The 72,089-nt window shown below is 46.8% G+C and overlaps 2 protein-coding genes, 1 long non-coding RNA gene and 1 other non-coding gene across 4 annotated transcripts; 2 read left to right on the plus strand and 2 right to left on the minus strand.

The window, feature by feature from the left end:
* The first annotated feature begins 24,381 nt into the window (after window positions 1–24,381).
* LOC123041574 (protein NRT1/ PTR FAMILY 4.5) lies at window positions 24,382–27,490 on the plus strand. The gene is made up of 5 exons (XM_044464170.1): window positions 24,382–24,659; window positions 24,762–24,979; window positions 25,844–26,284; window positions 26,363–26,487; window positions 26,605–27,490. Exons 1-5 carry the CDS (start codon window positions 24,572–24,574, stop codon window positions 27,410–27,412), a joined length of 1,680 nt encoding a protein of 559 aa, XP_044320105.1. The 5' UTR covers window positions 24,382–24,571; the 3' UTR covers window positions 27,413–27,490.
* Window positions 27,491–29,974: 2,484 nt separating this feature from the next.
* TRNAW-CCA (transfer RNA tryptophan (anticodon CCA)) lies at window positions 29,975–30,046 on the plus strand. Its single transcript has one exon. It is a non-coding gene; the product is annotated as a tRNA-Trp (tRNA).
* Window positions 30,047–43,027: 12,981 nt separating this feature from the next.
* On the minus strand, window positions 43,028–43,276 carry LOC123041575 (chitinase 5-like). The gene has a single exon (XM_044464171.1). The coding sequence runs from the start codon at window positions 43,274–43,276 to the stop codon at window positions 43,028–43,030; it is 249 nt and encodes an 82-aa protein (XP_044320106.1).
* A 14,213-nt stretch (window positions 43,277–57,489) lies between these two features.
* On the minus strand, window positions 57,490–58,816 carry LOC123041576 (uncharacterized). The gene is made up of 2 exons (XR_006418564.1): window positions 58,344–58,816; window positions 57,490–57,743 (listed from the first exon to the last, which is right to left on the minus strand). It is a non-coding gene; the product is annotated as an uncharacterized lncRNA (long non-coding RNA).
* Window positions 58,817–72,089: the final 13,273 nt, after the last annotated feature.

The following is a 72,089-nucleotide window of genomic DNA, read 5'->3' on the forward strand; positions in this document are numbered from 1 at the left end:
GTTTTGTGTTGTGAAGTTTTCAAGTTTTTGGGTAAAGATTTGATGGATTTTGTAGTAAGGAGTGGCAAGAGCCTAAGCTTGGGGGTGCCCCGGAAGGCATCCCCTCTTTCGTCTTTGTCTATCGGTAACTTTACTTGAGGCTATATTTTTATTTACCACATGATATGTGTTTTGCTTGGAGCATCTTGTATAATTTGAGTCTTTGCTTTTTACTTTACCACAATCATCCCTGCTGTACACACCTTTTGGGAGAGACACGCATGAATCAGAATTTATTAGAATACTCTATGTGCTTCACTTATATCTTTTGAGCTATATAATTTTGCTCTAGTGCTTCACTTATATCTTTTTAGAGCACGGTGGTGGTTTTATTTTATAGAAATTATTGATCTCTCATGCTTCACTTATATTATTTTGAGAGTCTTTTAGAACAGCATGGTAATATGCTTTGGTTATAAATTTAGTCCTAATATGATGGGCATCCAAGATGGGTATAATAAAAACTTTCATATAAAGTGTGTTGAATACTATGAGAAGTTTGATTCTTTATGATTGTTTTGAGATATGAAGATGATGTTATTAGAGACATGCTAGTAGAGTAGTTGTGAATTTGGAGAATACTTGTGTTAAAGTTTGTGATTCCCGTAGCATGCACGTATGGTGAACCGTTATGTGATGAAGTTGGAGCGTGATTTATTTATTGATTGCCTTCCTTATGTGTGGAGGTCAGGATCGTGCGATGGTTAACTCCTACCAACCCTTCCCCTAGGAGCATGCATGTAGTACTTTGTTTTGATTACTTGTAGATTTTTGCAACAAGTATGTGAGTTCTTTATGACTAATATTGAGTCCATGGATTATACGCACTCTCACCCTTCCATCATGGCTAGCCTCTCTAGTACCACGCATCTCTAGTCGGTACCATACACCCACCATATACTTTCCTCAAAACATCCACCATACCTACCTATTATGGCATTTCCATAGCCATTCCGAGATATATTGCCATGCAACTTTCCACCATTCCATTTATTATGACACGTTCCATCACTGTCATATTGCCTTGCATGATCATGTAGTTGACATCGTATTTGTGGCAAAGCCATCGTTCATAATTTTTCATACATGTCACTCTTGAATCATTGCACATCCTGGTACACCACCAGAGGCATTCACATAGAGTCATATTTTGTTCTAAGTATTGATTTGTAATTCTTGATTTGTAAGTCAATAGAAGTGTGATGATCTTCATTATTAGAGCATTGTCCCATGTGAGGAAAGGATGATGGAGACTATGATTCCCCCACAAGTCGGGATGAGACTCCACACTAAATAAAAAAGAGGCCATAAAAAAGGCCCAAATAAAAAATGAGAGAAAAAGAGAGAAGGGGCAATGCTATTATCCTTTTACCACACTTGTGCTTCAAAGTAGCACCATGATCTTCATGATAGAGAGTCTCCTATGTTGTCACTTTCATATACTAGTGGGAATTTTTCATTATAGAACTTGGCTTGTATATTCCAATGATGGGCTTCCTCAAAAGTGACCTAGGTCTTCGTGAGCAAGCAAGTTGGATGCACACCAACTTAGATTATGTTGTTGAGCTTTCATAAACTTATAGCTCTAATGCATCCATTGCATGACAATCCCTACTCACTCACATTGATATCTATTGATGGGCAGCTCCATAGCCCGTTGATACGCCTAGTTGATGTGAGACTACCTTCTCTCCTTTTTTCTCCACAGCCATCATTCTATTCCACCTATAGTGCCATGTACATGGCTCACGCTCATGTATTGCGTGAAGATTGAAGAAGTTTGAGAAAATACTAAAGTACGAAACAATTGCTTGGCTGAAACCGGGGTTGTGCATGATTAAATACTTTGTGTGATGAAGATAGAGCATAGCCAGACTATATGATTTTGTAGGGATAACTTTCTTTGGCCATGTTATTTCGAGAAGATATAATTACTTTGTTAGTATGCCTGAAGTATTATTATTTTTATGTCAATATTAAACTTTTGTCTTGAATCTTTCGGATCTGAACATTCATGCCACAATAAAGAAAATTACATTGATAAATATGCTAGGTAGCATTCCACATCAAAAATTCTGTTTTTGTCATTTCCCTACTCGAGAACGAGCAGGAATTAAGCTTGGGGATGCTTGATACATCTCCAACGAATATATAATTTTTTATTGTTACATGCTATTATATTATCTGTTTTGGATGTTTAATGGGCTTTAATATGCTCTTTTATATTATTTTTGGGACTAACCTATTAACCGGAGGCCCAGTGCTAGTTTCTGTTTTTTGCCTATTTTAAAGTTTTGCAGAAAAGGAATATCAAATGGAGTCCAAATGGAATGAAACCTTCAAGAGGATCTTTCTTGGACCAAAAGCAATCCAGAAGACTTGGAATTGAAGTCTGGGACTCTACGAGGAGGCCACGAGGCAGGAGGGTGCGCCCAACGGGTAGTGTCGGTGTCAAAACTGGAGGATCTCGGGTAGGGCGTCCCGAAATGTGCGTCTAAGGCTAATGGTAACAGGAGGCAGGGTACACGATGTTTTACCCAGGTTCGGGCCCTCTCAATGGAGGTAATACCCTACTTCCTGCTTGATTGATCTTGATGATATAAGTATTACAAGAGTTAATCTACCACGAGATCGTAGAGGCTAAACCCTAGAAGCTATCCTATGATTATGATTGTTGTTATCCTATGGATTAAACCCTCCGGTTTATATAGACACCGGAGGGGGCTAGGGTTACATAGAGTCGGTTACAGAGAAGGAGATCTATATATCTGAATTTCCAAGCTTGCCTTCCACGCAAAGGAGAGTCCCATCTGGACACGGGAGGAAGTCTTCAATCTTGTATCTTCATAGTCCAACAGTCCGGCCAAAGTATATAGTCCGGCTGTCCGAGGACCCCTTAATCCAGGACCCCCTCAGTAGCCCCTGAACCAGGCTTCAATGACGATGAGTCCGGCATGCAGATTGTCTTCGGCATTGCAAGGCGGGTTCCTTCTCCGAATACTCCATAGAAGATTTTGAACACGAGAATCATGTCTGGCTCTACAAAACAAATTCCACATACCACCGTAGATAGCACAATATTCCACAAATCAAATCCGCTGACAACCTTTCATAGCGTGACGTCACGCCACGGCCCGGTCATTATTCAAACCGTTTTCATAACCTGCCGACGCACATATCGTGAGGCGGTTTTATCAGCACGTCTTGTCGAAGCAGAGATCGTGTCCCCTCATTGCAGGATTCTCATTAATACGGGTGCGGGTAACCCAACCGTGCCATCAAACATGGCGCTTGGGGGACTAAGCGTTTTTAGCAGGCAAGTGGGGAGGCGCAGGATCTTTGCCTCCTTTATAAGGGGATAAGAACTTCCCTTTTCACCCACACCCTTCTCTACTCATCCATTCCTTTCCGCTCGAGCCCTAGTGCCCAAGCGCTCCTCTTCTCCACCCAAAAAGGCTACCCAAAGATGTACGAATCTGGAGCAGGAGGCAAGTGGATGGCCTCTACCGTCCGGGAGAAGGATATCAAAAAGCTTCGAGGGGGGGTATCTGGCCAAGAGAATTGGCCACCGTCTCCCGACGGCGGGACAGATCATCCCCACTCCGGAACCCCACGAGAGGGTGGTATTCCTCTCCCTCATTTTGTCCGCGGGCTAGGGTTTCCCCTTCATCTGTTCATTCGTGGCATCATGTATTATTATGGGATTGATTTCCATGATCTATCCCCAAATTCCTTCCTCAACATCTCGACATTCATAGTCATGTGCGAGGCCTTTCTCCATGTCCTGCCGCACTTCGGCTTATGGCTAAAGGTTTTTAATGTGAAGCCCAAGGTAGTGAGCGGCGAGCATGCCGAATGCGGAGGCGCCATGGTGAGCAAGATGCCCAATGTTACATGGTCGACATGGACTTTCAATGATTCCATCAAGGAGTGGCAGCAGCAGTGGTTTTACATCACCGAGCCGCGTGGCAAGGAGTGGACCGTCGTTCCAGAGTTCAGATCCGGTGCACCCCTGCGACTTACGTCCTGGCACAAGAAGGGCCTGAACTAGGCTTCATCTGACGAGCTATCAGAGCTCCAAAGGTGCATCCAAGACATGGAAGACAAGAGCGTCAAGCTCGTCAATGTAGTCCAGGTGATGTTGGTTCGCCGGATTCTACCATGTCAACACCGAGCTTGCAATCTATGGGAGTTCGACCCGGCCAAGCACCAGACCCTGCTAGAGCTCTTTGGCTCTACGCACAAGGACATCTGGAAGGTGCTTTTCAAGTCCGGCAAACCGTGGCCGGACTCCACCGAGGACCGTGGGTACCAACTGTCCTGCCCCGCAAGTTCGGTAAGCAACTGAATATTTGACAATTCATGTGTTTTATCCGTACATCCTCAGGAAAATACTTAACGTATTTCCCATCATTTTCCTAGGGCTGGGCAAAGAAGGCGGGGCAGATCTACTATCCAGCCCCTCTGCCAGAAGAACCGTCCGGCCCACTTCTGATGAAGATGCTGGTCCTGGCGCCATATAAGGCACCGAAGAAGAAGACCAAAAAGGAGGCCAAGAAGACCAGGGGCGGCCTCCGTCGCCGTGGAGCCTCGGACACAAAATCCGAATACTCCAATGCCCATTCTTCCTCCGAAGAGGACGGGGAGGAGGAGGAAGACGAATCCCCCGCGGGGGGAAAGAAGAAAAGGACGGCCTCCACCTCCTTGGAGGCTGATTCGCCTAAGAGGGGGGAAACTCCTCTTCAAGAGGAGTCCACCGCCGCCGCTGATAGCAGCCCAGAGTGGGATCCCAGGGCCGAGCCCCTAGTGAACTCGTGAGTATAAAATCCGAACACACCCATGTGCCCAGAATTGCCACAGCGTGATATTTTAATATGAGTCGTACTTTTTTCAGTCCGGCGAGGGCCCGCGCCGAACAATCCTCGTCAGAGGATTTGCTGAGTTCAGATGCAATGGAGAGCGGGACACCCCTGAAAGCCCCCTTCCCCAAACATAAGAATGAAACCGAGGCTTCGTCCCAGAAGGGCCCAGGCCATGGGAGGGGGAAAAGATTGCGAAGATGGTGTCGGGAGGCCAGACTTCAGGGGTCGGACACGCGGGAGAGAAAGCTCCCATGGACGTCAACGGGGGGGGTCATATTGAATCCGTGCCCAAGCCGGACACGATTCTAGAGCCCCATAAGGTCCCAGAGTCAGACAGGCGGCCTCCGTCAGCTGGAGAAGGTATGTCTGCTCCACCGGCCACCTCTGTCCAACCAGGGGTGTCGCATACTTTATTGGCGGCGCTGAAGGGTGCATCCATTGTTGATGAACACCATGCCCTTATGGGTGCGGTGATTGAGAAGATTCAGTCCGCCGAGAGTGGACTGGATGAATCCTACATTAATCTCATAAGAGGCTTTGAGGTATGTTTTATGAAGTTTGGAAGAGTGTCATGGTATAGATAGCAGCCCCTGATACACTATTTGGTGAAAGAATGCACTGGATAGAGGATCAAATATATGTTCACAGGAGACTCACTTAATGACATCTATCACTTTTTTTATATAAGCAGGCGTCTGTAGCGGCTGCCGCCTCTCATGTTGCGGAAGTATCCGGACTGAGGCATAGTCTAGAGCGGGCCGAAGGAGAACTTGGCCAAGTGAAGAAACAACTAGAGGATAACCAAGGTATTCAGAAACCTTGTTTATTTAGCATGAAAGAATGAGTGTGCATGATGAAAATATTTTGATAATGTGCTCTAGGGGCGGCGGCCGAAATTGAGGCCCTGCAGAAGGCTGTGGCCGAGGCCGAGAAGAAGGCAGCCGCAGAGCAGGTTCTCCGTGAGAAGCATGAGGCTAGAGTTATTGAAGCTGAGCGAGAGCTTCAGGAGGCCATCAAAAAATGCGAGTCCTTGGAGTAGAGTTTATCAGGGAAAGAATCTTAACTCTCCCAGGCTCGCCAAGCCACCAGTGATGCCCAGGGGGAAGCCCAGGGTGCCCTGAAGGAAATTCAGGAAGCGAGGAAGATTGCGGCTGGTAAGGCTTTTTCTATACAAAGTGGGTATTTGAGATGAGAAAATCAAGTTTGATAACTTGAGTTTTGATGTATACAGGGGTATTTGCAGAGCTGCCGCGCAGCATATCTGATGCCGCCCAATTCTACCGAGCCTAAGGGGGGAATAATGCGGATAAGCTCTTCTGGATGCAGTATCTGGCATCGAATTATCCAGTGCCTTTCTCCGATCAGCTGAAGCAGCTGGTCGAACTGCATAAGGCGGCCGAGTTAGCCATGAAGGATTTAATTATCCGGCTGTGGCCTGCTGAGCCAATTCCAAGCAGCTACTTTGGACTCGTGAAGCAGCTTGTGAGTGCCTGTCCTTGACTCGAAGTCATTAAGCGTTCGGTCTGCATAGAAGGTGCGCGAATGGCCTTCGCCCGCGCCAAGGTGCATTGGGGGAAGATGGATGCAGAAAAGCTGATGACCGAGGGACTGCTGGAGGGGAAGGAGCACCGCAATCCCGAACTGTATTATGAAGGTGTCTTGAAAGGAGCCCGCCTTGTGGCGGAGCAATGCACCAAGGACATTATATTTCCATGAATACGGTCATGTTCGTCCTTTGTAATATTTGAACAAGAGCATTCTTATCATGTATTGCATGTTGTTTGAAAGTTTTTCCTCCCGTGCGGCTGTTTTATATATTAATCCTCAGAGTCGGCCAGTCGTCGGCTTCCGCCCCCACGTAGTGAGTACGGGGGTGTTCGGGATAAACCTGAGCACTCTTTATCCCAGTTTTGGGTCCCTAAAGGAGGTGTTCAGCACAGCGAACCAGGCAATCAGACTATAGGGCTTTATCGCCCTCACTTAGCCATAGGAGTTTTTACGAGGAAGGTAGGCACAGCCCCTGGTGTTCAGGAGACCGCATGAGGGGCTCTATAAGCGCATGATCGGAAAAAGCCGATCCTTCACATGCCGCATTGGTTATGGCATTATGTGGAAGAAATCCTTAAAGATTTTAGAACCTCTCGAATAGCTGACCAGCTCTTGCTACATCATGACAGTCAGTTTTCGGCTTTCTCTATTGAGGTGCTCGTCCGGAAGAACCGGGACACAATCGCAGAAGTTCTCCCAGTGCTACCTTAGCCGATATAGCGGAACGTAAGGTACCAAAACATAGGATCCGGGAAAACCCAACTATTGACCCAAGACATAATTCGGAGCTGATGCATATAATGCTATAAGTTCGGGGTGCCGAACTGCCATGAAGGTGTTCGGGCTTTTTGTCGTAGTATGGGCATGATGAAGCCCCTGGCATATTAAGGCATATCGCGATAAGCAGCCATCTTTTAACAAAAAGATTTTCAAATAAGAAATAGCAGTAGACAAGCATCACATAAATCCACATGTTGTATTTGAACGATACGTCAATGTGTATGAGCACAGATGATGTGCTAAAAAGAAATATGATTGCGGAACCTGCTGATACCGGGCGTGAGGAAGTTGTGTTCGGATCCAGGGTGTAGTAGGATGATTATAGGGGAATATCTAGAGATTCCCTGACACGCTCGAGCTGTTCCCACGCCATCCATCATAGCCTACGTAAAGGTGAACCTATAAAGAAAATGCAAGAAATGGTTTTGCGCCACAGAGCGGTTGAGCCGCAGTATGTGGCTTGTATTATCTTTTTCTGGAGTGTTTTTAATTAAGCTCCGGGCGAGCCGGGCTATCCTGCCACGCAATAGTTCGGACTCCTTTGGCGGTGTCCGGGAGCTTGGCCGTCGACTCGAGGTTCGATTGAAAGGTGCCATTATTTGCTTATGTTGTTAAAGCGGCGGTAGACTCTTCGGCAGTGAGGAGAAGTTCGGCCCTGCCATCAACCGTGATGACGCCACGCGGACCTGGCATCTTGAGTTTACGGTAGGCATAATGTGGCACCGTGTTCAATCGAGCGAACACGGTTCATTCGAGCAGTGCCTGATGATCACTGCGAAAGGGGACGATGTCGAAGACCAACTCTTCGGTACAGTAATTATTTGGTGATCCGAAGACCACTTCCAGTGTGGTTGAGCCCGTGCAACAGGCCTCTACACCTGGTATGACACCTTTGAAGGTGGTTTTTGTGGGCTTGATCCTTGAGGGGTTGATGCCCATTTTGCACACTGTATCATGGTATAGCAGGTTCAGGATGCTACCTCCGTCCATAAGGACTCGTGTGAGGTGGCATCCACCGATGATGGAGTCGAGGACCAGTGCGGCTGAACCGCCATGGCGAATACTGGTAGGATGGTCCCTACGATCGAAAGTGATCGGGCAAGAGGACCATGGGTTAAACTTTGGGTCGATTGTATAGACTTCCCTTAGTGCATGTTTCCGCTTGGGGATGTGGCTTGCGCATATCATATTCACACCTGGGGAGGGAATTTCTTCTGTCCTCCTGTATTTGGTGATCGGGGCTCCTCGTCGTCATCATCGCTTTGAGACCCCTTCCCCTTGTTTTTGGCACCTAGCCTTCCGGCTTGTCTGAAGACCCAGCATTCTCTATTGGTATGATTGGCTAGTGTTCCTGGGGTGCCATGAATTTGGCATGGACGGTCGAGTATGCGGTCCAAACCGGACGGGCCTGAATTGTTTTTATTGAATTGCTTTTTCCGCTGACTGGATTTGGAGCCACTGGATCCGGCATTGACTGTCGTGTCTTCAGTGCTATCACCATTTTTGTGACGCTTGTGTTTGTTACGTCGTGGCTTGTCATTGCTATCCCTGGCTTTTGATGTGCCAGGATTACTTGCTGTGTTGTTGCTATGAGCCAACCAGCTATCCTCGCCCACACAAAAGCGGGTCATGAGTGCCGTCACGGCTGCCATGGACTTTGGCTTTTCTTGGCCAAGATGTCGAGCAAGCCACTCGTCACGGATGTTATGCTTAAAGGCCGCTAAGGCTTCGGCATCCGGACAGTCGACAATTTGGTTCTTTTTAGTTGGGAACCGAGTCCAAAATTTCCTGGCTGACTCTCCGGGCTGTTGGGTTATATGACTTAGATCATCAGCATCCGGTGGTTGCACATAAGTGCCCTGGAAGTTGTCCAGGAATGCGTCTGCCAGGTTCTCCCAGCTCCCTATGGAGTTTGCCGGCAAGCTATTCAGCCAATGCCGAGCCGGCCCTTTGAGTTTTAGTGGCAGGTACTTGATGGCGTGTAGATCGTCTCTGCGGGCCATGTGAATGTGGAGGAAGAAATCCTCTATCCATACCGCGGGGTCTGTAGTACCATCATATGACTCAATGTTCACGGGTCTAAACCCTTCTGGGAATGCATGATCCATTACTTCATCGGTGAAGCATTGGGGGTGTGCGGCGCCTCTGTGCCGGGTTACATTGTATTCGGTCCAGCCGGATTTGTTGGTATATCCATCATGATGGTCATTGTCACGCGTTGGGGCGTGCCCCTGTGATCCGTAGATCGATCTTGACTGTCCTGCTTTGCTTTTCAATTTGTCTCGCGGGTCATGCATGGAGCCCCGGGCCTTCGTGTTTTTGCTTGTTTAGCGTCGGGGTGCGGGCTGGACTATGGGCTGAAACGCCGCTTTGTCTCGGCCACGGGGTGGCCGGTCAGCCGCATCATGTGCTGGTAGCGTGGGCTTTAAAGCCTCCTCCTCGAGTTGAGGTAGCAACCTGCGCTTTGGGTAGATTTTGCTATGGCGCTCTAGTCCGTATTCCTCGGTAGCCAGGACCTCGGTCCAACTGTTAGTTAGCAGATCTTGATCAGCTTGAAGCTGTTGCTGCTTTTTCTTCAGGCTTTTTGCAGTGGCTATAAGCCGGCGTTTGAAGCGCTCCTACTCGACGAGATCCTCAGGCACGATGAATTCTTCGTCACCAAGGCTCACTTCGTCTTCGGAGAGAGGCATATAATTATCGTCCTCTGATTCTCCATCAGTTGCATGTTCTTTAGGGCTAGCTTGCCCATCCTCTTGCTCGGTCTGCTTGAAGCCTGGCTGGGCAGGATTGTCTTCGTCTTCGGCATCATCCGGATTGTTATCTCTTGCGCCGGTATCACTATTTTTGCTATGGCGGGTCTTGGAGCGGCGCCGATGACGTCGGTGTCTAGATTGCTTCTCCAAGGGGTTATCTTCCATTGCCTCATTGCCATTGCTTTCTTTAGGGGTGTCCACCATATAAATATCATATGATGAGGTGGCTGTCCAGCGCCCTATAGGCGGTGGTTCCTGTTCTTCTCCTGCATCGTCGTCCATACCGTCGATGTCTTCGGAGTCTAAGTCGAGCACGTCGGTTAAGTCATCGATAGTGGATATAAAGTGGGTGGTGGGTGGGGGACGACTTTCTTTATCGTCCGCTCCCCACTCGAGCCGGACATAGTTCGGCCAAGAATCTCCCGGCAAGGAAAGAGACCTTAATGAGTTTAGCACATCACCCAAGGGCGAGTGCTGAAAAATATCCGCGGCGGTGAACTCCATGACCGGTGCCCAATCAGATTCGATAGGCACGGACTCACGCGGTTCAGATCTTGTAGCTGGAGACGAGTCCGAGGGTCCGATGACACCACTCTCATAGGAGGTGGGATCAGTGTTCGGCTCCGACGCCGATGAGTGTGCGGCCTCCGTGGCGGGGTCCATACACCCGCCCTCGGAAGGCACGATCTGCTCCCGATTGATTCTCGGCGCCACCGCAGGCGCGATCTCCCGAATAATGTCCGACAGCAGATCAAAGTCATGCCCGTCGTGACCGTTCGGCGCACCTGGCATGGGCTCGAATCCTTCGAAGATCAAGTCTCTGTGGATGTCAGCAGTATAGTTTAAGCTTCCAAACCTGACCTGATGGCCGGGGGCATAGCTACCGATCTGCTCCAGATGGCCAAGCGAGTTGGCCCGCGGTACGAAGCCACCGAATACGAAGATTTGTCCGGGAAGGAAAATCTTCCCCTGGACCACGTCGCTAAAGACGATTGAAGGAGCCATCAAGCCTTATCGTCATGACACAGTGGAACTCTCAATGAAAGCACCAATGTCTGTGTCAAAACCGGCGGATCTCGGGTAGGGGGTCCCGAACTATGCGTCTAAGGCTAATGGTAACAGGAGGTAGGGGACACGATGTTTTACCCAGGTCGGGCCCTCTCAATGGAGGTAATACCCTACTTCCTGCTTGATTGATCTTGATGATATGAGTATTACAAGAGTTGATCTACCACGAGGTCGTAGAGGCTAAACCCTAGAAGCTAGCCTATGATTATGATTGTTGTTGTCCTATGCACTAAACCCTGCGGTTTATATAGACACCGGAGGGGACTAGGGTTACACAGAGTCGGTTACAGAGGAGGAGATCTACATATCCGAATTGCCAAGATTTCCTTCCACGCAAAGGAGAGTCCCATCCGGACACGGAACAAAGTCGTCAATCTTGTATCTTCATAGTCCAACAGTCCGGCCAAGTATATAGTTCGGCTGTCCGAGGACCCCTTAATCCAGGACTCACTCAGGTAGGCGCGCGCCCACCCTCGTGGGCCCCTCGTAGCTCCACCGACGTACTTCTTTCGCCTATATATACTCTTATACCCTAGAAACATCAGGGGGAGCCACAAAACCACTTTTCCACCGCCGAAACCTTCTGTACCCGTGACATCCCATCTTGGGGCCTTTTTCGGTGATCTGCCGGAGGGGGAATCGATCATGGAGGGCTTCTACATAAACACCATTGCCTCTCCGATGAAGCGTGAGTAGTTTACCACAGACGTTCGGGTCCATAGTTATTAGCTAGATGGCTTCTTCTCTCTCTTTGATTCTCAATACAAAGTTCTCCTCTAAGTTCTTGGAGATCTATTTGATGTAATACTCTTTTACGGTGTGTTTGCCGAGATCCGGTGAATTGTGGATTTATGAACTTGATTATCTATGAATTTTATTTTGGATTCTTATATGCATGATTTTCTATCTTTGCAAGTCTCTTCGAATTATAGGTTTAGTTTTCCCTACTAGATTGATCTTTCTTGTAATGGGAGAAGTGCTTAGCTTTGGGTTCAATCTTGCGGTGTGCTTTCCCAGTGACAGTAGGGGCAGCAAGGCACGTATTGTATTGTTGCCATCGAGGATAAAAATATGGGGTTTATATCATATTGCTTGAGTTTATCCCTCTACTTCATCTCATCTTGCTTAATGCGTTACTCCGTTCTTATGAACTTAATACTCTAGATGCATGCTGGACAACGGTTGATGTGTGGAGTAATAGTAGTAGATGCAGAATCATTTCGGTCTACTTGACACGGACCTGATTCCTATGTTCATGATCATTGCCTTATATGTCTTCATAATTACGCGCTCTTCTATCAATTGCTCGGCAGTAATTTGTTCACCCACCGTAATACATGCTATCTTGAGAGAAGCCACTAGTGAAACCTATGGCCCCCGGGTCTCTTTTCTATTATATTACATCTCTTTTATTTACATCGCATCTCGTTTACTATTTTGCAATCTTTACTTTCCAATATATACAACAAAAATACCAAAAATATCTACTTTATTATCTCTATCAGATCTCACTTTTGCAAGTGACCGTGAAGGGATTGACAACCCCTTTATCGCGTTGGTTGCAAGGTCCTTGATTGTTTGTGCAGGTACTAGGTGAGTTGTGTGTCGTCTCCTACTGGATTGATACCTTGATTCACAAAACTGAGGGAAATACTTATGCTACTTTGCTGCATCACCCTTTCCTCTTTGGAAAACAAATGCATGCTCAAGATGTGGCAGTTTCAAGTCACATCTAAGGAAATTCACTTTGGGCGGTCAAGTGAATATTTTGGTATTTGGCTCATACCCCAAACTTTGGCTTATGGTACCCCAAAGGAGCAAGCTTCGATCTCATGGGTTATTCACACTCGGATTGGGAGGGAGACTGTGTAGAGACGAAGTCAACTTCTGGAGGGTGCCAATTCCTTGGTCCCTCTTTGGTAAGTTGGTCTTCAAAGAAGCAAAATTGTGTGTCTGTCTCTTCCACCAAGGTCGAGTATGTAGCCACCGCAAGTTGTTGTGCACAATTGCTATGGATGAGGCAAACTTTAAGGATTATGGTGTCACTTGTGACAAAGTGCCTCTTCTATGTGACAATGAAAGTGTTATCAAGATTTCATACAATCCGGTGAAACATAGCAAGACAAAGCACATTGAGATTCGTCATCATTTCATTCAGGACCACATCAAGCGTGGAGATACTGAGATCATCTACATCAACACTCAAGAGCAACTACGGATATTTTCACCAAGCCTCTAGATGAAGCAAGATTTCGTGAGTTAAGTCATGAGTAAAATATCATTGATTTGAGCAATGTGGCTTGAATCTAGGCACACCCCAGAGCATTCATCATTTTATCTTGTTCTAGATGTAGGCATGGACATAGGGGAGTGTTGTTCTCTCAATGAACTCTCCCTCCCCCATTATGAATAAATCAATCACGTCTTTCACATTAGCCATTTTTATGGTACATGTGCTTCAAAGATGAGTTTTGGTCATGGGCCCAAGGTTAAAATCTTCGTGGTGCCATACCAATTGACTCAAACATAGGTGGCTTCGGTCATTGCCCTCTCTTTGAGAGGTTACTCCTCGAGTTGGCTTTATTTGTTGTATCTGGTCTTGAGGACTTTGTGTGTGTTTTGGGTCATGTCAAGTTTGCTTCTCTTTTCTATGGCTTTAGTTCTTGGAGTGTTTCTACCTTTTGTTGTTGTTTCTTGTCTCACCCGAGCCATTCCTTGCTCATCTCTTTGTTTTGCATAAGCCTCCCTTTTCCCTCTTTGTTCCTGCTTGTTGTCGCATGCGCGGTACTACCGCGGAGTCCGGGTGGTACTACCGCTTGTTAGCGGTACTACCACCTTGCTCCCCGGTACTACCGCCTGAGCAGTACTACCAGGCTTCCTGCCATGGGTTCGTACCGGGGCGGTACTACCGCTTGGTACTACCGCTTAGTAACTAGGAGTGGGGGTTATGAATCGGGAAGGGGGAGTTTCCACTCCCCCATACCCATTCACTCTCGCACCCTCTCCCATTTCTCTCAAAGGCAATGAAGCAAGCACCAGTGGGCCGCCGTCGGGCCGCTGGTTCCGGGCCGTCTCCGACAATTCCAACCGGTGGGATAGTTCCCCGCCTTCTCCTCGTGCCATAGAAGCCGGTATTACCCCCGTTCCTCTCTCCAATGGTTCTATTTCTTGAATCTAGGTTTGGGCTATATGTGTTGCTTTCATCAATTTTTTGGTCAAATCGAGGCATGAGTTGGACTTGGGAGACTGCTAGAGTAGGTAGATGGAAGGTTTAACCGCGAAAAATTGAATTTGGCACCTCCGGTAGTATCGGATCTCTCTGTGGCAGTTGTCCACTCCTTTGACTTCCACCTCAAGCGGTACTACCGCTTGTAGGCGGTACTTCCGCTTGGAGGTGCGGTACTACCACCTCGAGCTGCCAATTTCCAGTTTTTACCGTTCAACTTTCACTCTTGTGTATCTCCTTCTCTTGTCTTATGCATTTTGTTTACTCATGTGTTCCTTCGTGCTTTTGTGTGTGTGTGTTCCAGGTGGTAGTAGCTCCGGGCATCAGGCTCATCGCAAGAATCCCGCTCATTCCGGTGGCTCCAAGCGTTACCGTTAGGCTGATGTGCCAGAGAGTGGCACCATGCCCATGAGGCTCAAGTGAGCAGCCAAGATAGAGATTCAAAGTGACTGCTTCCAAGAACAAGGGGATCAAGGGCACTCATCAGATGTCTGCTCATGAGTTCTGGTTGGCGTGTAAGCGCAATCTATACCGGGTGCCTCAGGATCCTTGGCTTATTAGTCGTCCGTTTTGGAACAAGATGCAGCAGTCTATCTATCATGATGTGTTGAAGGGGAAGAAGAATATGTATGTGAAAGTCAAGTCCATTGACCTCACTCATATGGAGAGGGACTTGGCTTACTTTGGAGCTGCACTTCAGAGGTGCGCGGAGCTAGATATCAAGAGGATCATCTCATTCCACAAGGACTTGGATGCGGAGCTTGTGGCTCAGTTCTACGCCACAGTGCACTTTGTATATGATGAGGAGAGGACTCTTACTTGGATGGCCAATGGTCGGGTTCTGTCAGCTTCTTGGAAGAGCTTCATGGAAAGTATGTCTTATGATGACAAGGGTGCCCAAACCCCAATTGGGTCACCGAGAGGCTACTGCTACTCACAAGGAGGCTCTTTGGCCTTTCTCTTCCAGGAAGGTGTCTAAGACTGGGCACGTCTCCTATGAGCTCTGGCCCTTTCTTGATATCATGCATTGGATCTTCATGAACACTCTGTTTCCTCGTGTTGGCAACTAGGATATGGTGCACACCTTTCTGGTGGACCTACTTCTCTTCTACCAGAAGCAGCAGGGCACTCAGTAGGTGTTGGATGTTTCTCATGTTACGTGGTCAGAACTTCGCTCTGTAGTCATGGAGCATAAGTGCATCATCTATGGTCCTTACTTGATGCAGCTCAGTGAGGATACATGGGCTTCTTCGTTTCTGGATGAGGAGCTTATTATTGGGGACTTAGTGTCTCATGATGTTGTTCAGCTGAGATAGAAGGAGAAGTGGGGGACTTCTGCTCCTGCTCCCCCAAAGAGTGACTTTGTCAGGTCTGATGAGGATGATGAGCTAGACTATGAGCCTTCGTCGGAGGAGCCCACTTGGGCTAAGAAGCTCAAGCAGAAGATGTAGAAGGTGTTCTGCTTACAGGCTAAGGGACAGTATAGGGCTCACATGGAAGCAAAGAAGGCCTGCAATCATGACAAGGCCATCATGAGGCAGGTTGGACTCGACCCTGCTAGTGGCTCTGAGGATAGGATCACCAACGAGGATACTTGGATCAGACAGCACTGGTCGTGGACTGATTCTGATGAGGGAACTGGAGGTCCACCACCAGCTGCAGAGAAGTCTGAGGAGGAGGAGCACAGTTGGTGATATTATGGATTACTGCTACCGCCTTCGCTCTTAGGTGTACTCTCTGCCCTTTTGGTGTCTCGATGCCAAAGGGGGAGAGAGTTTAGGGATTTGTTGTGCCCTGTGTCGAGTGTGTGTCCTCTTATTCACCGTTGCTCTTCTCACTCGAACTATTTCATTTGCTTTGGTTTGTGTCTGCCTTATGAGTTTGAGACTTATGAGTTTGAGACCATATGGTGCAAGACATATGTGCTACCCTATCTCTATCTATTATGTCGAGTACTTCATGACATTATTAGCAGTGGTAGTACCACTCACGGAGCGGTAGTACCGCTTGTGTGCGGGCTGAGAAGAGCATAATGGTTGGATTTGTTCCCCACTATAAAATGGGGTCTTCTTCCCCAAGAAGACCTACCTCTTCCTCCCCCAAACTCCATTATTGCTCCAATGCTAATTTCCTCCCAATCTCTCTCCCTAGCCAATCAAACTTGTTGATTTTCTATTGATTGGTTGAGAAGGCCCCGATCTACACTTCCACCAAGAGAAATTTGATTCCCCCCACTAATTCCTTGCGGATCTTGTTACTCTTGGGTGTTTTAGCACCCTAGACGGTTAGGGTCACCTCGGAGCCACATTCGTGAAGCTTCATGGTGTTGTTGGGAGCCTCCAATTAAGTTGTGGAGATTTCCCCAACCTTGTTTGTAAAGGTTCGGTCGTCGCCTTCAAGGGCACCACTAGTGGAATCACGGCATCTCGCATTGGGTGAGGGCGTGAGGAGAATACGGTGGCCCTAGTGGCTTCTTGTGGAGCATTGTGCCTCCACACCGCTTCAACCGAGATGTACTTCCCCTCAAAGGGAAGGAACTTCGGTAACACATCCTCGTCTCCACCGGCTCCACTTATGGTTATCTCTTACCTTTACTTTGTGCTAGCTTTACTCGTGTTATATGTCTTGCTTGATTGTGTTGCTTGTGTTACTTGCATCATATAGGTTGCTCACCTAGTTGCATATCTAGACAACCTATTTATTGCAAACCCTAATTTGTTAAGAAAGGTTAAAAATTCATAGTTGCCTATTCACCCCTCCCCCCTCTAGTGAACCATATCGATCCTTTTAGCTTGCCGTGGTGCTTGCCAAGTCTTCACCTTGTCGGCTCGGCCTTGCCGGCAGAGATTGCTTTGATGCTTGTTTTGCTCTTGGTCTTCTTGATGCGCTTCTTGATCTCTCAAAGAGTTGTTCCCTTTGATTTGGGAACCTTCACTAGGACTTTAAGTTGGCGGGGGAGCCGCTACTTTTCTATGCATAAGTGAGGGTATTATACATCCATGTTTAATACACCGTCAGATGGTAACAGGAGAAGTAGGGATACAATGTTTTACTTAGGTTCGGGCCCGCTTGATGAGGTGAAAATCTATGCCATGCTTCTTATATATTGATTGTGATGGGGTACAAGGTACAAGATGATCTACCTCGAGATCATATATGAAGATGTTCTAAGCTCTAAAACTGTACATGTGTGTCTCTACAGGCTAAAACCCCATGGCTTATATAACACCAAGGGTTTCTATGGTTTACAAATGGTTGGTTGTGATCTAGGGATAGGCATGCCAATCCTTTGGATACATCATGAAGTGTATGCCAAGTCTTCAAAGATCTTCATTTGGATGACGGTGAGAGTATCAGCCTAGCCAGGACCCATTGGTGGGTCCTTGGCCCGGTCCATAAGAGATGGGTCGACGTGCTGCGTACCCCCCTAATCCAGGACACCGACAGGGACCGCGACATCAACCATCTCCACCATCATCATCCCATTCCCATCTCTTTGTAATACTTAAATACCCAAGAGTGTCCATTCTTGTATTATGTTTATCATTCACTATTTGCATAATGATTTACCCCTTGATGCTTATCATTCTCATGTTCGAGTAGGCTCTAGTTCTCGAGGATATGGAGGAACCCTGATATTTTTTTATGTTGAGCGCTTAATGGTAGGCAACCCATAATTTTTTGAATATAATATTATTATGAACGAATACATTTTCATACTGATTATTAGTCTTCGTGATATAATAAAAAGGACCAAGAAGATGTTGTTTGTTGGAGAATCATACCTGAGAAGATAATATACATGCATTATAAGAAGAAGAAATAAAAAACGAGTCATCTGGAGGTCATAGAGAAGAAGACTGTGTCAAGTACGGGCTTACCAACCTATACGACGGGTCGTACCAAAACAGCAAAAACAATCCTCAAAATCCAGAGGGGAAGATGGCTTCTTCTACGAGCACTCCTGTGGACACCCACGTTTTATAACACCCTGAACACATCCACCAGTTCCTGGCCATTACGCCTAGCGGGATCTAGAATGGCCCTGCAGACCAACTCTAGTTTTTCTTTCACATTTTCTTAGAAAGGATCGATAAGATCATGCTTGTTAAGGAATCATACCTAAGAAGATAATATACATGGATTATAGGAAGAAGAAATAAAAAACATTTGGAGGTCACAGAGGAGAAGACAATGTCAAGTATGAGCGTACGACCTTGTACCACATGGCATACCAAAACAACAAAAACAATCCACAAAATCCAAAGGGCTAGACGGCTTCTAGCTTGAGCCCTCCCATTGGTACCCACATCCATCGGTTCCTGATCATTATGCCTGGCGGGATCTAGAATGGTCCCACAAACCAACTCTAGTCTTTTCCTTGCACTTTGTACTCACTCGTGTGCACTAGAGACCAACTTCTTAGTCGGTTACTCATCCTCAGATCGCTTAACTATGAAGTTTTTTGCAAATGAGCTCCTAGAAAAGAAGGAATTTCTTATTGATATGAGTAGCCTATCATTCCTATTAGATTAGGCTCTCGCATACACCCCACTCAAAGAAACTGACGTCCTCGTCAGCGCACGAACGTTCCCTCTTGGCACACGTATGTGCGTTTAATCTGTCACATGTGCCATACCATGTGCCACAATGGGCCACCGGCGCCACGCGTCACATGTCCATGCATGTGATTCGCACATGTCCCGGTAACCATGAGGGTCGACACTGATACCAATTGTGATGCCCCGGCCACATCCTTCGGTTCCTAGACATTATGCCTGGCGGGATCTAGACTGATCCTACAAACCAACACTAGTATTTCCTGCGCACTCGGAACCAACTTCCCAATCGTTCACCCATCCTCAAATCGCTCCAAGCCAAGCACACTTAACTTTGGAGTTCTTTGCGAATGAGCTCCTGCAAAAGAAGGAATTCCTTGTTGATATGAGTAGTCTATCATTTCAATTAAGCTAGGCTCTCACATTTGCAGGTATTATTACGGTAGATGCTTTCTTTGTAGATAGGGGTTATACGCATTCATGGAGACAATATCTTCTAGACTACATCACAATATTCCTGACTAAGATACGTCAGGAAGTAATAGATACGTTTAGAATGTCCGGTAATGTCGATATTAACTCCTTATTTGTAGAAATGATGATAAGTCCAATGGAGAAAAATACTTTGAGAGAATGTGGTGCCCCATCGGTTATTGTTATTAAATCTTCTATAAGTTTACCTAAAATTTATGCTAAAGAGTTTGCTATACATACTGATATCATATGTGAAGTGCATGATAAAGCTTTTGTAGGATACATTGATGAGACCCTTGCGCACATGTAATGACTTATGATGCCATTTGTGGTACATCTAAACTAAAAGATGTGTCTAGAGAATTTGTCCTTTTTGAAACCTTTCGTGTGGTCTTTAAAAGATAAAGCTAAAGAATGGTTTGACAGACTTTCACGTAATGCCATAACCAGTTGGAAGAATTGCATTGATAGATTAATGCAGAAAATTTTCCCTTATTCCAAAATGAATGAACTCTGAGACAGTATTTTAGCTTTTGCGCATTTCACTAAAGCTTGGGGAATATTCTTTAAATTGATAGATCTTTTTCCAAACCATGGCTTTGCTGAACATGTTATACTACACATATTTTATAACGGACTAAATGACGAGTCTAAATCCGTTCGTGATAATAGTTCACGTGGAATATACAAGTCCTCGACAATAGAAGAGGGAGAATGCCCCATTCAAACAATAGCTTGAGCCAGAGTTGGACCGCCCCCGCCAGGCGGCCCCAGCCCTTCCTCCCCCTCCTCCTCCTTCCAACGGTAGGGGACTGGACGGCAATGACAAGGACAAGTTCAAGGACAAGCAACATGACCAAGACGGAAGCATGGAGGATGATGACTCGATCGACACTGTGGCATGGGACAAGCTCGGGATTTCTGGCCAGGGACCTGCTGCACCGGTGGAAGGGGCGACGGCGCCTCGGGTGGTTGAGGAGTTGGGCTCGGTTGGGGTGGCGCTCTCGATCCCCAACCAGTACGGCTCCAACTTGGGCTCGGTGTCATCCCCGCCCTTGTGCCTGGCCCCAGCTGTGATCGCGGGCGCGGTCGGTGGCCGTTCCCCGATGGCCCTCTCCCCTAGCCCCTCTCGCCTCCGGGACCGAACGGGTGGCCGGTGGCTATGTTCAAACGCTTTTGGCCAATTCTTAGAGGGCCAATCTTTGAGACCTGTAATGGTTTTATGCGCGGTACGATAGATATAGCTCGTCTTAATTTTGGTGTATTATCGCTCATTCAGAAGGTTCCAGGGGCCGACAGCATTTGGCTTTTCCACCCTATCGTGCTCATCAACGTCACGTTTAAGATATGTGCTAAAGCGTGTGCCACTCGTCTTGGGCCGATTGCCCATCGCTCGATACATCGCAACCAGTCCGCGTTCATTCACGGCCGTAACATCCTGGAGGGACCGCTTGCCCTACAGGAGATTGTGCATGAACTTAAACGCACGAGGGAACAGGCCATTTTGCTGAAACTGGACTTCGAGAGGGCGTACGACCGAGTTAATTGGGATTTACTGCGTCAGGTTCTAATTAGTCGGGGTTTTCTGCGGTTTGGGTACACCGCATTATGTTGTTGGTCTCGGGAGGCCAAACTGCAGTCTCGGTGAACGGAGAAGTAGGGCACTTCTTCCGGAACAAGCGGGGACTCAGGCAGGGTGACCCCATGTCCCCGCTGTTGTTCAACTTTGTTGTCGATACGTTGTCCGCCATGCTCCGGAAGGCGGCCGAGGCTGGCCATATCAAGGGAGTGGTAGGCCAGCTAATTCCAGGGGGAGTTACGCATTTGCAGTACGTGGATGCCACGCTACTGCTGTTTCGCCCGGACCACCATAGCATTGCTACGGTCAAGGCGATTCTGCTCATTTTTGAGCTCATGTCGGGCCTCAAAATCAACTTCCATAAGTTTGAGGTGCTCTCTATGGGGGTAGAGCTGGAGGAGAGGCATCGCATCGCTGACTTGCTCAACTGCAAGGTGGGAAAGTTTCCGTTCACGTACCTAGGCCTTCCGGTGGACACTAAGCGCCCCACGATAGAGGATTGGGAGCCTTTGTGTGCCAAGGTAAGGGGGAAGGTTTGCCCATGCAGGGGAAATTTTCTTTCAAAAGTAGCTAGGCTAGTCCTCACAAACTCGAGCCTCTCCTCCTTGCCCATGTTTGCTATGGGCCTGTTCCTACTCGCGGAAGGGATTAACGCGAAAATGGATACACCCCACACTAAGTTCTTTTGGGAAGGAACGAGCCTGAACCATAAATACCATATGGTTAGGTGGGCGTGGGTGTGTCGTCCCAAGGCCTTGGGGGTCTTGGGATCACCAACACGAGGATCCTCAATATTGCGTTGATGTGCAAATGGATCTGGAAAATTGTCCAGGGGGCATCCGGGTTGTGGGTCGATCTCCTTAGGGCCAAATATTTCCCTAATGGAAACTTCTTCGAAGGGAGGACAAGGGGATCCCCCTTATGGAATGATCTGCAGGCGATCAAACCGGCCTTTGCCATGGGGGCAAAGTTCTCAATTGGGAACGGCTGCGCTGCGCGCTTTTGGACCGATCATTGGGTAGGCGCACAACCCTTGTGGGCTACCTATCAGGATCTCTATGCGATTGCTATAGACCCGGCTATGTCGGTGGCCAAGGCGATGTCGTCATCCCCTCCGGTGATTCACTTTAAACGTGAACTTAGTGGGGTAGAACAAGCTGGGCTTGCCGACATGCTGCAGTTGATCGGCCCAATAGGCCTATCGTACCAACCCGACACAGTGAGCTAGGCGCTCACTAGCTCGGGTAAGTTCACGGTTAAGTCGTTGTACCTCAAGTTGTGCCAAGGGCCGGTGCAACTTGTGGTTAAGGGGCTATGGAGAGCGAGAATGCCTCTGAAAATCAAACTTTTTCTCTGGCAAATGTTCCGCGATAAACTCCCCACTTCCTTGAACATAGCCAAGCGTAATGGACCGGCCAATGGCCCGTGTGCATTATGCGGGGCACCCGAGGACACCAATCATGTGTTCTTTCGATGCCCGCTGGCTAGGTTTGCGTGGAGTGCAGTCCGGTCCGCGACGGATGTCCAATGGGACCCGCGATCGTCTGCCGAGCTAACTCAGTTATTAGATGCGATCCAGGGACCTGCTAAGCGAGCTATATGGAGTTGTGTAGGGGCACTACTCTGGGCTTTGTGGCTAACTAGAAATAAGCTTACCATCGAGGGATGTTTTCCTTCACATCGGGCTAATATTATCTACAAATGCAATCTCTTCGTGCAATAGTGGAGTCCGTTAGGGAGGCGCAAGGATGTTGAGCTGATCAAGACTGCCCAAGACCGTCTGCTGCAAGTGTATGTGCTGGCTAGGGAGCCTTCGACCACGGTCTAGGACGTGGTCCCTTTTGCGGATTGACGAGTCTGCACGCTCTGTACGGGCTTTGCCTTGTAATCTGTTTATTGGCTCGTTTAAACTTCCGCGTGAACTTCAGTGTTTTCATCCTAGCTAGGGCCGGTCTGGCTTTTGGTGATGTTCCAAGTCTTCTGTCATGCTACGCTGCCTGTTTTGGGCTTTATTAAGTTAAAGCCGGACGCATCTGGCGTCTTCGTTCTAAAAAAGAATAATGGAACAAGGAAGAACCTACTGAATTCACTGATAGAAATTTTTACACATCAAAAATATGGAAGAATTCAGAAACGTAATAAAAGAAAACGGTAAGCCTATAGAACAACTTCAGACTGAAAGTGTAGACTTTTTACTCTTTACCAATAGGAAGGTGAATTTTCGAAGCACTGGATAGATTTAAGCATCATCAAGAGGGCTATAATAAGAACATTAGTAGATGCCTCTATCAAAATGAGAAAATTATATCCTACTTATCGAAAGTACTAGATGAATTAGGTCATGCTGTGAAAAATCTCGATGCAGACACGGTGTCGTGGCACCTCACCGCCTCGCACCAATTCTCCGTTAAGTTGCTTTATGTTAAACTTAAGCAAGCGTGACGCTTGACATAGATAGAGGGTTATGGAAGGCTAGATTGCCACTTAAAGTTAAGATCTTCTTATTGGAAATGTTTCAAAACCGTCTTCCGACCTCTATTGAAACCTCTAAACGAACCCTCTAACGGGGACTGCACGGTATGTGCGATCCCCGAAGATTCCAATCATGTATTATTTCACCATCCTTTAGCTTGTTTTGTGTGGAGCGTGGTTAGGGGAGCCACTCGCACCACGTGGAATCCTGCTTCGGGAGCTGATTTGCTTTGAATCCTCTCTTCTCAGAGTGGATCAGACAAGCGTGTCCTATGGCATTGTGTTGGGGCACTGTTGTTGGCCTTATGGCACTTCCGTAACCACCCGGCTGGCTGTATTTTCAAATGCATTCTCTTCTTACAGCAGTGGACTTCATTGGGGAAGTGTCGGGATGCTAAAGTCATGCCGCAAGTGGTGGACAAGCTTCCCCACATCCATAACATTGCACGATCCCCCCAGGATGTTGGCTAAGGCAGCGGTCTCACTTTTGGATGTTCTTTCGAGCATGTGTGCTCTTTATTTTGGCTTGCTGGCCATGTACCCCACCATTAAAACTTTGTTTCTCTCATTTATTCGTTAAGACCCTTGTTACTTTGTCTGGTTTGTGGGCTTTATTAATTTAAAGCCGGATGCTCCTTGCATCTTCGTTCTTAAAAGAGCTAATCTGTTAACTCTGTTAGTTCATGATTGACAATTACAACTTATTGTTTTCAGCTTATGAACCAATATCTCTTGAGCACTGGTTGATGCCTTGTTTTTGTTGCACTTCCGAGTTTTCTGTTCTTAAACTTAAGATGCACTAATTCTGAGGAAGTATCTTATCAAAAGACTGTTGCTCTACACGATTAATGAAGTAAGAGCTAACTGACAAACTTTCACTCTCAAAATGATCTACGCTGATGGCAATACCTGCTATATTTGTTGACTTCTATACTCGTTCATTGTACTTATCCCTGTTTCATTATTTTCTTAATATTAGAAGGCCTGTCGAAATGCCTGAAATTCAGTCAGCTAGAAGTATTAACAATTGTGGTCATAACTACTGGTACTTGCAATAATAAACAATGGCCTAAAATTGGCAAAAAGGCTTTGATTGATCAAGTTGCTGTCATCACTCCATTGAACATGAATATCCACCTGCTTATTTATACCCCTGAATGTTCGGGTTGCAACTGGAATAAGTCAGCAAATCAAGAAGAAGAAGAAGCACCATGACGATTGGGGGCTCTGTGGACCGGAGGGGAAACCCCATCGACAGAGAGGTGCATGGAGGGGTCAGAGCAGCATGGTTCATGTATGGTAAGTTCTCATTTTGCAGATAACCCAGTTTCCCTTAACTTTCAAGCTTCTGCTCCAAGTTCGAAAGTTTTAAGCAATTTTGCTCCTTGTTTCTCCTTGCAGTTGCAAACGTGGTAATGAACATGGTTATTGTCCCAAACCTGCTGAATCTGGTTACCTATCTCCATGGAACAATGCATATGGGCGTCTCTGGCTCTGCAACTACTGTCACCAATCTTGTTGGTGCTACATGCGGGTTTGCATTAGTAGGAGCTTTCCTCTCAGACTCTTACATCATGCGCTCCAGAACTATACTCATCTTTGGCCCATTGATGTTTCTGGTAATATGCCTGCTTGCCTGTCAACTGTCTATTGGATTCCTATTATTATGCAAGGAAAATATTCTTATTTTATTTACATATTCGCATGTCATCTACTAAAATGAGAACCTGCCAACAATAGAGGAAGACGAACGGCTCAATGAAATAAAGAACTGAATAAGAAAACCTAATATCACAGGTCACTGCAAAAAGAAAAGAAAAAGAAATTTTTTGATTCTCTGTCTGAAAGGTTGAATGTATGTGTCTCTGTCTGAAGTACTTCTCCAAATCTAAAATTCAACTGTGATACGTACATATAAGACGATTTTGGATTTGAATTATTTTAAAAAGCATTGTTTGTTGAGGATGGACTTCTGGAAGTACCTATCTAGAACAGTGATATTTTATCGCGAAAAAAGGAAATTAAAAACCTTGAACAGCCATATGCTGCTAACTTTAACTTAACTTGTCATGTCTTAATAGCGATATGCTATTAAGACTTTTCATGTCTAAGTTTGACTCTGACAACGATATGCTTCTAACTTTGATTTAATACAGTTCAATATCTGACACTGATAGGTACCTACTCTGGCATATCCTTTGACCATAAAATCCACTTACATTGGAGTTGAACACGTCTGCTGTTAAAAGTCTCGCATTGCATCATACTCCCTCCGTTCCTAAATATAAGTCTTTGTAGAGATTCTACTAGGTGGACTACATACAGAGCAAAATAAATGAATCTAAACTTAAAATGCATCTATATACATCCGTATGCGGTTTATAGTGGAATCTCTATAAAGACTTACATTTAGGAACGGAGGGAATATATGATATTAGCCATTAGTTTATTACAGTATAATTAACATTTGCGTATGTGCGCAGGGCTATGGGTTGCTCACCCTACAAGCATACCTACCCTCGCTCCATCCTGCGCCTTGCAACATTGAAGCAGACCTAAGTAACTGCAAAGAGGTCCATGGCCGGAATGCCACCTTGTTGTACGCAGCCTTGTACATCAGTGCATTTGGCGATGGCTGTATACGTACATGCTTACCATCCCTCGGAGCAGACCAGTTTGACCGTAAAGATCCTTCCGAGTCCCGCCAGCAGTCCAGCTTCTTCAACTGGTACACCTTCGGGATCTCCCTTGGAGGCTTTATAGGGCTGATCCTCATAGTGTGGCTCCAGAACTACAAGGGGTGGGACGTCGGACTTGGGGCCTGCGCCATCCTGGTTCTGTTTGGACTGCTCGTTGTTGCTGCCGGTCTCCCTTTCTACCGCAACCAAGTGCCGGAAGGAAGCCCTCTTACTCGAATGCTGCAGGTTGTGCTACTGCTACGTACTTCCTGACTTCAAATATAAGATGCCCTGTCAATTCTCACAAAAAGTTAACTTCTCCAGGTTCTTGTGGTTGCATTAAGGAACAGGAAGCTTGAACTTCCTCAGAAGCTGGAAGAAGCAGAGGATAGTCGTACTGGGACCGGGACAGGGTTTGTCGAAGTGCCATCTCAAAGAAAAAGTCTGAAGTAAGATTCGGTGAAATAATAGTACCATTTTCTTAGCAGGCTACATGTCATAGAGATTACATACTAGAGATGGTTAGTTGTATTCCCTATTACAAACTCTTTCATTCATCTCGATAGGTTCCTCGACAAAGCTTGCATTCACCACGGCAAAGACGGGGACTGGTCAGTTTGCAGTGCGACGAAGGTGGAGGAGACGAAGATTGTGCTCCGCGTGCTCCCTCTCTTCTTCAGCTCCATGATCGCGTACGTATCCAACACGATCGTCTTCACGTTCACGGTGCAGCAAGGTGGCATGACCAACACAAGTCTGGGCAAGATCCACGTCTCCCCTGCGACGCTCTTCATCATCCCCATCACATTCCAGCTGATAATGCTGGCCGTCTACGACCAGTTCATCGTGCCGTTCCTGCGAAAGCGCACGGGCTACGTCGGCGGCATCACTCATCTGCAGCGCATCGCCATAGGCTTCGCCTCCATGATACTCGCCGCGGTCATCGCAGCCGTCGTCGAGAGAAAAAGGAAGGAGGCGGTAGTGCAGATGTCCCTGTTCTGGCTCGCGCCTCAGTTCTTCCTGCTTGGGGTGGCAGACGTGACATCGTTCACCGGGCTCCTGGAGTTCTTCAACAGCGAGGCGCCACGGGGCATGAAGTCGATTGCCACGGCGTTGTTCTGGTGCGAGCTCGGGCTCGCGTCGTTGATGGCCACATTCCTGGTGGAAATCGTGAACAGGGCCACGAGGCACGGGCAGCAGGGAGGCTGGCTCGAGGGGAAAAGCTTGAACAGCAGCCGTCTTGACCTCTTCTACTGGGTTGTGGCTGTTGTCGGGTTGCTCGGCTTCTTGAACTACCTTTATTGGGCGAAGAAGTATGTATACCAGCACAATCCACGCATCGCTGAGCCATCGGTTGACGAGGATCCACGTTGAAGTTTTGAATTCACCATGCAATAGATTAAGGATGACTTCTTGGTACACCGTACACCTCCTTTAAAAAGTTTATAAGATTTTCAATGCAAATCGACCGTGGAAATTCAAACTTACCTTTGTTGAAAGAGGACAATATGGTCTGGTACTAGCTAAGAGCATCTACAACCGGGCATAGCTAAATCCGACCGCCAAAATTCCGCAGACACACACGGACAGTGACCGATCAACACTCAAATGTTTGATGTCACAGCCACATATCTTATTTGTCATCAGATTTATACAATTACAAGCAACGTAAAACCTAAATCCTCGCCGGCGGCCATCCTTATCGTTTCCTCCGTGTCCCTGTCTGGCGGCCGTTATACCCGCGAAGTGAAGGTCCGATCGCCGACGAGGTAGAGTACAACATGGGAAACGGATTGTCCCACATGAGGCACCGCCGTCTCTCATGCCCTACTCTTCCTCGCCGGAGCTCGTGGCCTAGACGTTGACGGTGGAGGTGAGGTCCACGATGGACATGGACGGGTCGGCCTCGTGGCTGGAGCCCGGCGCCGCCACCCTTGGATTGTGGCGTCATGCGGCAGCGTGCGACTCCACCTTCACAGCCTCCGCCTCGAGGGTTGTCGCGGTCACCCGTGCCCTGTGCCTTGCATGGCGGGCACACCTCGCAATATTCACGGACGGTTTCCGGCGCGACTATAAAATGCGGCGCTCGCCACACGCCTTTTCCACGACTCCTCTTTCTCTTCCTCTGCCACGCACGCCTCCATCGCTCCAGCGCCCCGCTACCGACACGTCACCATGCCGCCACGCCGCCGAGGAGCGTCAGGCTACCGCAGCGTCCGCCTGCGCCCCAACGGCGGGACTACTCCGAGATATGCTCCGGCGATCTCCGGCTCGGCCTCGGCACCTACGGGACAGCGCGCGAGGCCGCCCGCGTGTACGACGCGACGGCGTGGCGCCTAGGCAGGCCGCGCGGGCAGATGAATTTCCAGGACGTCTACACGCTCCAGCAGGCGCTGGACGTCGCCCCGCCGCCTCGTCTTAACACGGCACAAGACCGTGTGGAGCACGCTGAGCGGCAGCGCCGCCTCCTCGTCGTCCAGGAGGACGAGCGGGTCATGGCGGAGTGGCGCCGGCGCCATCCAGAGGACGTCGCCTACGAGCAAGTCTACTGGGCAAGGCGCCGCGAGGAGGACACGCGAAGGCGCCGCAAGGAGCGGTTGGACAGGCGTCGGCGGAAGGCATTGGCGAATGCGCAGTCGGATATCGTTGCAGCAGGTGGGAGGTCGTTCTTCACGGAAGACGATGATCGTTGGTTGGACATATGGCTCGATACCTCGGACGACACCGACGAGGATGATGATGGTGATGATGGTAGCGACTTGGAGTAGTTTCTATCTAGTTGCACCGTAGTTTTATCTATGCTTTCGAACTATCTATCTAGTTGCACCGATGTAAAATATCTTTGTATCATTTTTTATTTATACAATCTATCTAGTTTTTATTTATCTATGCTTCCGATTTATCTAAAATAAAAAAAAATATTGTGAGCACGTGCGCTGCATTTTTTGCGCGCTGCTGGAGCGACGCGCGCGCACTATATTTTAGCGCAACTGCTGGAGCCAGTGCTGCACGCCGCGCCAAACCAAATAATGAGCGCGCGGCAAACTAGTTTTTTGGGCGCGGGCGCGTTCGGCGCCTGTTAGAGATGCTCTCAATGCAGCTGCGAGCTGCTCTCTTGCGCAGTTTAATGGCGCGCATGTAAGCTGCATGCATGGACCGGCTGCTACCACGCCGACGTGTCTGACGCTGCCAAGTTCTTTCTGGTGCGCGTCTGACACGGTGGTGACACTTGTTTCATGTGCATCGTGGGTCTGATGGGTGGAATTAGGTTGAGTTCGTGGGATAAGAGCTTCTGGATGAGCGAATAGGCTCTTCCCAGATAACCAAAACAATTCGTATCACACAAACGCAACCTAATTCCATCCATCCATTACATGGGAAGGGGGCTATGAACTGAAAGCCTGAGACTTACTGGGTTGGAACCAGCTGAGCAGGAGAGTGCCAAGTCTGAAACTTGTTGCCGCTTCAGTCTGTATTGAAATCTGCACTACTTGCTTCTTTTTTCTTTTTTCTTTTTTTTTGCGGAAAACTTGAGCTAGTTTCTGGAGCAACACCACAACGGAGGAAATGAATGAGGAGGCAGTCATTGTCTGCTCTTCAGTAAAATGGGGCTCACTGAAAGGCAAGGTGGGCTTCAATGTCATCCCTCGTCCATCTGTAACCTGGACACTTTTGCTCTCGCTCTGAAATCTTATGTTGCTCTGCACTATTGTAAGCCTCGAATCTGCCGCTCATGCATGAAAAATATACTGTACTACTCTGGAACATCAAAGCTCCAATAAGAGCGACGGTTGTTGCTCGTGGTGTGAGAACATGGAATGGAATAGAACTTCATTACGCGGCGGTCATTCCAGCTGCGGAATGTTAATGGAGAAAAGAGGACGAGACCCTTCAGATTCTTCAATATCAAAGGCAACTTACGTGCACGTACATACCGGATCCGTGGCGCAATGGTAGCGCGTCTGACTCCAGATCAGAAGGTTGTGTGTTTGATTCACGTCGGGTTCAATATCCCAAACAATAATCCGGTCATATTTTCCTAGTTGGTTGAATGCAATAACATTAACAATAATCCAGTCACTTTTTCCTAGTTGGTTGAATGCAATAACCCTTTTTTATAACATAACGGTTCCCTTTTCTTTCTTTTTTTAACATAACGGTTCCTTTTTGACATATAACTAAGCTAGTGGTGGTTCATTTCTCAGTGTTGGTCTATTTTTTTTGAAGTTTGTGTTGGCGGGTTCAATATCTTGAACAATGAGAACTAGGTTGTAGCCTAGTGGCAAAGGATCACAGTGGTTCACCCTGCGGCCAGAGTATGAATCTTGTCAAGAGCGATTTTGGTTTCTCATCCCAGTGGGCTTCTTTTATAAAATTAAGTCCTGGGTGCTAGTGCCCATTCATGCCATTTTGTAATATCCCGAACAATAATGTGGTCCTTTTTCCTAATTGGTTGAATGCAGAACTTTTTTTAAACACAACAATTCTTTTTTGACATATAACTGAGCTAGTGGTGGTTCATTTTTCAATTTCTTTAGTGTTGATTTATGTTTCAGGTGAGGCTAAGATACAGGGTGTACTTGACAACATGTTTTTTAACACAATGATTCTTTTTTTGACACATAAGTGAGCTAGTGGTGGTTCATTTTTCAGTATTTTAAGTGTTGGTTCATTTATTTATTTTGAAATTTGTGTTGGTTTGTTCAATATATTGAACAATGAGAACTAGGCTATAGCCTAGTGGCAAAGGGTCACAGTGGTGCACCCTGTGGCCAGAGTTCAAATCACGTTGAGAGTGAATTTTTGGTTTCTTACCCCGGTGGGCTTCTTCTATAAACTTATGTTCTAGGTGCCAGTGCACATGGATCTCATTTTTTAATATCCCGAACAACAATTTGGTCCTTTTTTCTAATTGGTTGAATGCAATAACCTTTTTTTTAACACAATGGTTCTTTTTCGACATACAATTGAGCTAGTGGTGGTTCACTTTTTTTTTTTTTTTGTGTTGGTGTTTTTTTAAGTTCGTGTTGGTTTATGTTTCAGGTGAGGCTAAGATAAAGGGTGTATACTTAACAACGCGGTTCTTTTTCTTGCATAATTGAGCTAAGGATGGTACTACCTTCGTCCCAAAATATAATGAACTAGTAATGGTGCCTGATGTTTCAGTTTTTTTTTTTGAAATAATACAGACGTAGATGCTCATACATACACTACACACATACACTCGTCCCTATAAATGTAGACACGCACATCCTATCCTTATGAGCATCTCCGAGAGACTGAGCCGGCATATTATCTTGAGATTGATGTAGTCGACACAGACGGCTTCGTAGTCGACGGGAATGTCTTCTTCCACTAAACACACATCGTCAGAAGGTCTGAAATAAATCCAAGAAAATACGAGCACTATGGTCAAGCCTAAGAATTGAACTCTGACGGGCTGAGAATATCACTATCCTTCTAACCATCCAGTCATATTTTCCTAGTTGGTTGAATGCAATAACATTAACAATAATCCAGTCACTTTTTCCTAGTTGGTTGAATGCAATAACCCTTTTTTATAACATAACGGTTCCTTTTTCTTTGTTTTTAACATAACGGTTCCTTTTTGACATATAACTAAGCTAGTGGTGGTTCATTTCTCAGTGTTGGTCTATTTTTTTTGAAGTTTGTGTTGGCGGGTTCAATATCTTGAACAATGAGAACTAGGTTGTAGCCTAGTGGCAAATGATCACAGTGGTTCACCCTGCGGCCAGAGTATGAATCTTGTCAAGAGCGAATTTTGGTTTCTCATCCCAGTGGGCTTCTTTTATAAAATTATGTCCTGGGTGCTAGTGCCCATTCATGTCATTTTGTAATATCCCGAACAATAATGTGGTCCTTTTTTCCTAATTGGTTGAATGCAGAACCTTTTTTAAACACAACCATTCTTTTTTGACATATAACTGAGCTAGTGGTGGTTCATTTTTCAATTTCTTTAGTGTTGGTTTATGTTTCAGGTGAGGCTAAGATACAGGGTATCGCAAATTTTGTTATTGAGTATTGGTTTATGTTTTAGATGAGGTTAAGATGCATGGTGTACTAGACAATGTGGTTCTTCTTTCACATAAACGAGCTAGTGGTGGTTGATGTTTTAGTTTTTAATAGTGTTGGTTTATCTTTCAAGTGAGGTTAAGATACATAGTGTACTCGCCTACAAAGTCAAGGTTTAAGCCACACTTATACCAAAAGGTACCTCCTCACGTACGGGATAAAACTCCGCCCAAAGGTGATCTAGGGTTCTCCTCCGTTGGAAGATCGTCGGCTCCGTCGACGGGGGTGTGCAGGGTGGCCTCGATTTACCAATGAGAGTCATAGTTTTTCCTACTTGGGGCATTAGATATGTCGTTGTTGGCGTGGAATAAGGTCTTTCCGGCCCACCCTTATTCCAGTGATGTTTCCTCGTATCACCGCGAGGCGTGTGGAAGATGACGTGTCCTCAGACCTGATTCTTCGGGTTTGTTGTTTTTCCTGTAGGGCTGTCTTGGCCGCGTTGTCTTGGAGAGAGAACAACATGGACGTACGTCTTGGTACCATGGCTCAAGTTTCGGCCGAAGAAGGTTGGCCAATCTAGCTCTTGCCAAAGAACTTGTGAGGTTTGTGTTCCCCGACTCTATCTAGCCGAAACTAGGGCATTCTGCAAGCCCTCCGTTCTTTTCTTCTCCGGGGCGACGATTTGCTATGTAGATCACGTCTGCCGGCGTCTTCTAGTCTACATCGATTACTTTCTGGCAGGTGTTTCTACGAGCTCCTGGGTTTATACAAGTTTACTCCATTTAGACAGGGCCCAGAGGCAACAACGAGCTTTCTCATGGTGCGCTGTGAGTGGATGTGGGAGGAAAATCTTCGGCAACCCAAGAATTTGAATGTATTAATCAATTTTTGTAAGGGTGTTTTATTTGTGCTACTTATAATTTTGAGCGGTGTAAAGGATTATGATACTTAATATATGACCTTTGGTCTTTTTGAAAGAAAAAAACGTGACAAAGAATTTTGGGCTCGGCTTGTGTGGTCGCATCTGCATTGTTTCAACACTTGATTGTTGTCTTGTGCTATGGTTTCGGAGCTTGAATATAATCAAACAACTATTTGTTTTCACGACTTTCTTCTTCTTCTTCTTTACAAGTTTTTTCTCTTATTTACACAATATATTAAGAATATTTTTCTTCTTTTAATAAAGGATAATGAAATACAAAGTGTGCCCATATAGTCTAACCATTCTCTGGTCAGATTACAACAGCGCTTTGTTTGGATGTAGACATTCGCATATGGAATTGGATATTGGCATTTATCTACCCGAATGTGGCTGTTTGGATGGTCTCAGCATTCGCGTATGGAATCGCACCTCGATATCGAACCATCCTCGGTGACACTGGCGCCACCCCTTTCCGAATTCGGACCTCCGCCCCTCCGACTTGCTTGGTATTGCCTTGCCCCCGCGTACCCCTTCGTCTTGCCCTCGAAAAAGAAAAGAGAGCAGCGCTCGCGCGGTCACCAATCGATGCACCTCCCGCGGAACAGGTACTCGCACGCCAGCAGCCGCCAGACCTTCTCCCGGACCCGCTGCAGGGCCAGGCATATGCAGCGCTCGCGCAGTCACCGGTTGTCCCTCTTCAACCCAAACGCCATCGGAACTCCATCGAGATCTAGTCCGCATCAATCCCGTCGGTCCATGTCGCAGCGGTGGGGGACTGAGGCGTGGTCGCCGTTGCGGGACGCGGACGTCTACGGCCAAGGCCAGGATCCACAGGAACGAGTAGACGAGGAACGACAACAAGGGGGCCGCGAAGATGGAGATGCACAACCATGTTTCGTGGCGGGGCGGCGCCACCGTCGGTCTGGTGATCCTACTGTTGTCCATGCGGCCATCGTCGCCGGCCTCTTCCTCGACGTCTCTCTCCTAATTGAAGGACTTCGCCACCTGGTCGACCTCACGCCTCCACCTGTGCTGCCGTGGTTGTCGTAGATCGCCCGCGTGTTTGCTTGGATTAACCAGCAAGGACCTAAGTCTGGCTTCGTGTGCACTCACGACTCCGGCGCGTCTCTCCCGTCGCTGTTGTGTGCAATGGTTCGGCCTCAGGGACCTCGTCATGGGTGGGTGCTGTGCTTGTAATATCACGAATGCGCAAATTCAATACTTTGACCATCCAAACAAGAATCAACATCAATTTTTTCCTTGAATTCCAAGTGCCAAATCCTTACACATCCAAACAGCAGAATTTGGGTTGAATCTCAATATCAATGTCTCAGTGATTTGATATTGAAGCCAATGCAATTCCAAGGCCTTGAATGTCTACATCCAAACAGAGTGCAGGTGAACTTTCACTTTGAGATAAAAAAAGGTCTCACACAAGCACGAATAATAATTAAAAAACCAGGATTGTACTAATCCGCCTTTCTAATACTCAAATATCGGTGCTTTAAAAATCACCAAGATTAACAGGAAGGCGAATAGGGTGGCGCATGAGATTGCAAAATTTAGTTTTATAAACAGATCTGATTGTATCTTATTAATAGTGTTCCGCCCTGCGTGGCAAGAGCTGTAACGAATGATTGTACGAACATTTGTATCAATTAATTAATATATGGGTGGGGTTTTTCAAAAAAAAATCGGTGCTTTCAATACTTGAAACTGTAGCAAACCAACATGTGGTGGTTAGGAGGATAGTGATATCCACAACTCATCAGGGTTGAAGTCCCGGTGCTCGCATTTTCTGAATGTATTTCAGAATTTTCGACGATGTGCGTTCAGTGGGAGGAGACATACAAGACGCCCATGGTGACTTCGCCAATCTCAACATGATATGTCGGCTCAGTATCTCGAAGGTGCCCATAGAGGTAAGGTGTGCGTATGTGTTTATAGGAGTGAGTGTATACACATATATATGAGCGCATGTGTTTATACTGTGTTCTAAAAAAAAGACTTGAAACTGTCATACTTGTTCTGTGGTAGACATGTTTCATGCAACATTGTGCTCGATCTGCAATGGGTCATGCTAGTATGATGTTTTCCATCAAAATTAAGACTTCTAAATATTTTCCGTTTGATGTAGCACATTGAGCACTTGCTTGAGCCACACAATAGCAGAAATTCGCGGGGACACACACCTGCCTAGGTGTTACCCGTCGCGCGATTGCCTCGCGATCCAAAAAATCGTTGGGTTCTGCATGAGGGCACATCAAATTTAAAATTTTAGTCTATGAAACTTGGGATTTTTGCTGTTCTTCGTATCAAGTTTTAGCAGCTAAAACTTAACGAAGTTTTAAAACTCATTGATGTATCCAAATGGGTCTTATTTGAAAGCTCCCATCATCAAAAATACGAATATGAGAACAAAACTTAATTTAAATATTTGATTAAAAACAATACAAAAGGCTGAAAATTAAAAGCCAAAAAGAAAGTATCGGTGCCCTCGCCCTTACTTGCCACAAATCTTCTCCCTGCATAATAGGCCACGACTCGTATCAGCGCACAAAAGCACGACCCAACCTACAACTGATTCTTCTCCCTTTCCTATTTTCTTTTTTTGTTTGGATCCTTTTTTTGGAAATGGAGGCATGCCCCCGGCCTCTGCATGATGATGATGCATACGGCCCTCTTATTAAAAATCCAGAAAGTAGCGTCATGATTGTCTTACAGCTCGCAAACGGAGCAAAACAAAAAAAAAACTGGAAAAATACAAGCTAGCAAAGACAGCCGGAGCGGTAAAAATAAGGATAAGCTCTCTAGACTCCTATCCTATTGTGCGAGCGCCATCCGAACCGGTTAAATATACCCCGAGCCACCATCTCTCATTGGTTGAACCCAGTAACCAAAGGCTCCCTGGAGTCCATAGGAGTGAGTAAGGAGATCCAAGCTGTAGCTCTGAAGATAACCTGCAAAAAAGTTAAGTTGTGTCGTCTGTTAAAAATCATATCATTTCTGCAGTTCCATATGGCCCATAATAGCGCGCATATTCCAATCCGAATACGAGCTGCCATGTTCTGTTTAATCCCAGCTAACCACGTCCCAAACATAGACGCAATATCTACCGGAGCATTGATATTAAAGGCTATATGAATCGTTCTCCAAGTAACTTGGCAAGTGGGCAATCAATAAATAAATGTTGTATTGTCTCATCCTGAGCACAAAAACAACACCGCGAGTTTCCTACCCATCGCCTCTTGAGAAGGTTGTCCTTTGTGAGAATAACTTGCTTGTGAACAAATCACTTAAAGATTTTGATCCGCAAAGGAACTCTAACCTTCCAAATATGCAAAGACCTTGAGAGGGGGTCAGAATTAATCAAATCCGTATAAAAAGATTTCACAGTAAATCCCATTTTTAGTTAACTTCCACTTTGTTGAGTCCGGCATGTCGGAGAGTCGAACTTCAATCAACCTCCGAACCAAGTGCATCCAGGCTGTCCACCTCTCACCGACTAACGTACGTCTGAACTGGATGTTCAAGGGGATAGTTTGAAGGATTATACCTACGTACTCCTTCTTTCGTTGCACAATATTGTAGAGGGTAGGGTGTTGTAAGGCCAGAGGCGTCTCTCCTAGCCACGTATACTCCCAAAATCTTGTTGACATCCCGTTGCCAACCAAGAATTTGACCTACGAAAGAACATGTCCTTCGCTCTCATAAGTCCCTTCCAGAACGGCGAGTCAGTGGGTCTAATGGTAACCTGGGCAAGCGTTTTCGTGTGCAAATACTTATTACGCAAGATTTGAGACCACATGCCCTCCGGCTCTGTCTCTAACCTGTATAACCATTTGCTCATAGGGCATTTATTCTTAATTTCTAAGTTCTCAATACCAAGCCCCTTGATCTTTTGGTCTACACAGGATATCCCATCGCGCGAGGCGGTATTTTCTTTTGGCCTCATCAGACTGCCAAAAGAAACGAGATCTAAAGAAATTAAGTCGCTTCTGGACCTCTTTCAAAATTTCGAAGAACGAAAGTAAAAATATTGGCATGCTGGTCAGAACTGAGTTAATATAAGAGCAAAATTACTTCACGCATATATGCCCTCACACCCTGCCGGACGGCATACCCATATACTCTCTCTGTAACGCAAATATAAGAGCGAAATTACTTCACGCATGACGGAATCCAGTATGATTTTTATGCGACGTGATAGTGGATGGTGAGGATGCTTCCCACATATGCAATCAACGCTGCCTATTTTGCATCGTACAAAAATTCTACGAGATTTGTCGTATGTGAAGCATCACTCACATCTTTTTTTTTTGTTGCGAAATAGCATCACTTATATCTGATGGGGGGCCTATATTACACAAAGTTGTTGTTTGTTCCTGAGAGAGTCAGAAGGCGCTCTCCTCTACCAAGGTAACCACAGATGCTGTCAATAAACAAAATTCCTTCTACACATCTATTTGTATCGTTGGCACAACCGAGTGAGATGTCAAATTCTGGCAGAAGGAATGATTGACTAATTGGTACACTGTACACCTAGCGTGCAGCCGTACCAGCCAGCATCCAAAATCTCAAAAGAAAAAGGAGATAGATATTCGGGATCTGCATATTTTCATGGTTGGGCACCAAAGTACTCCCTCCGTTTCGAATTACTTGTCGCACGTATGGATGTATCTAGATGTATTTTAATTCTAGATACATCCATTTCAGCAACGAGTAATTTGGAACGAAGGAAGTACACCACATGCATGGATGCATTGCGCACGAGTGACTGTGCATGCATGTGAAGAACATGGTCCTATCGGTTTTTCTCGTCCTCCTCCTCTGCGTTCGTGTCTCTTTTGTTGTTCGTGACATTGTTGTGTTGTGAGCTGTGACCGATCGAGGATCAGCGATGGGTGCTTGTCCCTTTGTTCGGAGAGGCAAACAGCTCGACGGGTCGGTGTCTCGTGCCATCATGGTAAGCGAGAGTAGTCTGATTTAAAATTAAAACCCATGTGGAATTAATGAATGTGATAGTCTGATTGAGGCGGATTGGCTCAGTGATAGTCCCATAGCTCCTTAAAAAACAACATGCAGCTGTCCTCTTCCCATGTGTAAGTTGAGCCGCGTCATCAAGTTCGGGTTTACTTCTTGACCTCAGACTGGAACCAAGACTTCTACCTATAATAATACTCTCTTTTTTTTTTCCTAAAATGTGAGCTCTGCCTCCGGGTTTACTTCATGACCTCAGACTGGATCGATCCAAGACTTCTACATAAGATAATGTTTTGATTGTTTTTTGCCAATACATTTGGCGCGATGATGTATACGCCTCACCTAGTGTATCTGATGATCGGTGAGCTAATATTCGATGTCTATTATCTTGATTTTATTAGCGGCAATTTGCAAAGCTAAGGGTCAACTACAAACGCTATGACAACTCAAACATATTTTTTGGTGTCCAATGCCCGCAAAGGTTTAATAATCTCACCAAGCGGGGAAATGATTCTACACAGATGCCAGAACAAATAGATTGCTAAAAAAATCTAATATTTTTCTCATCTTCTCGTAAATTACTCATCTCGGATCTCGCAAAAAATATATTACTCATCTCGTAATCTAGTCCTATTGCATTGTATCGATGGCCGTATAAACATCTTTGTGATAAATTGGACCGCATGTACCCCACAGAGCAATATCATGATTGGTATCTCATTCACAAAAAAAGAAAAGAGAGGCTGATTGGTATCTTCAAGCAACAGTTGCCATCGATGTGCACGCAGGCGGACAAGATAGGGTTGACAAATGGCAAGTATGCTATAAAAGTTGCCATGAGCAAAATGTTTAGGCAATGTTATTTTAAGCTTGGACATTATCTTCTAAAATAAAGTTACACGTCTCACCAGCTTGGAGTTTACATGCAATTTATTCATCGATGTTGTTTTTACATTTTTATGGAACTAATGGATCGACCTTGCAACAGTAGATTTTTTTCGCGAAAAGGAGGATGAAACCCCGACCTCTTTATAAGCACGATGACTTGAAAAATTTAGGAATGGTGGCTCTTGGAAACATATGCAATAATCTCTTACCTAGTGCGGAGGCCGAAGATGAGGAGGGGTCGGAGAATACGGACACTGTAGATCCTCTAATGATGGAGGGCACTGTCTGGTCTTCTACCGGTCCTACGTTCCCGAGGGATGATGGGGAGAAGCCCAAGCGTCCCTGGAAACGGAAAATATATCCTACTTCCGCGGTTCGTAGAAGTGCTAGGGTCAAGCTTAAGAAAAAATTCCATGATGAATTATGAAAGAAATATTTTGGAATAGCAGAGGTCTAGCTGACTTGGCTAAACGAAGGTTCTTAGTGGAGACAACGATAGAGCAACCATTAGATTTTATAGCATTATTGGAAACACGACGAGATAACTTTACCTCACAGTTTCTTGAACCTTTATCCGGAGGAATTGATTTTGATTGGCACGTCTTACCTCCTAGAGGAAGATTTGGTGGGATTTTACTAGGGGTTCGATGTGAAACACTTGAGGTGCTTAACGTGGTTCGGGGTGATTTTGCGGTCAAGTTTCGGGTGAAATCAAAATTGGATGGTTTCCGGTGGTCTCTCGTGGCTGTATATGGGGCAATACAACCTGAACTTAAACATGATTTTTTAGCCGACTTGGTACAGATCTGTGGAGACGAAACTCTGCCAATCCTAGTCGGTGGGGATTTTAATATAATTCAGAGGAGAAAGGAGAAAAATAACGACAATTTTGATGGTCCTTGGTCTATGATGTATAACATGATTATCGAGAGTCTTAATTTGAGAGAAATTAAACTCACCGGTAGACAATTTACTTGGGCCAACACTTTGCCCACTCCGACTTATGAGAAGTTGGACAGGGTTCTCGCAGGTGTGGATTGGGAACAAAAATACCCTTTGGTGTCGGTCCATGCGATGCAGAGAGTGACCTCAGACCACACACCATTTCTTGTAGACTCGGGAGAGGCTACTCATATCGCTAATAAGAATGCTTTCTCTTTCGAACTAGGCTGGTTCGAGAAACAAAACTTTTTAAAGATCATTGCAGCGAATGGACAAAACCTATTAGTGGAAGTACTAGTATTGAGAGATGGCAAAATAAAATCAGACATCTGCGACAATTTTTACGAGGTTGGGCTAGAAACGAGAGTGATATTTACAAGCAAGAAAAAGAGCGACTCACTCATTTAATTGAAGTGCTCGATCTAAAAGCTGAAAGTAACCTCCTTACAATGGAGGAACAAAGTTCCAAGTCCGAAGCTGAACTAGGCTTACGAGCTCTTCTTAGACAAGAAGAACTCAAGTGGGCATTGCATGCTAAAGTACTCAAAGTTGTCCAAAGGGATGACAATACACAATTCTTTCATATGATTGCGAATGGCAAACATAGGAAGAAGAAAGTCATACAACTTGAGCAGGACGAGGGGACAATTGTGGGGCATGAGAACCTGAAAGCTTATATCTCTAATTATTATAAAACAACTATTTGGGCATCCGGAAGCAAGCATGGTGACCCTAGATGAATTTGTTATTAGAGATATACCAGCTCCAGGTGGAGGAGAATGATATTCTCTCTGCACCCTTTATTGAGGAGGAGGTCCTGGATGCAATCTCGCAAATGAAACCGAATAAAGCACCAGTACCAGACAGGTTTCCAGCTGAATTCTATAAGAAATGTTGGCATATTATTAAGGACGATCTTATGCCTATGTTTCATGATTTCTTTTGCGGGCATTTAGAGCTGTTTCATCTTAACTTTGGCATGATTACGCTGTTGCCAAAGAAAGAAGAGGCTGTTCGGATCGAGCAATTTAGGCCCATATGTCTTCTCAATGTGAGTTTCAAAATTTTCACAAAGGCAGGTACCAATAGATTGACGCAGATTGCTCATTCAGTGGTACAACCGAGCCAGACAACGTTCATGCCAGGGCGACACATACTTGAAGGGGTGGTCGTTTTGCATGAAACGCTTCATGAAATTCATTCGAAGAAGCTAGATGGGGTTATCTTCAAAGTGGATTTTGAGAAGGCATGTGATAAAGTTAAATGGCCTTTTCTTCAACAGGCAATGCACATGAAAGGTTTTAGTGAAGCCTGGCGGAACCAAGTGGGGTCTCAAGTTCAGAAGGGTAGTGTCTGCATTAAGGTTAACGATGATATCAGTCATTATTTTCAGACACAAGGGTTTGAGACAAGGGGATTCCATGTCTCCTCTGTTGTTTAACATAGTGGCCGATATGCTGGCCATTCTCATTGGTAGGGCCAAGCAGCATGGTCGGGTGGAGAGGTTAGTCCCTCATTTGGTTGATGGAGGAGTATCCATCTTACAGTATGCTGAAGACACTATCTTATTCATGGAACATGACATTGCTAAGGCGCGCAATATGAAACTCATCCTTTGTCTTTTCAAACAATTGTCAGGCTTAAAAGATAAACTTTCGCAAGAGCGAGTTGTTCTGCTTTGGGAAGGCCAAAGACGAACAGACACATATAGACAATTGTTCAGGTGTGAATTAGATTCTTTACCATTTAGTTATTTGGGCATACCGATTCATCACCTTAAGCTATCCAACAAAGAATGGAAGTGTATCCAAGATCGAATTGAAAAAAAAGCTGAGCTGCTGGAAGGGCAAGCTTATGTCTTATGGAGGTCGGCTAGTACTAATTAATTCCGTACTGACTAGTATGTCGATGTTTCTATTATCGTTCTTTCAAATTACGAAAGGGGTTCAAAAACGACTTGATTTCTTCAGATCTTGGTTCTTTTGGCAGTCAGATGAGGCCAAGAGGAAATACCGTCTCGCACGATGGGATATCCTTTGCCGACCTAAAGACCGGGGGGGGGGGGGGGTCTCGATATTGAGAACTTAGAAATCAAGAACAAATGCCTTATGAGCAAATGGCTCTTCAGGTTAGAGACTGAGCCGGATGGCATGTGGGCTCAGATTCTACGCAATAAGTATTTACAGTCGAAAACACTGGCTCAGGTTACCATAAGACCAACTGACTCGCCATTCTAGAAGGGGCTGATGAGAACGAAGGACTTGTTCTTTCGTAGGGTCAAATTCTTGGTTGGCAATGGGATGCCAACAAGATTTTGGAGGACACGTGGTTAGGGGAGACTCGACTGGCCGTACAATATCTCACCCTTTATAACATTGTGCAACGTAAAGAGGATTACGTTGGCACAGTGTTTCAAATGATTCCCTTGAATATTCAGTTTAGCTAGACGCGCGTTAGTTGGTGAGCGATGGAATGCTTGGATGCACTTGGTTCGGAGATTGATCAATGTTCAACTCTCCGACCACCCGGATTCGACTCAATGGAAATTAACTAAAAATGGGGGTTTTACGGTCAAATCCTTCTATTTGGATTTAATTAACTCTGACCCAATCTCACGATCATTGCATATTTGGAGGGTTAAGGTGCCCTTGCGTATCAAAAATTTTATGTGGTTCTTCCACACGCAAGTAATACTCACCAAGGACAACTTAATCAAAATATAATATGTGGTTCTTCCACTTGGTATTTATGTAGGCTAGGCGGTAGTAAATACCAAGTGTAATTTATGATGGATCCAAAACAATTATTCTGTAAAACATTTGATTCAAATATATCGAACAACCATTATGTTGTCCGTGGCTTATTTCGTTTTTCTCGACAACACTGCTCTGGCCATCTACGAGGTACTCACTCGGTACGTATTAGCCGTAGAGCAGTGCTAGGCGTACTATCAAATTTTATACGACGTTGTACGAACACTGCTCAATCACCCTCCGATCAAATCTATGCAACAACGGCAATGGTATGATCACTTGGTCGGACAAATTGTACATGGAAAAATGGAAAAATCGTATGCAGAGCAATTTCGTTAGCCGTATCCATTACACGGCAGCTTTGCTACACTTAGCTCCCAGTAGCCCACTTACTTAGCTTTATTCTATTAAGATCGGAGGATCATCACATTTCAGGCCTGGGAGTTGAGGCGGGTGCACCCACGTCACCTATGGTGTGCGCTCGCTCCCCACGGGCTTGCCGCCGGACGCCTCCGCAGCTGCGGCGCCACTGCTCGCCACCGTGCACGGCCCCAACTGGCACCCGGCGCCGCAGTAGTCTGGGCCCGTGCTGCAGAAACCCCACTGGCTGCAGCACAAGTGCGCCGGGCAGCCGCAGCTCTGCGCGACCGCGCGACCGGCGGCGGACAGCAGGAGCACTGCCAGCCCGAGTGTCAGGAACGTCGCAACGAGCGGCATCGCTAGCTTTGTCATTGCTTGATAAGTGGCCGGGTAACTGGTTAAGGTCCTGCTGTTGTGTGGCAAAGCTACTTGACTTGAGGTGGAGGAAGCTCTGCCTGGGGTGGTGGTTTATATTTTTTTTTTGAGGGGTTAAACCAAGTTTTATTCAAAATCCACATGGTGTGGGATACAAAACGAATCATGGGGTGCGCCAAACCAGACGTGACGCCCCTGATCTAAGGAATGAGCAAACTTGGCTAACCTATCGGCATCCTTATTCGCGGTTCTACCTTCAAAAGTTATATTACAATTAAAAAGTAATAAACGTTGTCTAATCTCAGTAATTATAGCCCCCTGAGCCCCTTGGCTTGACTTCTTGATGTCTTCAACGACCTGTTTGGAGTCAGAAGCTAGCACAAGATTTTGTAGCATAAGATCTTGTGCCAACGCCAAACCTTCTCGACATGCAATTGTTTCCAAAACTGTCGGATCTGTTATTCCATGTATAACTAACGCCGAGCTTCCAACATAATTCCCTGAACTGTCCCTACAGACAGCAGCTGCTGCTCCCCGGTTGTGAAGTTTCGAGACTGCCGCATCGACATGAATCTTTGAGAAACCCGCTGGTGGTGCCTTGGGACGGAGAATTCTTCCACTGGGCTGGTGGGTAGAGCTCTCCAACTTCTTCGGCAGGAGCTCTAGATCATCTAAATACCTGGCAATAAACTGATGTGTCGAAGCGGGACTCTGGTAAGTTTCCTCATGGATTGCCTTGCGACGAACCCACCAAGTAGCCCATAAGGTGACTGCTAGACGAACAAACGCTGCATGAGATAGCGTGTCGATCATCGAGAACAACCATTGTTTCGCACTAGGTTCCGTGGTTTCGCATAAGTGTTCTGCCAGTTCTCCGTCCACCATGGCCCATATGCATCTAGACATTGAACACTCAAGCAAAGAGTGCCTCCATGAGTCCTCCGCACCGCACAGGCCACACGTACTAGACGTCGCCATATTCCTATGAGCCCGGACATCTTCTGTAGGCAAAGAATGTTTAGCCAGTCTCCATAAAAACATACGAATCTTTCCCGGGACAGATGTTTTCCAAAGCATTTTCCAAGATTCCGCTTCACGGTCACTGCTCGAGGAACCTGCAGTGCCATCGATCCAAGCTTCTCTTCTGTATTTCTTGTCCTGCAACATTCTATACGCTGATCGTACTGAGAAACAGCCATTTTTCTCGAAGAACCAAGCCCATGTATCATGTATATTTGTAGTACACAGAGGTATGGTTAGTATAGCTGGAATATCAATTGGTAGGCAGACCTCATGTAATCTTTGCATGTCCCAAACTGCTGCTGTATGATCAATAAGGTCTGATACAAGAGCCGGCGGATTGTTCTGGCAACTTCCATATGGTCTCAACATTTCCTTCCTCGGGATCCAGTTGTCCAACCAGATATTGGTGTTCTCTCCATTGCCTATTCGCCTTATTAGGCCTTGTCTCAACAAATCCCGTCCTTCAATGATCGCTCGCCAAATCTGGCTCGGCTGACTCCCCAATTCTGCATCAAGAATACAATTGTTTGGGAAATAGACACTCTTGAGAATTCTTGCACTCAGAGAATTTGGAGATTGAAGAATCCTCCAAGCCTGCTTTGCTAGTAGTGCCAGGTTAAATAACTCAAAGTCTTTGAAGCCCAGACCACCCATACTTTTTGGCTGGGTCATTGATTCCCACGACACCCAATTTGGCTTTCGATGGCCATCCTTGCTGCCCCACCAAAACTTACGGATTAACATGTTCAAATGCTCACACAATCCTCTAGGCAACTTGAAACAAGATATGGAGTAAACTGGTATTGCTTGGGCAACAGATTTGACTAACACTTCTTTACCTGCCGCTGATAAAGTTTTCTCAATCCATCCCTGAACTTTACTCCATAGATAATCCTTCAAATATTTGAAAGCCCCATTCTTTGAAGCCCCTACTTCTGTTGGCATGCCCAGATACTTAGCAGTCAGAGCCTCATTTGGAACATGCAACAAGGTTTTTATTTCCTGTCTCACACTGTCAGGACAACCCTTACTAAAAAATATTGACGACTTCTCATTGTTTATCCGTTGTCCCGAAGCTTGACAATAAGTGTTCAACACCTGGTTGACCTCATTGGCCCCATTAGAGTTAGCCTTGAAGAACAGCAGGCTGTCATCTGCAAAAAGTAAATGGTTTACAGGCGGAGCCGTGTTAGCTACCTGTATCCCATTCAAGTTGGATGACACATCGATAGATTTTAAAAGGCACGAAAGGCCCTCCGCTGCTATCAAGAATAAATATGGGGAAATTGGGTCTCCCTGACGTATTCCACGTGAAGGTTGGAATTCCTCTAACTTCTTTCCATTAAATAACACTGAAAATTTAACTGTCCTCACCAGTCCCATAACAATATCCACCCATCTTTCTGTGAAACCGAGCTTCAGCATAATAGCTTGTAGATAATCCCATTCGACTCTGTCATAAGCTTTCATCATATCTAGTTTTAATGCACAATACCTGTTTCTGGCAGCTTTGTTCCTCTTCATAAAATGTAAACACTCATATGCAGTTATTATGTTATCTGAAATGAGTCTGCCAGGGACAAAGGCTGATTGCTCCTCTGAGATAATATCAGGTAGTACCACCTTTAATCTGTTGGAGATAACCTTGGACGCAATTTTATATAAAACATTGCATAGGGATATAGGCCTGAACTGTGCTAAAGAAGATGGGTTTTTTACCTTCGGGATTAGCACCAACAATGTTTCGTTTATGCATTCAGCCGACTCGGTACCATCAATGATACGAAGGACCCCAACCGTTACCTCATGTCCACAAACGTCCCAGTGACGTTGAAAGAAGTGTGCCGGGAAACCATCTGGCCCCGGTGCCTTGGTCGGGAACATCTGGAAAAGAGCCACCTTGACCTCTTCTTGTGAGTAAGGAGCGTTCAACATATCGTTCATCGCTGGAGTAACTTTGACAGGTACAGTTTGGAGAACCCGATCAATGTTGGCTACCCCCTCTGAAGTGTATAGGTTGCTATAGAAGTTTGTAGCTAGCCCTTCCATCTCATTTGTATCTTCTGTCACACTCCCGTCTGGCCGCTGGAGCGATTTTATTTGGTTTTTCCGTCGCCGCCGACTTGCTCGCAAATGGAAGAAATAAGTATTTTTGTCGCCGTGTGCCAGCCATTCAACTCGCGCTCGTTGACGCCAGAGTATCTCCTCCCGATGAAATAATTCAACTAGACGATCAGCTACTTTAGTTTCATCCCGGCTCGGTTCAGTTCTTCCTGGGATCTCCCGCAGAATCTTTAATTCGTTTTTTAACTGAGCTATCTCCCGACGGACACTGCCAAAATGTGTGCGTTCCCAATGCGCCAGGTCGGCCGACAGGTCCTGTAGTTTGGCACGAACCGCCGGCAGCGAGTCGCCATTGGCTCTCTCCCAGCCCTCCCTGATAACTGGTGGCAATGATTGATCCCGTTCCCAGCATACCTCATATTTAAATGGTTTTGGGATCCCACTGCATGCATGCAATCCATCAAAACGTAGGTACAACGCTACGTGATCTGAGCTCGCCGTTGCTTTGTGCTCTAGTTTAGCTGATGGGTAGGAAAGCACCCATTCTGGATTTGCTACACACCTGTCTAATCTCACCCTTGTGAACGTACCTCCAGCAACTTTTTTCTCAAAAGTCCAGTCGGTCCCTGTATAGCCAATGTCAGATAGACCACATGTATCAAGTGCATCACGGAATCCATCCATTTGCGCCTGGCTTCTGCTACCAACTCCGTCATGTTCATGTCCATGCAAGACCTCGTTAAAATCCCCTATCACCATCCAGGGGTCGTTTCCTGTTCCTGCAATTCCTCGGAGCATGTCCCATGTTTTATATCGCTCAGGGACTTGAGCTTCCCCGTATACAAATGTTATGCGAGTTTTTGTGGGTGTTAAATCATTAACCATCACATCGATATGATACTCAGAATAACCAATGATCTCAAGCTTTATTTCCTCATTCCAGAAAATGCCTAATCCTCCGCTCCTACCAGAGCTATCAACAGCAAAACTTTTACTGAAACCTAAAGTACCAACCATATTCTCAACACGTGAGCCCTCTATTTGGGTTTCAAGAATGCAAACTATAGAGGGGGCAAGTTGCCTCGTGAAGTCACGAAGCTCACGAACTGTCGCGGGTTTGCCAGCCCCACGACAGTTCCATACTAGTAGAGTCATTGCGCTAGGCGCGACCCCCCTGGGAGGCCCGCCACACGCGCATCAGAATTTTTGTTGAGGACTTGATTCTTCCCCGTTCCACCATCACTCGCATTCGGACTTGGCTTATTCCTCTTCTGTTCCTGCTTAGCCGGAGGGCTTGAAGGTAACTCCGTAGGGGGAAGCATCAAAGGCGTTTCAGCACCCGCTTTGGTTGGATCCCTCTGGACTTTCTTCGGCTCAACTGCCACTAGTGCACCTCTCTTCCTGTTCTGTTCTGCATCCGGCATAGGGATATCCTTCCCTGAGAGTTCTGAGGCTCCATGATCCTGGCTACTGAAGGGGTTGAACTGCGAGCCAGCACGGCCTCCTCCTCTTCCGTTTCGCCCCCTGCCACGGCCTCCCCTAGATCCACTTCCTTCTCCTGGTCCCCTGCCCGGACCTCTGAACCAGCTCGCCTTGAGATCCTTGAATACCAGCGCATTGGGAGGGTGGATCCCATCTCCACACTCCTTAAACAGATGTCCCAAATTGCCACAAACAGCACACCAGTCAGGCAGCCTCTCATATTTCACTCTAAAGATTACCCGTTCCATTGTGTCCTTCTTCCTGATCACAAGTGAAACAGCGTTCTTGAGAGGCTTGGTTACATCAATCCTTACACAAACTCGAACAAAATTCCCTTCAAAGTCTTGTGATTTTGGTTCAGCAAATATGAATTCGCCCATCGTTGCTGATAAGGCCTTAACTTTGGGGAAGAAACCATCAGGAAGATCATGAATTTGAATCCATATTTCAATTTTGTTTAACTCAATAAGGGTAGGCTTCGTAAATCCATCATACGGAGCCATCACCACTGCCTTCCCCTTAAAAGACCATGGTCCCTCTTCCATCACTCTTTCCCAATCACCGAGACATGAAAATTGCATCGAGTAGAGATTCTCCTCGAGCGGTCCGATCTTCACCTCCTGTGCCAAGTCCCAGGCCGCTCTCATGTTCTTATAGAACCAATACTGGCTATAGGGTTTTTCGGTGTGAACCCTAGCAATCGCCATCCAACGAGTTGCCTCCTCCGACAGATCGCCTTCATCCACCACCACATCCTGGAGTTCATCTTCTTTCAAACCCAACTCAGCCATCATTGCTACCAGATCAGAATTGGCCGTGCCTGAACTTGACGCAGTCTCCTCCATGATTCTCTCGCCCGAGGTTGTGTTTGCAGCGAGCGGTATGATCCCAAGCTCCGTTACTCAAAACCCTACCGGAGTCGACAACCCCCAAGGAGGCCCAGTGATCGCCGGCGGTGTTGGAAGGGCAGGGTAGGTGAGGTCTCTACGGGAAGGACGCCGCCATCGCCGAGAGGATAGAAACCCTAACTAGAGGGGAAAACGGGGTGGTGGTTTATATAAGAGGGTTGTATCTGACCTTCGTTTCATATGCGCCGGCCCACCCATCCGCAGCTGGCGCAACAACTCCCCACGACGCGCGAGAGCGAGAGCCCCCCTCCTCCCCCGCGCCCGTCAACCCACCAGCCTCTCCCGGCGCGTGCCATTCCGGGCTCGCCGGCCACCATCAGCTCCCTTTCCCTGCGCCTGTTCCAGCTGCCGCCGCCGCCTGCCCGCCTGCCAGAAAATTTCTTCCCGGTCGTCCTACCCCTGCCTGTTGCTGCGTCGCCTGTGGCCGATCTAGATCGGTCGACCGGCTCAGATCCGCCCTCTCCAGCCTCGCGTGCGCGGATCTTCGCTGCTGTGCTTGCTGGCGAGGTTCTGGAGACGCCGCCTACCCTTCAAGGCGGGGGCGTGCGCGTCGCCTCCATCATCGTCGCCTCCGACGCGGCTCTGCTGCGCATTAATGAAGAAGCTATCATCAATGCGCGCGACTACACGGGCGGCGATGGGACGCCGATGTTCCTCCAGGCCGGGTCTTCCGCTGCCAACGCCGCCCGCGCACGGCGACTTGAAGATGGCGTACGGGATGCGCCCTTGGAGCCTGGCTGGACGCGCGTCGGGCCGCCGCCCGGTCCCCGTCCTCAGCGACAGCCTCCTCTGCCCCCTCCCCCTCCAGCTCCTCGCAGGCGGCTTCAAATCCCCCTCCATTTAGTGGGCAAGTGCTTTCATTGTTTCTCCCCACTCCACAGAGCCAAAGATTGCAAGGAAGAGGTGAGGTGCAATAGTTGTTTCAGATCCGGCCACCGTGCAAAAGGCTGTCCTAGCAGGGGGCGACCGACTCAACGGCAAGCTCGGGCGACCACTCCAGCTCCTTGTCCGGCCGCTCTGTTGACAACCAGTCCCCGCGGCCTCCCTTCATCACCGGCTGCTCCGGCGCCCCTTGTTCGGTCGTACCGCGACGCCCTCGTCATGCCTAGGCTGGGTGACCCGCACTCCAGGCCGGCCATGGGCCGCGTTGTGGCGCCAGCCACGCCGGAGATGGACGTGCAAGCCGACGCTCTCACCACCAACTGCGTCCTCATCTCCTTGGGAGGAGATCGCCGCCCGGCTTCGTCTTCGTCCGTCGCCGACGCGCTGCACAAGGAGTTCAACATCCCTTTGTCCATGCTCACCGTCGTCAGGCACTTCCCGGAGGACTACCTCGCAACGTTCACTCATCCTCACCACCGCGACGACGTCGTCAACCGCGAGAACTTCCGGCGCGACCGCCTCGAGCTCCACCCCAAGCCCTGGATCATGGAGGCCCATGCCGAGCATGAAGACATGAAGCACCACGTGCAGCTGAGCCTGGAGGGAGTCCCGCTGCACGCCTGGAACGCTGACACGATCAGCCGTGTCATCGGAGTCGACTGCGAGCTGGACTACGTGCTGCCCCGCTCCACGCGCCAAGAGGATGCCAGGACTCTGGGCATCTGGGCTTGGGCGACAAACCCGAGTGCCATCCCGCGCGTCATGCACCTCACGCTGCCGGCGAGACGTGGTCCGCAGCGGGTGCCAGCTCGGGGGCGGCGCCGGCTTCGCTACCGCATCATCGTCCACTTGGGTCTCCACGAAGACTTCTCCAACGTGCGTGATGACGACTCCAGGGCAAACGCGGACATCAACGAGTTCACCTGGGTTCATGGCATCATCGACGGCGACCGTGTGCTGACGGAGCGTCGTGAGGAGCCTCGCGATGACTCTGGGCATGGCCGGCATCGTGATGAAGAAGATGATGATGCCGCGCGGCGTGGCCGCGACCAGGACCGCGACAACAGGGGCTCGAGGTGGTTCGGCCGCAGCCGGTCTCGTGCCTCCCGTGACCAGGCTCGTGACCGCGGCGGCGACCAAGGCCGCAGCGGTAATGAAGGTAGGGAGGGGCGTGACGGCCATCGCCGCCGGGGCGCTGTGGTTCACTCATCGACCAGCCCTGTGCGCAGCCCTCGCGGCGGCTCGTCCCACTGCACGCATCCCCTCGACGCGGCACGCTCCATCTCCCCAACGTCTGTCCTGCCGACCCCGCCATCGCCGGTGGACGCGCCCACCCCGGCCTCCGGCATCGTCTTGCGCATCCAGGCGCCTCTGACGCCCGCCATGGTGGTGGCCACGGCCACTCCCCCACGTCCACCTGGCTTTGAGCAGTCCCCAGCTCAGGTCACGCCGCCCCTCGTCTCCGGCCAGCCCGCTCGCCGCTCTCCATCACCGACAGGCCACACCAACGACAGCCTGGCGCCCCTCTTTGTGCAGCCAGAGGCACTGCTCTTGGCTGGGCAGCCCCGTGCCCCGCCCAAGAGCCTAGCCAACCAGAGGAAGACTTTGGCTGGTGTGGCCATTGACACCAACCCAGGGTTCTCCCTGCGTCGCACCACTGCTCATGTCAAGGAGCGTCGTGTTGCTGTTCCGGTCACAAGGGAGGCTGAGAAGCTGGTCTGCCGGAGCCTCGGCATAGTGCAGGATGGTAAGGATGTCACCAAGGACGCTCTGGAGGAGCTGAGTCGCCGCTTCCAACACGAGTTGTCGCCCTCGGTTCTGTCGGCGCTCTGTTCGTTGTTCAAGCTCGATGACGAGGATGCCACGGCGATTGAAGATGCTTTGATCAGCCGCGGTGGCCAGGCTGCCATGGACCATGCGGCTGTTGCTGGTGAGGCAACAGGAGAGGTCTGACTGCCTCACAAAAGTCAGCAGTTCGAGCTACCACAAGTTTCCAATGTTAGCAAAACCTATCGTGTCCTCTAGTAATAACTTTAGTTGGATGTGTTCCTGCCGTTCACGTCATGATTGTAGCCCCTTGGTTTCCTGTTGTAACTCTGTTGTTGTTCGTCGTCTCCATTGCTTAATGAAGATTATGTCAGCCATGTCTCGTCCAACTTCTACCACATCCAGCAACCATCCACACCTGAAGTCCCATGAGGCTACAGATGCGCCCTCGACTGCTCCCTACTGCAGGCTGTTGCGGTCGTACAATGAGCTGGTTCGACATGCTCATTTGCTGCAATCCGGATGGGTATTGTTTAGCAATGCCATGAGAATACTAGTTTCCTGATGATAATTCCAAAGGTTAATTTTTTGTGCTGGAACGTGAGAGGACTAAATGACCCGGACAGACGTGCGACTGTGCACGAGACGATCGCCTCCACCTCATGCCACATTGTCTGCCTTCAGGAGTCCAAGATGGAAAACATAGATCAGTACATAGCCTCCTACCTTGGCGGTAATAGACTCCGGAGCTTTGCTCAGCGTCCAGCCACTGGATCCAGAGGAGGCCTCCTCATGCTCTGGGATGATAGTGTCGTTCGCATTTCCGATGTCCACATCACTGAGTTCTGCCTTTCCGCAATGGTCAACGTCATTCATTCCGATACCCCTTTCAAGATCACTAGTGTCTATGGTACAACGGCCTCCAACAGAAAGGATGATTTCTTCAGTGAATTGATCGCTCAAAAACCCATCAATGGCACTAAATGGATTGTCATGGGCGACTTCAACCAGATTTACCGAGCTCGAGATAAAAATAATAGGAACATCAATCGCAGCCGCCTCAACCGCTTCCGTACTACACTAGACTCTTGTGAACTAAAAGAGATCCACTTCCAGAACAGACGCTTCACCTGGAGTAACGAGCGTCAGAACCCTACTTTGTGCAAGCTGGACTCGGTTTTCTGCAACGCCGACTGGGACATGCATTTTGATTCTCATGTGCTTCATGCCATTTCCTCTTTGCTCTCGGACCATTGCCCCCTTCTCCTTGCCGATGACAGGGGCCCGAAGCGACCAAGATGCTTCAGATTCGAGAATTTTTGGTCCTGTATCCCAGGCTTCTTTGACATCGTCTCCAAGGCTTGGGAGGAGCCGTGTGCCCACACAGAGCCATGCCAACGGCTTTTCCATAAGCTCAAGCAAACGGGGCGACATTTGTCTAAGTGGAGTAGCAGGCTTTTCTCCAAGGCAAAGTTGCATCTTCATGCGGCCCTCCTCGTCATCCTTCGTCTTGACATTGCCCAAGAGATACGCGTCCTTTCGTTGGGAGAAAGGGATCTTCGGGCTCGACTCAAGCGTCGTGTCGTCAGCCTAGCGGCGGTTGAGAGGGCGCGCAAAAAGCAATGTGCTCGCATTGCTAATATCAAGGAGGGGGATGCCAATACCAAATTTTTCCACCTTAGGGTAAACTCAAGGCGAAGAAAAAATCACATCCACAGGCTCAAGAAGAATCCTGGATGGACCACGGACCATCAGGAAAAAGAGGAAATTATCCATGACCACTTTGCGAGCAGTCTGGGAGGGGGACAACCCAGACCGATGGATCTAAACTGGGAGAACCTGAACCTTAGGGTGGTTGACCTCACTGGCATCGACGACAACATCACCGAAGACGAGGTCAAAGCGGCCATTGATCTTATGCCAGGTGATAAGGCCCCGGGACCGGATGGTTTCACGGGAAGCTTCTTCAAGAAATGTTGGCAGATTATCAAAGTGGATGTAATGAGAGTCATCCACCAATTTAGTAGCCTCCAAACGACAAATCTTCACTGGCTCAACTCGGCCAACATTGTGCTCATACCAAAGAAGGATGGGGCGGAAGAAATCGGGGACTTCCGCCCCATTAGCCTCATTCATGCTATTGCTAAAATCATCGCCAAGGTGTTGGCGTCCCGCCTTGGCCCTTTCATGAACAACCTTGTCTCCACTGCGCAGAGTGCTTTCATCAAGAAACGGAGCATCCACGACAACTTCATGTATGTGAGAAACCTCGCGCGACGTCTCCACAGAAACAGAACTCCATCCTTGCTCTTCAAGTTGGATATCCGGAAGGCCTTTGACTCGGTGCGATGGGAGTACATCCTTGACCTACTCTGCCGGTTGGGATTTCCAATCCGCTTTCGGGATTGGGTGGCGGCCCTCTTATGCACGTCCTCTTCGCGCGTCCTCCTCAACGGTATTGCCGGGCCCGCCATCTACCATGGGCGAGGGCTCAGACAAGGGGACCCCCTTTCACCCCTTCTCTTTGTCCTCGCGATCGACCCCTTACAACAGCTCCTCGACATTGCCACAAGTCACAACCTGCTCCAGAAAATTCGAGGCCGTGGATCTATTGTCCGTACCTCCCTGTATGCCGACGATGCGGCGATCTTCATCTCCCCTTCACAGGAAGATGTGGCCAACCTTGCGGCCATCCTTAGTGCATTTGGAGGGGTCACCGGTCTGTCCACCAACTTTCAGAAGAGCTCTGTCGTCGCAATTCGCTGTGGCAACCTAAACCTTGACGACATACTCCACAGCCTGCCCGCCTCGCGAACTTCTTTCCCATTGAAGTATCTGGGCCTCCCGTTATCCATTTGGCAGCTGAAAAGGGTGGACTTCCAACACCTTGAGGACAAGGTGGCTGCGAAGCTCCCTCCTTGGCAAGGGAGAAACATCACCACAATTGGCCGGACGGCCTTGGTCAAATCGGTCCTCACTTCTCAAGTCGTCTACCACATCACATCCCTGAACGTCCCCGCCGGTGTGCTACACAATGTCAATAGAATTGAGCGTGCTTTCCTCTGGTCAGCTCAGAGTCAAACTTCAGGTGCAAAATGCAAGGTCAACTGGGATACTGTTTGCCGCGCATCTCGGCGGGCTTGGAGTCCTACACTTGGGGAAATTTGCAAGAGCTCTAAGGTTGAGATGGCCATGGGTGGAGTGGAAGGACCCGACTAGATTGTGGGTGGGCTTAGGAAACCCGTGCTCTGAGGTGGATATGGACCTCTTCTACGCCTCCACCGTCATCACCGTGGGAAATGGAAGGAAGACGCCCTTCTCGGAGGCACCATGGTTGAGGGGGGAAAAACCAAAGGATATCGCCCCCCTCATCTTCGCAGCCTCCAAGCGGAAGAAGTGGGTGGTGAGGGATGCACTGCGAGACAATGCTTGGGTGCGCCAGATCAACCCTTCCATCAACCTAACGACCAACCACATCGTGGAGTTCGTGGACCTTTGGGTCCATCTGGACCAATTCGAGCTTTCACCAGAGATTGATGACGACATATCCTGGAAATTTGAGGCGAACGGTGAGTATTCGGCGGCCTCTGCTTATAGGGTCCAGTTCTTCGGCTCCATGACGACGACCATGAACAAGACTATTTGGAAGGTTTGGGCACCTCCCAAGGTCAAGTTCTTCTCCTGGCTAGCGATTCAAAACAGAATATGGACGGCGGATAGATTGGAGAAGCGAGGTTGGGAGAATTGCGGACTATGCACCCTCTGCAGAAGGGCAAACGAGACGTCCGCGCACCTCTTCTTTCGGTGCAGGTTCACCTTGCGCGTGTGGAGATTGGTAAAGGAGTGGCTTGGCCTAGGGGCTCTCGAGATCCATCAATGGCAGGCGGAGCGCAATATCAAACATTGGTGGACAAACATGTCGAAGCCCAATACGGCGAACCGGAAGGCCATGGCTTCCCTTACTATGCTTGTTGGTTGGGCCATTTGGAACGAGAGAAACGCTAGAGTTTTTAGGAAGAAATCAACGCCGCCCTTCTACATTCTAAAACTAATCCAAGATGAAGCCAAACTTTGGGTCACGGCAGGAGCTACGCACCTGAGCATTATCATGCCGCGAGAGTAGTTATTGTTTTCATTTTGCTGACGGACGGGCTGTGTTGTGGAGCCACTATTATGTACTCTAAAACTCTCCTTCTTTATTAATGAATGAGGCAAGTCTTTTGCCTTTGTTTCAAAAAAAAAAACTCCCCACGACGCGGGCAGCGCGTAAGGACAGATGAGTGGTTGACCAAGGAAATACCTAATGTAAATACCATGATCTAACCCAATCCAGCAGACGTGCGGGACCAGGAGCAGCACTGCCCCACCCGTCATCACGAGAGGACAAGTGCGGGCGCACAAGCCGGGTGCACATGCACCGGCCAAATTCTCCGCGACTTCCCAGGACGCCCATAACGCGGGCAGCACGTGACGAGCGATGCGCCATGAAATTCGCTATTATTCTAAGGGCATGGCCAACGGGCCAGGCTGGACAGATGCCCCAGGTCTCCAAGTTGGATTCTACAGTCCAGCTCACATCTACCTGCTGCTTGCAGATGAAAGCGGACTCTTGCAGAAGAACTCGTCTCCTCGCTGCCAAAAGCTAGATTAAGAAGAAAAAGCAAGCGAAATGACCCCCGCTTGCTGTGCTCATGTTGTCCTTGCTTGAGAAAAGGACGAGCACTCATCCTTCTTTGTATGCGTCACTAGGTTCCACAGATGGTGGTTCCCGTTGGGTGGCTAGTGTAAGGACGATGGTCTCATTTTTTTTTTTGCTGTCGTGGATGTACTGGGGCAGCACCAAGTGCTGCTCCCGTTGTACATGCCCTAACCCAACGCAGCGGACGAGCGGGACCAGGACCAGCAACGTCCCATCTGTCATTGCGTGAGCATAAGCTTGGGCGCACAAGCCCGGGTACACATACGCCAGCGAAACTCTCCACGGTTTGGGGCGTTGCATGTTGTACGTACCCAAGCCCAAACATAGCCCATGTGTCCTCTTTAGGCCACCTAGGAGAATTTGACCCAGCTTTCCTGTCTCAGGTCGTTCAGATCGATCAGGATTTTGTGCTAGCCGCCACCGGCCGCCCTAGCCGATCCACAGATGACACCGCCGCGGCGCCATGGCAGCCAGCAGCCCCGCTGTCTCTACCTATGTAGATCCTGCCGCGGCGATGATCGATGTGTCGTGCGATCGAGTACACGAATTGGTCGATTACCTTATCTAGTTTGCAAACGCTGAAGTTTAAAGGTATGTCATAGTTATCCTTTTTATAGATTGCATAGTATTATAGTCTAATTATAACAGGCTCTCTTGTGATTGCATGTCAGACAATGGATTAATGTACAAACTAGATGTGTTTCCAGCCATGTGAGATTATTTATGATATCTGCTATATTGGATGTCCATAGCCATAGTTTGCACATCTTAGTTATTGTTTCCTCCTGCTGTTGTTTGGTAATTTCAATGGAAGCAGTTCTGACAGCATTTGTGAATTTATGATATTTGTTCACTGAAAAATAAATGACTACAAAGTTCACCCGGATGAGATCATCTTATTGTTTGATGATCTTGATAGTTGTAGACCCAAATTTAATCCTGTAGAAAGGAAGCCCTTTTGTGAATTGCCAAAAATATATTAGAACTATGTTTTGATATCAATGGGGTAGTCAGTGTGATATATTATGACACTTTATCCTCCAAATTTTCTTCTATTATAAAACAGCACACATTTATGTGTACTAAAAAAAACTGCAAGTATGATCCTTATTTCTTTCGCCCCCCTCATGCCTAAATCCTGGCTCCGCCCCTGCTTCCCACGACGCGCAAAACGTGCAACGCTATCTGGGCGTTCGGTCTTTTCGGTTTGTTCGGTTCGGTCTTTTCGGTCTTCCAAAAATTCGGTCTTCTGGAATTGAAGACCAAATTAATTTCGGTCTTTTCGGTTCTTCACTATTCGGTCTTCGGTCTTTACTATTCGGTCTTCGGTCCCGACCAAACAGACCAAATTAATTGCTACAACGAGTTACTCCCAGTAGCAATACATGTTTATATTTGACAGCAAGTAAACAAAATACCAATACATGTTTATACTTGACAGCAAGTGACAAGATTCATAAGTAAGAAGATTCGTAATTCATGGTCCAACAATAAGATTTCATGACGCCATTTGCTTCTGTTCTTTTGGCTTGTCATCTTGAGCAGCTTCTAGATTGGCACCTTTTGCTTCGGCATCTTTCTCATTCAACTCCTCATCATATTTAGAATCCGGTACAGGAAACATCTACAAAAAAGAGGACAATGGTCTGTCAAACAACATTGACATGAGCAAATCAGAACATAAAGTGCATATAACCCATCTTTGTGTATCTCGTATCAGCTACCAAAATGATATATACCATGTATATATCTAGTTTTAGGAAACAAGCACAAATGCTTTACTATGTACATAAGAATTCTGTACTCAGGATTTAACTTGCAATAACAAAGAGGATTATAGATATTTATTCTCTACTCCTACTAGCAGTACTAAAGTATTGATGCTGCTAAAGTGTGTGATTCTTCTCAGTTATCTTGCCCAAATCCGCACTCTGAATGTTCCATTTTAAAGTGTTGCTTTACAAGGCTGCATGGATAGAAGTTGAAGTGCAGAAATAAGTAGAAACAAATTACTATGTTTGCAAAACAACCCAAATGACCACACAAATAACCTTGTGGTAACATTTGACACTCCTCTAGTTAAGTGTAGTACAGAGTTCTATTTGTTGTCTGCAAGTGCTAACATTTGACACAAAGCAAGGCATGTATTGCCTACAAAATACCAGCTGGAGTGCTGATTTCATGGGAATCATATATATGTACATAGAGAGATGAAGTAAGTCACCATCAGCTGCGATGTGGAGAACCGAAAGATGGCAGCAGGCGGCGAGCCAGCGAATAGTGTGGAAGAGGACGGGTGGTGGTGATGGACTGCATCTGTTGAACCGGCCGTCAGGAGGTGCAGCACCGGTGGCGGACGGCCGCGTCGCGGGAAGTGGAGCGACCGACGGGGGGTCGGGGTTGTCGACGCGGGGCGCCGGTCTTCCCTGGTCAGGACTGCCGCTCGGGGCACCGCTCTTCACCGGTCAGGGTCGCCGCTGTGGGCGCCAGTCTTCATCGGTCAGGGCGCGCGGCGCGCGGCGCGCCTCGGTGCCGCAGTCGTCAATCGTCACGGGCTCACGTCTCACGGGGCATCGGGCCACAGCGGCGGGCGTCGGGCGGCGGCTAGGGTTAGTAGTGGGAGAGAAAAAGAGGAAGGGAAGTGAATCAGGTGCCGGCTGGTTCCTGTGAATCGTGAAGTGAGGACGTGAGGTCGTGTAGTTGTGTGTGACCGTTGGGCTGGCTAGATGGGCCTTAGGAATTAGGATGGGCTTTTAGTAATTCGGTCTATACCGGCTATTCGGTCCTCAGAACAACATGACCGAACAGACTATACATAGTTCGGTCTTCTATTTTTGCAGACCGTTTTTTATTCGGTCTTTTCTAGTGCGGTCTTTTCGGGTTCGGTTTCGGTCTTCGGTCTTCGGTTTTTATGCCCGGGGTGAGCTATAGGAGCGGCTCACCCAAGAAAATCCAACCCAGCCAATGGAGGATTGCGCTGAGCCCACCAGTCATAGTACGCCACAAAAGAACACCAGGTCAAAAAACAAAGTAAAAATCGAACGTCTGCTGAACATCGTTGACCCGACTTGTGCAGATCGAACGGGCAGAATCAAATGAAAATCGGGGGAGCTTCGGGTGAGCGGGTCGCCCAGCCACCTTATATTATATATATATATATATATATATATATATATATATATATATATATATATATATATATATATATGGAAAATGCATCCTACTACCGGGTGTAATTACACCCATTTCTTATATACTACTATGTGGTAGTATATACTCTACTTTACTATTTTTACTATGTTCATATATTATATCTAAGATACTACAAAATGAGTTATGTGAGAAAATTGCATGTGAGCCCATGTTTTTATAATATTTGTCAAATATGTACATATTTGTACGCAAAAAGAAGTATGCTCAAATTATACTACATACTACATAAAAAATAGTATATATACTACCTAAACATTCTTACATACTACATACTACGCGTACATACTCTCCGATATACTAGATACTACCTAGAACGTATGAATCAAAAGTGGGAGTAACTACACTTGGTAGTAGGAAAAATTTGTCATATATATATATATATCTTTATCTTTATCTTTACCTAATAATAAAGCAAATTGGGTTTCTGCCGTACGTCATTAAAATTACCCTCGAAGTTGCCACAAATTACCCACTATGCCACTCATAAGTTTAAAAAGACGTTTTGTTGGGCTGCATCCGCCTCGGCTTTGGTTGATAAGTAGTGACACCCTTCTGTAATATCATCTAGCGTGCCTATCTTGTTGGCTGGAGACAATGGTTTTTACTCGGGAGACCAAGGTTCGACCCTCTCCCACTGCCCTTTTTTCCTTCTTTTTTCTTTCTTTTCTTTGGCTACACCGCTCAGTAATAAGAAGTCATCCACACACACAATATAATTATACATACGTGACTGCCTGGTTGGAGCCTAAATCTTTCAACTATGAGACCCGGGTTCGAATCTTGTTCCACCCATCTTCTCTTTTTGTTTAACTTTTTTTTTGAGATTTAAGCATTTCTAATATATTCATACCTTTCAAACCGCACCTCCAAATCTAACTCGTTATATATGAAAATTTCTTAAAAAAATGTGTAGATTTCAAAAATGCATCGTAGTTTCTAAAATTGTGTTTAGTATGCATCATAGTTTGATGCTCTCACAAAACCTATTATTTACACCATAGGGGATGTTGATTCCTACCAGCTACCATATGCTAAAGATGACAACAGATACATAAATCACCCTCTCTGTTTTCATACAGTGCAAAATAACCAACCCCTATATGATGATGTACACTAAACAACTGATACGAGCTTGGTGTAAATCGGTGGCATAAGGTTGATTACCATATTGTTTGAAACTGTGTTCGTATTCTTTAAAAAAATATCGCTGTTGATATGCAACCCTGAACATTTCGTATGCATGTCCTTACAAATTGATTGTTTGTAGTGGAGCCGTCTAATAGTTTGCAACCAAATTAAGTCTTAACTTGAATTACGATTGCAAACACATATATCAGCAAGACACAGATAACGCTCTTATGCCTATGCTATGATCCGGTACTAAAATGTACTTTGCTATTTTCATCCTAATGCAACATTTGCTTGGCATGACCAAGGAGGAACGATAACAAAGGCGTAAAGAGATGACTACAATTAGGTACATATTTTTGTTGTCTAATAAATTGGAAACACCTTGAGTATACTTCAAAAATTATCCCACCTATATGTTTTTGTGCAACACCAGTTATATTATTGTTTATCGTGTGCATCATGAGAATTTTCAAGAGATATGCTGATGTTGCTTGATGTGTATGAGGGATTATTTTTTCCTCCCGTTGCAACGCACGGGCATGTTTCCTAGTATATATATATATACCTTTACATATATATATATATATATATATATATATATTATTATATAATAAAGCAAATTGGGTTTCTGTCGTCCGTCATTATAATTACCCTCCAAATTGGTAAAAATTACCCATCAATGCCACCCGTAAGTGGGAAAACGATTCAGTTTTTGGGACAAAAATCGCCGCCGCCTTGGTTGTTTTATAGGGCCGCGACAGTTATATCTTGCGGAACTATGGGTGGCCGAGTGGTCGTGAGATCGCTCCTCCAGCGATGAGACCAGGGTTCGATCCCCACATTCCACATCTTTTTTATCTTTCTTTTCTCACGCATTTTTTTCATTTTACTTTTTTGTCTTTTCTTTTCTCATTCTGTTTTCTTTCTTCTTTCTTCTTTAAATTAATTCGGGATTTCAATATTCCAAAGTTGTGACTTTAAAAAAAATCTTTGAGAAATCATAAAAAATACAGATTCAAAAAATGTTGGTGGTTTTGCAAAAATGTTCGCAAAATTATAAAAAAAAATCACAATTTGAAAAAAATGGTTGGAAAATAAAATCATGTTCATCATTTTGAAAAAAATGACTGTGTATTGAACGGGAATCTGAAAAAAATTCCATGATATTTTAGGAAATGTTCACAAAAAAAATTGTTTTTTAAAAATTTTCTCCAATTTTTTAAAAAAGTTCATCGACTCAAAAAATGTTTATTGAGTCAAAAAATAATGAATTCGAAACTGGTTCATGCATTTAGTTTTTTGTAAACAAATCTAATGTTCATGATTCTTTTGAGAAAATAAAAAATTTCAAAAGAAAATGTTTGTCGATTCCGAAAACTGTTCACTGATTCAAAAGTATTTTATGTCTAGGATTTAATTATTTTTTGAAAGTTTTTATATGTCTTGGCGTTGGGAGTAGTCTTTCTTTTCTCACGCATTTTTTTCATTTTACTTTTTTGTCTTTTCTTTTCTCATTCTGTTTCCTTTCTTCTTTCTTCTTTAAATTAATTCGAGATTTTAATATTCCAAAGTTGTGACTTAAAAAAAATCTTTGAGAAATCATAAAAAATACAGATTCAAAAAATGTTGGTGGTTTTGCAAAAATGTTCGCAAAATTATAAAAAATCACAATTTGAAAAAAATGGTTGGAAAATAAAATCATGTTCATCATTTTGAAAAAACTGACTGTGTATTGAAAACATATCCGGGAATCTGAAAAAAATTCCATGATTTTAAAAAATGTTCACAAAAAATTTGTTTTTAAAAATTTTCTCCAATTTTTTAAAAAAGTTCATCGACTCAAAAAATGTTTATTGAGTCAAAAAAATTAATGAATTCGAAACTGGTTCATGCATTTAGTTTTTTGTAAACAAATCTAATGTTCATGATTCTTTTGAGAAAATAAAAAATTTCAAAAGAAAATGTTTGTCGATTCCGAAAACTGTTCATTGATTCAAAAGTATTTTATGTCTAGGATTTAATTAGTTTTTTGAAAGTCTTTATATGTCTTGGCGTTGGGAGTAGTTCATGGCCAACGAGATTTGATTTTAAAATTTTAAACATTCCCTTGCGCAACATAATGACAAGTGTGGCATGCATTGACAAACTCATAGCCTTGGGATTTACCACGTCGAATGCATTGTGATCACGTGGACATCGCGACCATCATCGGCTAGGGTGAGAAAAAAATGGCAATATGGTGAGCCACTGTGTTAAAATAGAGTTTGCTCATATATCAGGATACTGAGTCATACTTTTGGTTAGCCACAATTTTTTGTCTTCCGTTGCAACGCACGGGCATATTTGCTAGTATATATATTCTGCCGGTTAATTTTCGTCCCACCACTTTCGTTCGGTTTTTTTCGTAGGTTAACCTTCGTAGATTTTTTTCGCCCACCTCCGACCATCCCGTGCAAAACCAAAAAAAAACATACGCCACCATTCGTCTCTCGATCCACCCGATGCGGCCGCCCTATCTCCTTCGTCTAGCGATGCAGCGCCGCCCCAATCTCCCCGCTCCGCCACCGCCGCCCCAATCTTCCTACTCTGCGAAAAATTAGACGAACGAGGCTCCCTCTCGAACCCTAGCTACCCCTCGTCTCCTTGCCTCCAGCCGCACCCGCCACCGCACCCCAATCCCCGATCTGATCCCCCTCATGCCCTCTCCATCATCCTCCTCAAGACGTCACCATCGCCTCCGTTCGTCTTCTCCCGCGCCGACGCCGTCGAGGCCGAGTCGTTCGACTTCCCGCTCTGGCAGGTCTGCGCGGCCGCGTGCGGGGTGTTCGTCTTCTCCCGCGCCGACGCCGTCGAGGCCGAGGCGTTCGACTTCCCGCTCTGGAAGGTCTGCGCGACCGCGTGCGGGGTGGGGCCGGCCAAGGTGGCGTCCCTCGACGGGCGCACCAGGCTGCGCGCCGCCGCGACGGCTGGCAGGACCGGCACCGGCGTGGCCAACCCCACGCCCGTGGCCGTCACCCACGTGCTCCACAACAAGCGCGAGTTCATGTACACGTCTGATATCGTGCTGTGTCCATCTGTTCATCGTTTCATGATCTGATCCATGGTTTCTGTATTTGCAGTTCGCCTGACACATCTACTCCCGATGATAGTGAAGTATATCAAGCTGGTGCTAAAAGAAGGTTTGTGTTTATCCTCTCTAATATATTTTTACTGTTGTTGTACTTGGTTGGTCGCTAATGCTTTTTTGATACAAGGTAAGCAGGACTCTTAATCCCTCTATTCCTCATAAGGAGAGCTTGGAATCTGAAGATTTTTCTGCAAAGTAGGTTTCCCTTTGGCTCCGTTGGGGAACATAGCAGAAATTCAAAATTTTCCTACGTGTCACCAAGATATATCTATGGAGAAACCAGCAACGAGGGGAAGGAGAGTGCATCTACATACCCTTGTAGATCGCTAAGCGGAATCGTTCAAGAGAACGGGGTTGAAGGAGTCGTACTCGTCGTGATCCAAATCACCAGAGATCCTAGTGCCGAACGGACGGCACCTCCGTGTTCAACACACGTACAACCTGGTGACGTCTCCCATGCCTTGATCCAGCAAGGAGAGAGGGAGATGTTGAGGAAGACTCCATCCAGCAGCAGCACAACGGCGTGGTGGTGGTGGAGGAGAATGGTGATCTAGTAGGGCTTCGCCAAGCACCGCGAGATAGGAGGAGAAAGAGAGGTAGGGCTGCGCCAACAGAAGAAGAACTTCGTGTGTTGGGCTGCTCCTATGCCTCCACTATATATAGGGGGAGAGGGGGCTGCGCCCCCACCTAGGTTTCCACCCCCTAGGGGCGGCGGCCAGCCCTAGATCCCATCTAGGGGGCGGCCAATGGGGGGAGAGGGGGAAACTTGCCCCCCAAGCAAGGTGGGGCGCCCCCTCCCCAAACCCTATGCGCCTTGGGCCCTTGTGGGGGGGGGGGGGGGCGCACCAGCCCACCAGGGGCTGGTCCCCTCCCACAGTTGGCCCATGCTGCCCTCCGGGGATGGTGGCCCCACTTGGTGGACCCCTGGGACCCTCCCGGTGGTCCCGGTACGTTACCGATAAAACCCAAAACTTTTCCGGTGACCAAAACATGACTTCCCATATATAAATCTTTACCTCCGGACCATTCCGGAACTCCTCGTGACGTCCGAGATCTAATCCGGGACTCCGAACAACATCCAGTAACCACATGCAAACTTCCTTTATAACCCTAGCGTCATCGAACCTTAAGTATGTAGACCCTACGGGTTCGGGAACCATGCATACATGACCGAGACGTTCTCCTGTCAATAACCAACAGCAGGATCTGGATACCCATGTTGGCTCCCACATGTTCCACGATGATATCATCGGATGAACCACGATGTCAAGGACTCAATCAATCCCGTATACAGTTCCCTTTGTCTAGCGGTATTGTACTTGCCCAAGATTCGATCGTCGGTATGCCGATACCTTGTTCAATCTCGTTACCGGTAAGTCTCTTTACTCGTTCCGTAACACATCATCCCGTGATCAACCCCTTGGTCACATTGTGCACATTATGATGATGTCCTACCGAGTGGGCCCAGAGATACCTCTCCGTCACACGGAGTGACAAATCCCAGTCTCGATTCGTGCCAACCCAACAGACACTTTCAGAGATACCCGTAGTGCACCTTTATAGCCACCCAGTTATGTTGTGACGTTTGGTACACCCAAAGAATTCCTACGGTATCCGGGAGTTGCACAATCTCATGGTCTAAGGAAAAGATACTTGACATTAGAAAAGCTTTAGCATACGAACTACACGATCTTTGTGCTAGGCTTAGGATTGGGTCTTGTCCATCACATCATTCTCCTAATGATGTGATCCCGTTATCAACGGCATCCAATGTCCATGGTCAGGAAGCCATAACCATCTATTGATCAACGAGCTAGTAAACTAGAGGCTTACTAGGGACATGGTGTTGTCTATGTACCCACACATGTATCTGAGTTTCCTATCAATACAATTCTAGCATGGATAATAAACAATTATCATGAACAAGGAAATATAATAATAACCAATTTATTATTGCCTCTAGAGCATATTTCCAACAGTCTCCCACTTGCACTAGAGTCAATAATCTAGTTCACATCGCCATGTGATTAACACTCACACGTCACATCGCCATGTGACCAACATCCAAAGAGTTTACTAGTGTCATTAAACTAGTTCACATCATTATGTGATTAAGACTCAATGAATTATGGGGTTTGATCATGTTTTGCTTATGAGAGAGGTTTTAGTCAACGGTTCTGCAACATTCAGATCCGTATGTACTTCGCAAATCTCTAGGTCATATTGTAAATGCTGCTTCCACGCTCCACTTGGAGCTATTCCAAATGGTCGCTCCACTATATGTATCCGGTTTGCTACTCAGAGTCATTCGGATAGGTGTTAAAGCTTGCATCGTCGTAACCCTTTACGTCGAACCCTTTATCACCTCCATAATCGAGAAACATATCCTTATTCCTCTAAGGATAATTTTGACCGCTATCTGGTGATCCACTCCTTGATCACCTTTGTACCCTCTTGCCAGACATGTGGCAAGGCACACATAAGGTGCGGTACTTAGAATAGCATACTGTAGAGCCTACGTCTAAAGCATAGGGGACGACCTTCGTCCTTTCTCTCTTTTCTGCCGTGGTCGAGCTTTAAGTCTTAACTTCATACCTTACATCTTAGGCAAGAACTCCTTCTTTGACTGATCCATCTTGAACACCTTCAAGATCATGTCAAGGTATATGCTCATTTGAAAGTACCATTAAGCGTTTTTGATCTATCCTCATTGATCTTGATGCTCAATGTTCAAGTAGCTTAATCCAGGTTTTCTATTGAAAAACACCTTTCAAATAACCCTATATGCTTTCCAGAAATTCTACATTATTTCTCATCAACAATATGTCAACAACATATACTCATCAGAAATTCTATAGTGCTCCCACTCACTTCTTTGGAAATACAAGTTTCTCATAAACTTTGTATAAATCCAAAATCTTTGATCATCTCATCAAAGCGTACATTCTAACTCCGAGATGCTTACCCCAGTCCTTAGAAGGATCGCTGGAGCTAGCATAGCTTTAGCATCCTTAGGATTGACAAAACCTTTCTGATTGTATCACATACAACCTTTCCTTACGAAAACTGGTAAGGAAACTCGTTTTGACATCCATCTGCTAGATTTCATAAATGCAGCTAATGCTAACACGATTCCGACGGACTTAAGCATCGCTACGGATGAGAAAATCTCATCGTAGTCAACTTCCTTGAACTTGTGAAAAACTCTTCGCCACAAGTCGATCTTCATAGACGGTGACATTACCGTCCACGTTCGTCTTCTTCTTAAAGATCCATTTATCTCAATGGCTTGCCGATCATCGGGCAAGTCCACCAAAGTCCATGCTTTGTTCTGATACATGGATCCTATCTCGGATTTCATGGCTTCTAACCATCTGTCAGAATATGGGCCCACCATCGCTTCTCCATAGCTTGTAGGTTCATTGTTGTCTAGCAACATGACCTTTAAGACAGGATCACCGTACCACTACGAAGCAGTACGCGTCCTTGTCGTCCTACGAGGTTCGGTAGTGACTTGATCCGAAGCTTCATGATCACTATCATAAGCTTCCACTTCAATTGGTGTAGGTGCCACAGGAACAACTTCCTGTGCCCTGCTACACACTAGTTGAAGTGATGGTTCAATAACCTCATCAAGTCTCCACCATCCTCCCACTCAATTCTTTCGAGAGAAACTTTTCCTCGAGAAAGGACCCGTTTCTAGAAACAATCACTTTTGCTTCCGGATCTGAGATAGGAGGTATACCCAACTGTTTTGGGTGTCCTATGAAGATGCATTTTTATCCGCTTTGGGTTCGAGCTCATCAACCTGAAACTTTTCCACATAAGAGTCGCAGCCCCAAACTTTTTAAGAAACGAAAACTTAGGTTTCTCCAAACCATAGTTCAAACGGTGTCGTCTCAATGGAATTACGTGGTGCCCTATTAAAGTGAGTGCGGTTGTCTCTAATGCCTAACCCATGAACGATAGTGGTAATTCGATAAGAGACATCATGGTACGCACCATATCCAATAGGGTGCAATTATGATGTTCGGACACACCATTACACTATGGTGTTCCAGGTGGTATTAATTGTGAAACAATTTCCACAATGTCTTAATTGCGTGCCAAAGCTCGTAACTCAGATACTCATCTCTATGATCATATCATAGAAATTTTATCCTCTTGTCACGATGATCTTTAACTTCACTCTGAAATTACTTGAACCATTCAATAATTCAGACTTGTGTTTCATCAAGTAAATATACTCAACATCTACTCGAATCATCTGTGAAGTAAGAACATAACGGTATTCACTGCATGCCTCAGCACTCATTGGACTGCACACATCAAAATGTGTTACTTCCAACAAGTTGCTATCTTGTTCCATCTTACTGAAACCGAGGCTTTTCAGTCATCTTGCCCATGTGGTATGATTTGCATATCTCAAGTGATTCAAAATCAAGAGAGTCCAAACGATCCATCTGCATGGAGTTTCTTCATGCATATACACCAATAGACATGGTTCGCATGTCTCAAACTTTTCAAAAACGAGTGAGTCCAAAGATCCATCAACATGGAGCTTCTTCATGCGTTTTTATGACTTACATGGCAGTGCTACAAGTAGGTGGTACTATCATTACTATCTTGTATCTTTTGGCATGAACATGTGTATTACTACAATCGAGATTCAATAAACCATTCATTTTAAGTGTAATACCATTGAAGGTATTATTCAAATAAATAGAGTAACCATTATTCTCCTTAAATGAATAACCGTATTGCGTCAGACATAATCCAATCATGTCTATGCTCAACGCAAACACCAAATGACAATTATTCAGGTTTAATACTAATCTTGATGGTAGAGGGAGCGTGCGATGTTTGATCATATCAAACTTGGAAACACTTCCAACACATATCGTCATCTCACTTTTAGCTAGTCTCCGTTTATTCCGAGCTTTTATTTCGAGTTACTAACACTTAGCAATCGAACCGGTATCTAATACCCTAGTGCTACTAGGAGTACTAGTAAAGTACACATTAACATAATGTATATCCAATATACTTCTATCGACCTTGCCAGCCTTCTCATCTACCAAGTATCTAGGGTAATTCTACTTCAGTGACTGTTCCCCTTATTACAGAAGCACTTAGTCTCGGGTTTGGGTTCAACCTCGGGTTTCTTCACTAGAGCAGCAGCTGATTTGCCGTTTCATGAAGTATCCCTTCTTGCCCTTGCCCTTCTTGAAACTAGTGGTTTTACTAACCATCAACAATTGATGCTCCTACTTGACTTCTACTTTCGCGGTGTCAAACATCACGAATACTTCAAGGATCATCATATCTATCCGTGATATGTTATAGTTCATCATGAAGCTCTAGCAGCTTGGTGGCAGTGACTTTGGAGAAACATCACTATCTCATCTGGAAGATCAACTCCCACTCGATTAAAGTGATTGTTGTACTCAGACAATCTGAGCACAAGCTCAACGATTGAGCTTTTCTCCCTTAGTTTGCAGGCTAAGAAAATCGTCGGAGGTCTCATACCTCTTGACATGGGCACGAGCCTGAAATCCTAATTTCAGCCCTCAAAACATCTCATATGTTCCGCGACGTTTCGAAAATGTCTTTGGTGCCTCATCTCTAAACCGTTTAACTGAACTATCACATAGTTATCAAAACATGTATGTCCGATGTTCGCAACATCCACAAACGACGTTTGGGGTTCAGCACACTGAGCGGTGCAATAAGGACATAGGCTTTCTACTGTCCGCATAATCACTACTGTCAACTTTCAACTATATTTTCTCTAGGAACATATCTAAATAGTGGAACGAAAGCGCGAGCTTACGACATAATTTGCAAAGATCTTTTGACTATGTTCAGGATAATTAAGTCCATCTTATGAACTCCCACTCAGATAGACATCCCTCTAGTCATCTAAGTGATTACATGATCCGAGTCAACTAGGCCGTGTCCGATCATCACGTGAGACGGACTAGTCATCATCGGTGAACATCTTCATGTTGATCGTATCTACTATACGACTCATGCTTGACCTTTTGGTCTCTTGTGTTCCGAGGCCATGTCTGTACATGCTAGGCTCGTCAAGTCAACCTAAGTGTTTCGCTTGTGTAAATCTGGCTTACACCCGTTGTATGTGAACGTAAGAATCTATCACACCCGATCATCACGTGGTGCTTCGAAACGACGAACTTTCGCAACGGTGCACAGTTAGGGGGAACACTTTCTTGAAATTTTAATGAGGGATCATCTTATTTACTACCGTCGTTCTAAGCAAATAAGATGTATAAACATGATAAACATCACATGCAATCAAATAGTGACATGATATGACCAATATCATATTGCTCCTTTTGATCTCCATCTTCGGGGCTCCATGATCATCATCATCACCGACATGACACCATGATCTCCATCATCGTGTCTCCATGAAGTTGTCTCGCCAACTTATTACTTCTACTACTATGGCTACCGGTTAGCAATAAAGTAAAGTAATTACATGGCGTTGTTCAATGACACGCAGGTCATACAATAAATAAAGACAACTCCTATGGCTCCTGCCGGTTGTCATACTCATCGACATGCAAGTCATGATTCCTATTACAAGAACATGATCAATCTCATACATCACATATCATTCATCACATTGTTCTTGGCCATATCACATCACGTAACATACCCTGCAAAAACAAGTTAGACGTCCCCTAATTGTTGTTTGCATGTTTTGCGTGGCTGCTATGGGTTTCTAGCAAGAACGTTTCTTACCTACGCAAAACCACAACGTGATATGCCAATTGCTATTTACCCTTCATAAGGACCCTTTTCATCGAATCCGTTCTGACTAAAGTGGGAGAGACTGGCACCCACTAGCCACCTTATGCACCAAGTGCATGTCAGTCGGTGGAACCTGTCTCACGTAAGAGTACGTGTAAGGTTGGTCCGGGCCGCTTCATCCCACAATACCGTCGAAACAAGATTGGACTAGTAACGGTAAGCATATTGAACAAAATCAACGCCCACAACTACTTTGTGTTCTACTCGTGCGAAGAATCTACGCAATAGACCTAGGTCATGATGCCACTGTTGGGGAACGTAGCAGAAATTCAAAATTTTCCTACATGTCACCAAGATCTATCTATGGAGAAACCAGCAACGAGGGGAAGGAGAGTGCATCTACATACCCTTGTAGATCGCTAAGCGGAAGCGTTCAAGAGAACGGGGTTGAAGGAGTCGTACTCGTTGTGATCCAAATCACCGGAGATCCTAGTGCCAAACGGACGGCACCTCCGCGTTCAACACACGTACAGCCCGGTGACGTCTCCCATGCCTTGATCCAGCAAGGAGAGAGGGAGAGGTTGAGGAAGACTCCATCCAGCAGCAGCACAACAGTGTGGTGGTGGTGGAGGAGCGTGGTGATCCAGCAGGGCTTCGCCAAGCACCGCGAGATATGAGGAGAAAGAGAGGTAGGGCTGCGCCAACAGGAGAAGAACTTCGTGTGTTGGGCTGCTCCTATGCCTCCACTATATATAGGGGGGGAGGGGGCTGCGCCCCCACCTAGGTTTCCACCCCTAGGGGCGGCGGCCAGCCCTAGATCCCATCTAGGGGGGCGGCCAAGGGGGGGGGGGAGGGGGAAACTTGCCCCCCAAGCAAGGTGGGGCGCCCCCTCCCCAAACCTGTAACGCCCCGGATTCGTTGCGCCAGGTGTCTGTCAGTTATTCGCCGTCGTTGCCATGTGATTTGCTTGCGTGTTGCATATTGTCATGTCATCATGTGCATCTCATTTTGCATACGTGTTCGTCTCATGCATCCGAGCATTTTCCCCGTTGTCCGTTTTGCAATCCGGCACTCCTATGCCCTCCGACGCCCCTTTTACCCCTTTTCATGTGCGGGTGTTAAACGTTCTCGGAATGGACCGAGGTTTGCCAAGCGGCCTTGGTATAGCACCGATAGACCACCTGTCAAGTTTCGTGCCATTTGGAGGTCGTTTGAGACTCCAACGGTTAACCGGGTAACCGTAAAAGCCTCCTTCTCTTTGCAGCCCAACACCCCTACAAAGTGGCCCAAAACCCAGCAAACTCCCCTCCATGCTCTCGGTCGTTCGATCACGATCGTGTGGGCGAAAACCGCTCCTCATTTGGACTCTCCTAGCTCCCTCTATCTATAAATATGCCTCTCCCCCCGAAATTCCCGGTGCAAACCCTAGCTCTCCCTCTCCTAGCGCCACCGGACAAAATCCCCACCGCCGGACATGTCCGCGCCACTGCCCCGGGCCAATCGCACCCCGCTACGTCGCCCCGCCGCCGTCTCCCCCGTGCGGGCCCGCGAGCCCAGATCGGGCCCGCCCGAGCCCGCCGCCGCCCGAGGCGCTCGCCACCGCCCTGAGCCCTCCGCCAGCTCCTGGCTGCGTCCGCCGGGTCTCCCGCGCCGCCGGAGAAGCTCCGCCCCGCCGCCGGCGTCCTCCGCCGCCGGACGCCGCGCCCTCTACGCCTCGCC

Source organism: Triticum aestivum, chromosome 2B (assembly GCF_018294505.1).
Source record: "Triticum aestivum cultivar Chinese Spring chromosome 2B, IWGSC CS RefSeq v2.1, whole genome shotgun sequence".
Lineage (NCBI taxonomy): Eukaryota > Viridiplantae > Streptophyta > Magnoliopsida > Poales > Poaceae > Triticum > Triticum aestivum.

What these genes read in the sequence shown, in the direction of transcription:
- LOC123041574 (XM_044464170.1), top strand. Translation starts at nt 24,572, where the DNA reads ATGACGATTGGGGGCTCTGTGGACCGGAGGGGAAACCCCATCGACAGA. An exon ending in TTGGCCCATTGATGTTTCTG is followed by an intron (nt 24,980 to 25,843) that starts GTAATATGCCTG and finishes GTATGTGCGCAG; the next exon opens with GGCTATGGGTTGCTCACCCT. An exon ending in TCTCAAAGAAAAAGTCTGAA is followed by an intron (nt 26,488 to 26,604) that starts GTAAGATTCGGT and finishes TCATCTCGATAG; the next exon opens with GTTCCTCGACAAAGCTTGCA.
- LOC123041575 (XM_044464171.1), bottom strand. Translation starts at nt 43,276, where the DNA reads ATGCCGCTCGTTGCGACGTTCCTGACACTCGGGCTGGCAGTGCTCCTG.